At 45.7% G+C, this 71,907-nt stretch overlaps 5 protein-coding genes across 5 annotated transcripts in view; 3 read left to right on the forward strand and 2 right to left on the reverse strand.

Annotated features, from left to right (window-relative positions):
• Positions 1-10,653: 10,653 nt before the first annotated feature.
• lactbl1b (lactamase, beta-like 1b) lies at positions 10,654-18,451 on the forward strand. The gene is made up of 6 exons (XM_036530264.1): positions 10,654-10,763; positions 12,184-12,283; positions 13,153-13,310; positions 15,928-16,175; positions 17,215-17,320; positions 17,473-18,451. The coding sequence occupies exons 1-6, from the start codon at positions 10,654-10,656 to the stop codon at positions 18,449-18,451; spliced, it is 1,701 nt and encodes a 566-aa protein (XP_036386157.1).
• A 4,522-nt stretch (positions 18,452-22,973) lies between these two features.
• On the reverse strand, positions 22,974-26,588 carry nmur3 (neuromedin U receptor 3). Its single transcript, XM_036531824.1, has 2 exons — positions 25,733-26,588; positions 22,974-23,362 (listed from the first exon to the last, which is right to left on the reverse strand). The coding sequence occupies exons 1-2, from the start codon at positions 26,586-26,588 to the stop codon at positions 22,974-22,976; spliced, it is 1,245 nt and encodes a 414-aa protein (XP_036387717.1).
• A 19,596-nt stretch (positions 26,589-46,184) lies between these two features.
• Positions 46,185-47,243, forward strand: LOC118779647 (guanylin-like). Its single transcript, XM_036531825.1, has 3 exons — positions 46,185-46,256; positions 46,680-46,872; positions 47,167-47,243. The coding sequence occupies exons 1-3, from the start codon at positions 46,185-46,187 to the stop codon at positions 47,241-47,243; spliced, it is 342 nt and encodes a 113-aa protein (XP_036387718.1).
• A 3,545-nt stretch (positions 47,244-50,788) lies between these two features.
• On the forward strand, positions 50,789-55,651 carry LOC118778652 (guanylin-like). The gene is made up of 3 exons (XM_036530249.1): positions 50,789-50,907; positions 53,364-53,550; positions 55,462-55,651. The coding sequence occupies exons 1-3, from the start codon at positions 50,839-50,841 to the stop codon at positions 55,527-55,529; spliced, it is 324 nt and encodes a 107-aa protein (XP_036386142.1). The 5' UTR covers positions 50,789-50,838; the 3' UTR covers positions 55,530-55,651.
• A 13,834-nt stretch (positions 55,652-69,485) lies between these two features.
• The window catches only part of alpl (alkaline phosphatase, biomineralization associated), a 10,548-nt gene continuing 8,126 nt past the window's right edge, over positions 69,486-71,907 (reverse strand). The window contains exons 10-11 of the mRNA XM_036531826.1: positions 70,370-70,489; positions 69,486-69,754 (exon numbers count right to left, since the gene is read on the reverse strand). Coding sequence (XP_036387719.1) covers positions 69,486-69,754; positions 70,370-70,489 — 389 coding nt within the window. The remainder of the gene's footprint in view (positions 69,755-70,369; positions 70,490-71,907) is intronic.

Below are 71,907 nucleotides of genomic sequence, written 5' to 3' on the forward strand. Positions count from 1 at the left end.
TTGATTGGTTCCCGAGAATGATGCGTTCTGCACGGATACGCTTGGAGCTGACAGAATGGCATTGGCATTTTGAAATCCTTGAGAACCACAAACAAAATAGCATGAATGTGGAAAACCGTGTGGAAAGAGAGGCAAACGAGAGTCACGGTTACCGCCCAGCACAGGATCCTCGCGGTGAAAAACAGACATCATCATCAGAGGATGAGACATCCAGGATGAGCCGTGAGGATCACAGGTAAATAGTCACAGGTGAAAACATGGTTGATGTCTGATGGAGAGGGAGAAGCAGGTGAGGAAGAGGGATTTGGTCTATTGTTGGCACAGCGCAAGGGTAGGCACACGGTAACACTTTACCTGAATGGTATGCCACAACACCTGCATAACAGTGTCATAAGAATATACCTGCAGTATTGCACACACCCCTCATAAAATCTGGCTCATCCTGCAGGTGAAAAAGTACATTTCCATATCAAAGAAATCCGAGAACAGGAGGCAGAGTGAAGGAGATGAGGAACATGAAGGCACGCAAGCACACCTACCTTTCTGTCAGACAGGCCGTCTTCAGCCGCTATGACACGCGTCTCTCTGTCAGGTGTTCCAGATCTCAGCACGTCTGGAGACAGTGGCCACTCCCCAGCCCCGCCCAGATCTCAGCACGTCTGTGGAGACAGCGGCCACTCCCCAGCCCCGCCCAGATCTCAGCATGTCTGTGGAGACAGCGGCCACTCCCCAGCCCCGCCCAGATCTCAGCACGTCTGTGGAGACAGCGGCCACTCCCCAGCCCCGCCCAGATCTCAGCACGTCTGGAGACAGCGGCCACTCCCCAGCCCCGCCCAGATCTCAGCACGTCTGTGGAGACAGTGGCCACTCCCCAGCCCCGCCCAGATCTCAGCACGTCTGTGGAGACAGCGGCCACTCCCCAGCCCCGCCCAGATCTCAGCACGTCTGTGGAGACAGCGGCCACTCCCCAGCCCCGCCCAGATCTCAGCACGTCTGGAGACAGCGGCCACTCCCCAGCCCCGCCCAGATCTCAGCACGTCTGTGGAGACAGTGGCCACTCCCCAGCCCCGCCCAGATCTCAGCACGTCTGTGGAGACAGCGGCCACTCCCCAGCCCCGCCCAGATCTCAGCACGTCTGGAGACAGCGGCCACTCCCCAGCCCCGCAGCTCCTGACAGTGTGTGCTGCAGAGGAAGCTGGGTGCAGGGTCAAGGGTCAGGAGGATTTTACTGACTCCACCATGTCCTCATTCATCAATGCAGCGCAGTCAGACAGGGAGCGAGGGGAAGAGTGGGGTCAACTCACCTACATCAGCTAAATCCAGGGGAACAAAGAGATGGGAATGTGTGAGTGTATGAGCCCTACACACTGTATGCACATAAATATTTATAAGTCTGATATTGAGATGCAGATGTATGTAAAGTCAAGTTTATCCAGTTTGATGAGGTACAAGGCAGTGTGTTTGATTTAGGTGATCATGGAAAATCGAGAAAACCGTCTTCCACAGATGAAATGGATTTCTCCATTATCTTTATATGTCTGAGTCGTGCCATGTATCAACACAGAACATGTTAATATTCAAACCTGTAACTGAAGACCAGCTTTGCTCAGCACTTAAATTGGAAGATCAAGCGATGACACAATGAAAGAAACAATTAAAGGAGATGGTTTCTCTTGTGGCACAAACCACTGTGCTATACAAAGTAATATTCATGCATCACAGCTGAGCCCGTTAGAAGCACGGGTTGTGTAACAGCTGGGAAAGGTGTAATTAATGATTACTAAAACAATAAACACTAAAGCACATGCCACATATTTCTATAGGTAAGGTTAATGTATATGTATTATGTAATGCCCTCAGTATAACCTCAGAAACAAATGGTATGCTTCAAGACCGAGTAAAGTGTTCCTTTCGAAGTTCATGTGCTTGAACATGGGGCTTAAAGGAGAGTCATTCAAAGACATGCTAATATGTTTTGTTCCTTTTGCAAAGGTTTTTATGGAATTATCACTTGTAACGTCAGCTTGAATGTTTAGTTCATGTTAATGTGCAAAGAGATCTCAGATTTGAGCTCTAAATCTTAAGAGGCCGTGTTGATTTGCTGTGATGTCAACTCTTGAATGAACAGGTGTGTCCAGTGCAACTCCATCACAGGTCGCAATATAACCAGGCAACATAAAACACTGTGGTCCTCCTGGCCACATAAATATTACGAAAATGATGTTTCTCTCACTGAGCATCCGAAAGGATCATTTACTCCTGTGAGTAAGACAGGGGGAATGTAAATTAACCACACAGGAGAAATGCTAAATACTTGACCACATACTGAAGAGCTGCATTATTCTCAGGACTGAATGTAAGCAGCCAATGATTCCACTCTTCAGAAGGAAAGGGTCTTTAAAAGGATATAAACATTGCAACTCAATGTTAATGTTTGCTTCGCCAGATAGAACCTACAATTCAAATGTTCTCAGGAGCAAGACAAATGAGGAGAGGCTGCTATTCTCCAACCACAGATGAATAAAATACAAATCTAAATAACTCAAGAGCCCATTGCACCAACCCAATGGAGTTGGCTGGAGTTAAGCATGTCATTTTCATGCATTTTAAATTAATGTGTAGCAGAGGCTGTATGAAGCTGACAACTCCACCATTAACAGTGTAGCGCAGGGTACTCAGTTACATCTCAACTAACGTTAAGGTAGGTAGCTACTTATCGATACCGCCATGAAATGCTACATTTTATAATCAAACCTTGCTATAAATGTCTCGGTATTAACTAAATTTAAACATGCAACATTTGTGGCAGCCAGTATAAGTCAGCCGTCTTCCTACCAGTGTTTTGATATTTCACGTCATGGATGTAGCCCACCACACAATACTGCACTTTTTGGCGACAGTTAGATGAATTTAAAACACCTGCTTTCCAAAATCTATTTAATACCATTTCAATTCAATCCAATTTATATAGCGCCTTTAACAGGAGTTGTCACAAAGCAGCTTTACATTGGTGTTCCAGGCCTGATTACCCCTCAGAGCATGCCAAAGTCGACAGTGACAAAGAAAAAAAAAAAAAAAAAAAAAAAAAAAAAAAAGGCATTGTGTTGTCAGAGTGCACATTGCACAGGTTCTGATAGCTTGTCCTACTTAGCAACAGTAACTAAGGGTGTCGGACTTTCAGGTGGAAGGACCCAAGCGCAGACCAGAATGACAAACAGATATTTTGATGGCACAAGCCATAAACAGTAAAAACAGTCCGTGCCAAAATCAGACGATCCACAAACAGGCAGAATATCCAAACACGAGGCAAAGACAATTCCAAAATACAGGAAGAGGTCATACACAGGAGATCAAACAGGTAAACCAGAACAGGAGCACAGGCAAAATCAGGGTCCAAACAGGCAGAGTAGTCAAACTAACCAGGGAGAGAATTGATCCAAATCAGCAGGCAGGAAGAATGTCCAAGGGGCAAAGCAAGTGTCAAACACAGGCATGAACAGACAGCTTAAAACAGGCAGAGCTTAAAGCAGGCTGACAAGCTGGCATAGAATGATGAAAACAGAGGGGTATATATACACAGGGTAGTAAGGAGCTAACAGGGAACAGGTGAGCAGGACAGGCTTCAGGTGGTGGGTGTGGCAGAAGGGCGGATCGGCAGGACAGAAGGCTTCAGGTGGTGGGTGTGGCAGAAGGGCGGATCGGCGGGACAGGAGGCTTCAGGTGGTGGGTGTGGCAGAAGGGCGGATCGGCAGGACAGGAGGCGGGACGATGGAGCACACAGGCTGCAAACAAAAACAAAGCACATGCGCGCAAAAACAGGAACAAAAAAAGACACGCCCACACTGACAGAGAGGAAGACAGGGAAACACGTCCCGAGCAAGACGTCTCGAGCTGACTGACAAAGGGCCAGAGCTGCTACGAAAGCATCTACCACCCATCAAAACAGCTGGAAATGGGAAGTGGGAAAACGCAGAAAGAAGTTTTTCAGTCAGTGGGGTGAATAAAAATGTTTACAGTTTTGATATGAAATTTGACCCCTATGAGTTGTCAGTCAGGAAGCCCATGATGTGGATGTCAATTATTCAGACGACCCATAAAATGGCTTTTTTATCTTCTGGGGGAATGAAATGGTGTGTGTGTGTGTGTGTCTGTGTGATTTGCAATGGCTTTGTGATTAAATAAAAATATGGAAATAGAAAATTTACCATTGTTTGACGATCAGCGTATTTCACAGCTCTGACCTCACCTGCTCCAGCATACCCTCAATTCTGCAGCAGCTTGGATATTGTCATTATATTCCGTAATATCTTAGGCGGTGCAGTGACACCACGTCCCTCGCTACATGAGCTTCCTGTTCAGCCTGTTTTTGCGCTGCATATTTCATTTTAAGGTACGTCACACTGACTGTGCCAGACATAATTAACATACCAATAACATTTTTCAGTGTGTCTCAGTGAGAGTATTTCTCAGTTTCTTTTGAATAATTTTCATACTCTGTCCAGATCTTGCATTAATTGCACTGATTGCATTAAAGGCTTATTATCCAAAATGCAAAATGCAATTGAGGAGTGATTGGTAGTGACAATTTGTGATTAGTGACAATTAAGGTGGTGAAAAAAAAGTGTGTTTTTCCCACAGCTCTTAAGAACAAGAACATCAAGAGATGAATCATCTCCCAAATACATTAGGAAGGAACCTCATTTTCAGAGTTCTGATTTCAGTTGTGCATTGAGGAATATTTTAAATTTCCGTTGGCTTTTGCGCCATTAGCTGCACCTGCAGGTGATGGGTTTGCAATCATTTCCACCTGGCTGAATGTTACCGCGTCAGAGTAATTTCCTATCAGCCATCAGCAAACAATTTTAGTGTTTCCTCTTGTTTGTCTTCAGCAGCATAATAGCTGGCTAAAGCAGTACAGCCAGCTGTGCCAGTGGCATGCTTTAGCTCAGAGCTCAGGGCCGGTCCTAAGCGACATTGTCATGCAGGGCTGGAGGGGAGACGCTCTCGATTGCTGACTGAGGGAGGCACACAGAGGCTTTGTCCAGAAGCCGGAGAAGCCGGTCCCGCCAGCGGTGCAGGGAAACGGCTTGCACAAAGGCCACCTGGAAAGTAATGCCTCGCTTCTGTATGCGGCAGCAGCGTGTGCCAGCACTTTGCGGAACACGCTTCTCCTGATGGTTATGTTTGAGTTATTTTACTGATTGCTGAGTATTTTAGTAACTGTGAAGCTGCAGGGTTTTTTTTACCTTTATTTCCTGATCTCTGCAGGTTGCCTTGGGCTTGACAAATATCAGGAGTCAACATTTCACACCAGAATATATAATATAATGTAATATAATATAATATAATATAATATAATATGAAGAATACCATTGTAACATAAAGTTAATGTAACAGTAGCCAACAGATCAGTCGACATCATCTTTACTACAATGGATATTTGTGTTGTTGTGGTAAGTGTCACCACTAAAATTCCACTAATGTTCTACTAACAGTTTCTTGATATTTTACTGCATACTTCCCCACAAGAAAAATCAGGGCATAAATAAGGAAGGCGATGCTGGATGGAATCAGTCTAAAGTAGATGAGAGAGATGCTATCTGTGATGTGTAGGGAATGGAACAATAGATTTGTTTTCCTGTGGAATCCTCAATGGACTCTTTCTCTATGAAGCTGCTTCTCTAACTTTGTTGGGAGTATCCACTGTGTATGATGGGTTTTTTGTTCAACTGAGCTCTCAGTTAATTAGGTTTGGTTTGATATTCGCTTTGATATAATTTAATATTGAGTTCTGAATAAAAGTCTCGCCAACCCATAATACTACCATGGAGATGCTGTTAGTGCCTTCTGATTTGCATTCAGAGTCTGTTCAATGCAAAATGAAATACGAATTCATTTTATTCCTGCTTTCTCTTTGTATCCCTGGGCTTCAGAATCTAAAGCTAGCATTTTAAACACCAAAAACCTAAAGTCAAACCAAAATTTGTGTTTATAATGGCAAAGCGTTTTTTTTTTCTGTGACTTAGTATAAGAGCACAAGAAAGTTGACAAGACAGTGATCAGAGGTGGACATCCAGCCCAGCAGGGTCTGTAGAGTTAGTCTGTGGTCTAGAGGATCTGGGTCAAGACTGGTCCTGAATAACCAAAAGGTCTCTTATCCTGCTGTGCTGTGCATGAAAAATAGTTCCTAGTGTCAGTGTGACTGTCAGTGCTCCCGCCCCTAGCCGTTGTGCTTTTGTTTTTTTCCCTTGTGTTTCTGCCCTGCCCTGCTCTCCGCCCTGTCTCCGCCTGATTACCTGCACACCTGCATCTCATCCCCTCATCAGACTGTCCCTTTATATACCCTGTTTGTTGTGCAGTCGTTGCTAGTTCGTAGCAGTAGTTTCTTTCTGTTTCGTCCCGGCCGTTATCGTATTTTGCTGTTTTCCGATTTCTACCTGCCTGTTTTTGATCCGTTTTTTGCCTGCCGCTTTGTTTTGTTCGCCCGATCGTGCCTGCCCGTTTTCCGACCCTGCCCGTTCTGACTTTCCCGTTTCTGGATTTTCCCTTGGACTGCCTCTCTGGTTTTGACCCTGCCTGTGTACTGGTTTTTCGATTCTGCCGTGTGTTATCACTATTCTGCCCGGAAACCCTCGCTCTTTTGGGTCTGCGATTGAGTCCTAGCCTGTGCTCCCTGACAGTGACACTGACCTTTAGCTAATTGTCACCTATACCCTGTTGTTCTGCTCACAGAACTAGGCTTGAAATAGCTTCAGTAATTCACTCTATTCGTCCTGTTGTAGCAATGTAAAAACCCCACTTTGTTTCCCGATTAAGTGTCTCAAGTCTTTCCTCATCAGTCGTGTTTGATGCTCTGAACCAGTCTTGTTGACCTCTGCTTTATCAAAGAGCTCCTATGTCTTCCTCATGAAGTGGTGGCCAGAACTGTGCACAGCGTGCAAAATGTGGTCTGCGAAATGCTTTGCCTTAAAATAACCTGCGCTCATTAACATTCGGTGCTTTTTGGTGCATATTCCAGCATCTGATTTGCCTTAATTACTGCCTCAGTCTGAAGAATGGTTTGTGCCTATCTATATTCTGTATCCTGACATTGCTGAACTGTCATGTGGCATGTCAGAATACTGAATATTTATACAGTACTTTATATGAGCAAGTGTACTTACATATACAAATACTCATACAGTATTAATAGCTTATGAATATTTTCCACAAGCCCGTATTTTTCAAACCCTCTTGTGAAATATTTGACAGGCCAAGCTCAGGAATGTAACTTTTATTTATATGACTGTGTCAGTGAGTGAATCGGTTTGGAATCCGGTTGAAGAGGAGGCTTCCAGAAACAAACTGGAAAAGACGTATACAGCGGCAGTTGCCTGTTGGAATCCGTGCGGAGAGCTTCAGTTTCGCAGCTGGTGGACACACTTTGCTGCAAACAGTCCCGCCCATCCCCAGCGAACAAGTATTTCTTTAGTCTCTCTGAGGCAGTAGACTTCAGGCTTCTGCCATCTTGAAATAATACCACTGCTTCAAAAGCTGAAAGTGTAAAATTGTCATGATTTTTTGTGTGTGTGTGTTCAAATCATTGCAGCAGCATTCAAAGGACAGGCTTACCGCTCTCCCTGCTTCGATGGCACTCTGTTGATTTCCTTGCTGCTTTTAAACCAGGATCAGTGTGTTCATTTATGTATGAACCGGATGCAGCTGCACGACTTGTCCACAGTCCCCCTGAACATAGTCAATTTACTCCTCTCCTCGCTTCACTGGCTTCCTGTTATCGCTCACATCAAGTTCAAAACCTGGTGTCATACAGGAGAGTGACCACCAACACCAAGCACTTTCTGCCCACCTCAGTGATGTCACTGTTGTTTGTTTGCAAAGTTTTTTTATCTGTCCCCTCCAGCCACGTCAGACTGCTCTGAACTTTGCTGCTACACCCTACTTCAGTACCAGCTCTGTCAAGGGAACATCCATGAAAGAGAGAGAGAGGGTGTGTGTTGCAGTGTGTTGCAGTGTGTTGCAGTGTGTTGCGTAGTTGAGAGCTATGTAAATAGATACCCAGCAGTAGTGGATGAGAGATGAGTGCTGTGGAGAGTCTGACCACAGTCACTTGTCAGGAATGTTTTTAATTGGACGCTGTCGCTATACAAGCAAATGAAATGAAATCTTGGCTGAGTAGATAACCCGATGGGATTATGGGATGCCCCTGGGCTGGACTGGGTCCACAGTGTCTTTCAGTTCTGCCCTTGGAAAGGATGCTTTGTGTTTATCAGTTTAACTGCTTTTCATGTCCTTTTTAATATGCATGAAAAATCATCCTCAGATAAAATATCAGCCTGGTTTCCAAACACGGAAGGACAGCATGGGAGAAATTTCTTAAAAATGACTTCTGAAAATAACCATCCAGAGGAGGGTTTATAATTAATTGTCTTATTGTTCAGTGTGGATCCCCAATAGTTACACATCAATTATGCAGTGTTTTCAGTGTAATTACTTTGGTAAATTTCCCTCTAAGTCTAAATCACATGAATAAATAAATGAGAAAACCTTTGCATACTGATAAACAAACAACAAAGCCTCACTGCAGGTGAGACAGGCTAAAAATTCCCTGCTCAAATTAATATTTTCAGTTTATTTCTGCCCTGCATTGCTCACGCAGTCCTTTACCTCTTTGTTCTCGTAATGAAGACCTGACTCACGGAGCAGTGAGGGTCTTTGGAGCTGATCAGCAGGGGACTGGACCCACTCCTTTTCAGTACCAGACCTCACTCCACTCTGGTACCAGACCCACTCCACTCCTGTACCGGGACACATTCCAGTCTAGTACCAGGGTCCACTCCCACTCTAGTACCAGTGCAGACTCCGCTAGCTGGGTACCTCAGACCCATTCAGCTGTGCAGAGATGAGGATGTAGAGGAGAAAGACCGTGGGGCAGAGAGAGGGATGGGCAGCACCGGCCTTTTCACTTGGCTTACACACTCTCAGCAGTGTAGGGTCCCGCTGGAGCTGTGCTTGGTGCGGACGCGTAATCTCATTCGACATGGCCTGTCAGAGTGAATCGGCGCTGAGCGGCTCCCAGCGCTGGAGGTTTGACTGCTGGAGGGAGATGAAGGGCGGTGTTTTCAGCAGGGCCTCAGACTCGGTTGGTCCTAGACGTAGAAACCTGACCGAAGTGAAATGATTTGCAGCGATTAGAGATTACGGCTCCTTGTGTCCGTGGGGGTTTTAGCAGGCTGAATGTGGGAGATGAACTGTCCCGGGAGAGGTAATGCTCAGGTTTACACTACAGCCGAAAGGACAGGAGGCTACAGCGTGTTGCACTGAGTGGACCTGGGCCCACTAAACCAAACGATGAGTGTGGCTCTGTGATCTCAGCTCCCCGCTGATGGAGGTGTGGTGACCTGGGATTTCGCTTTTCGCATTTGGTTTTAGCTTTCGCATCTGGATTCATGGTAAGTGATCTTAACTTTGCAGTGGTAATGTTTGCTGGAGACGGTCACCCTGGCGAGAGGATGAGGAGACCTTTCGTTTGGGGTTGGCTGGGTCTGGTGATCATCCATTCCATGACGCTTCAGGTTTCAGATCTTGGAATATTGATCAGAGAGAGGAAGCAGCTGATCAGAGAGAGGGTGGCAGTGTAGCATAATGGTTAATGAGCAGGGCTCGTGACCGAAAGGTTGCCAGTTCAACCCACAGTTGCTTCAGTACACATCCGGCTGTATACATGGATAATGTTGTAAAAACCTGTAACTGATGTAAGTCACTCTGGATCAGAGCGTCTGCTAAGTGCCAGTAATGTAATGTAATGTTTTGCAGTGCAAAGTTGCTGTATGTTTTTGTTTTCCACAAAAAAGAGGGTATTCAATGTGTTTTGTTGCTGCAGTGGGGGGTCCTTCTTAAACAGTCTCCAGAGACTCTGCGCTTTAAATTACTCAGTTTTCACATCTTTAAATGTCAGTTGAGCTCCTCGTAAAGGGTCTGACACCGTTGCCCATTTAATTTGAATGGATACACTTCTGTGCTCTTGTGCTGGAAGTCACTCTGGATAAGAGCGTCTGCTAAAGGAATGTTATGTAATGTAAAGGTAAAAAAGGGGGAAAGCATTGCTGGAAGACAGATGATGAATGCATGGCTACCTGTTGAGGACAGGTAATGAGTTAGTATGCATGGCTGAACATGGCTCTCTGCATCTGAGTTGCGTGAATAATCTCACTGTGGGGTGACAGCATTCACCTTTTCATACACAATGTTCTGCACCCTGTAATTTCAGGGTCATCAGACAGGCCGTTTAAGTCTCCTTTTACGGTGATATCAGGCTGAAAAAACACAGCACTGCCACTGCCAAAGTGCCCTTGAAGACAGAATATGTGCAGATGCTAAAGTGGCAGGTCTGTAGTTTTGCAACCAGCTTCCCACTCTGAACGCTTCTGTGGTTTGTTTCCGGCTTTGCTATCTAATCACATATTGAGCTGTATACATTCATAACGAGTGAGGATGACCCTGGATAAGGAGCTGTACGCATCTCTCCTGTGGGTAAGGAAATGGCCTGTGAAAATGAATAATGTAGTGTGTAAATAAGCCGTTGGCTGTCTGAGTGCCTGTGTTTGACAGGCTGGCTCGGCGAGAGCTCTGGGGGGGTTCACCAGGAGCAGCAGGATGAAGGACAGGTGGACGCAGCTGGGACTGCTCTTCTTCCTCTTCCTCTCCCTCATCATGACGGGCAGCTTCCTCTGGCAGTACCAGCTGCCCAAACTCCAGCCTGGTGAGTGGATTATTACACTGGCTTGAGTCTTAATTATAGGCAACTTAACATTCAGCTAGAATGGGCTTGCATTGCTTGTGCCTTTCGTGTCAATTTCCAAAATATTTTTGAGATATGCACAATTTTACATCAAAATGGTTCCCATTGAGTAACATGGATAGAACATGATGTCACAACAGGCCTGCAACAGCAGCCACAGATACAGACCATCTCTCCAGCAAAGCTTCTAACTCCTGGCCACTACCATGCCACGCTTCTCCAAGCTTTCAGGTTTCAGCTTTACATTGAAAAACAATCCATGAAAAATCAAAGGAACACAGCAGAGAAGAGTAAGGTAAAAAAAAAAAAAACATTACTCCACACAGGGAAAGTAATTCATATCTTGAATTGCATGTTTTTGTAAGGTTTATTATTGTTATACTCCCTCATATAAGTGTACCTTAAATGAAGATAAGTTAAAACATGAAGAGTGAGATTTATACATGGCGAATTGTGGTATGATAGCTGTCCCCATTAACAAACACATTAGCAACATCGATTGGCATTTAACTTAATGTGATTAATAGCGCAATTAAAAAATGGTGTAGAACAATTGATTGTGAAGTTAATCATCTAGGGTTCAGTGAAAGTGTTGTGGCCAGATGCGAGACACAGCGTGGAAAATGAGGCATGAGGTAAACAGAGCATGTTGAGTAACTCGCCTTCAACAGCAGCTTAGATTGTCTGCTTTTGTTTATTATACATCACAACATTTCAATTCATATGTTCAGAGCAAAGCTGTGAGGCTGTGAACATTTCCATATGCAATATGCATCACGGTGTTCTCTGTCCTGGGGGGGGGGGGTGTATTAGAATGCTGAAGCCAGCAAGGTGTGTTTGTTTGTAAACACAGGAACAGCTCAGATCTAGTCATGCCACTATATGAGGTATCTATTGTATGTGCTTCATGATTTTTGTAATAAAAATCATGGTCATAATAGCACACAGGAGACTCCTCTGCCATAAGGTACATTTGTCCTTCATCTGCCTCCTTCTTACTTTCTCTCAGGTAAAATTGTGACATTTTAGAAAGAACTATACATCATTAACAACAGAAATAACATGCTGTACAATCATAAGCGGAATCCATGGTAAATGTAGGCACTTATTTCTGTGTTGAGCCTCTCTGTCACTTTCCCTTTCTTTGCCTCCCTCTCTGTCTTTCCTCCCTCTCTCCCTCCCTCCCTCCCTCCCCCTCTCTCTCTCTCTCTCTCTCTCTCTCTCCCCCTCTCTCTCTCTCTCTCTCCCTCTCTCTCTCCCCCTCCCTCCTTCTCCCTCTCTCTCTCTCCCACTGTCTCTCCCCCCTCTCTCTCTCTCTCTCCCTCTCTCTCCCTCTCTCTCTCTCTCTCTCTCTCTCTCTCTCTCACTCTCTCTGTAGATGAAAGTATGGGCAGCAGTGATCAAACAAAGAGGATGTGTCCCCGCTTCCCTGAACCCACCCCCCTGCAGCATCCCATCCCCATCCTCAAGGGGGCGCTAGAGAAGGTGGGTCACTGTCTTGCAGTAGTGCCGCTGTCCACTGAAAACACCTTGCTAAGGGTTCTGACAAGCTGCATTCCGACAGGACAAAATGTGAGTCGGAGACGAGCGTTAAGGCCTGTCTCTGCTGCGAACAGCAGACTGCTTGATTAGATGTTACTCATTTCCTTTCCTCGGTGCTCATGGCAGCTGAAAATCTGTTCTTGTGAGAGACTGATAAGAATTTAAATGATCGGTACGGGTGACCGTACCATGAGAAATGGGTCATGAGGGTCATCAGGTGAAATTTCGGGCGAGGCGCTGCTGTTGCACTGCTTACTAACAGAATTTACCTGAGTTGTACGTTTCAGACCCGTCAGACGCGTTGTAGAGCAGTGGCAGTGGCTCTGGGTGGAGGGACAGGCTGAATAAATGAATACATAACAACCCTGATCCTGAGTTAGAGGCCAGAAGCACCAGTCACGACAACCTCCGCATCCTGACCCTGGTGAAAACCTTTCCCCACTGCGAGTCCCTGAGTCTCTCAGCCAGAGAGTCTCTTTTTGGGAGTTTTACGTCTCTGCCCTGAGGCCAAATGAAGAATGCGTGCTCATCTAAGTATGAAATCAACATTCAGAAACATCCAAAATGCACCTTTTTAATATATGTCAAAATGCACTGCATATATTGCACAATGTGTTTCATCACTGCCTCCACACATGCATCTTATAGAATTAAATACATTTTAAAATCCATTCTACAGACAATAAGAAATGCTTGTTTGAATATGTGCAATATGTCTTGAATCAGTGAGTTGCAAAGTTCTTATATATTTTATCATATTTTGCTTTTTATAAGGAACACTGTATATATTAATGAACGAATCTCTCTCTCAGGTGGATACACTCCTTCGCAGGAGTCTGCACCCCAGAAGTCTCCCGTCACTGTCGGCCATCGTGTTTTACAACGACACGGTGCTGTGGACAGGAAACTTCGGGAGAAGGAACGGGACGGACCGCAAGTCTGCCCCGCCCAACAAGTACACCATCTACAGGTGAGGGGATGGCGTGGATCCTTCCGGCAGGTCTGTCAGGTTAAAGGCCGTGCAGAGGCAACCTTTCTGCTGTGGAAAGCATGTGCTTATCCACCAGCCTTGTCTCTGCCCCCCTGTCATACCTCTGAGATACGCATGCGTGGCCCATGGGGAATGAGAGTCGATTTTTAGCCTCTTTTCCCGTAGGTAATGACAAGCACCTGTGGCTCACTGATTGGTCAGCTAAGAAAAAACTTCTGATTGTGATTGCTTGTAACTTTGAACACATTATCTCAGCAGAGCGCATGGTTGAGATTAGGCATGCTGTCCTATCTGCCTGCAGGTAAGCAGGACTGGGGAGAGCACAGAAACCAGGCCCTAATGGAGAGGGCCAGCCAGTGGGCAGCCATTCACTGTTATTGCAGTGACCCGAAACCTTCCTAGCAACACACATTCACATTGTAGGCTTCACCAGTGTGCAGACTACAGAGCTCTCATTACTCTATTATATCTATGATTAGTCCATAAAAGAGGGCGCGCACTCAGGACTGACCAGGTCGTATTGAGTTGATGGTATTAGGAGCATTTTGAAGCTGATTCTTATTTATCATGTTATAGTGCTTATTGTGCCATTGTGAAATTCTGGGAGCTTTCTGGAAAAAAAACAGAAGATATTGTTTGATGGACTTATTCTGAACATGTTTTCCCAGTTTTGAGTTTTAGTGTATTTTGCAGCAGAGATGTGTCATTTTGGTAAACACGTTTAAGTGTGAACTCTTGATGATTGTTGGTGAATGATGTTTCCTGCAATGTGCTCAGGCAGAAAAAAAAGGCTGCTCTTCCTTATTTCACAGATGCTGGATGCCCACGGCTTGCAGCAGCAAGCTGGAATGTGCTCTGATGTTCATTGTGTCAGTCAGGAGGTGAAATCCATTGAGTGCATGTGGCTAATGCAATTACAGCTGCCTCATCTTTAATTATCGCCCGTCAGAGTCTGGCTGAAAGAGGAGGGATGTCTGCTGAGCGCTCGGCCTCAATGCAGCTGCGCATGTGTAAAAGAGTGACTCATTACTCCAGCAGCCACCTGGCACAATGACCAGCTCAGTGTGGGAGCCTCACAATGGCAAATTAATAGAAATGTTTATAAAGAGAACCATTTAGGGGATACGCGTCACGGAACATCATATTTGTTTCATGGAAATGAAGACCACGGAACATCTGAATTTTGTATTGAATGCAAGTCGTTCAAATTGCAGCTGTCATATATTAGTTTGATGGTACCAGGAGTAGTTATATTCACATCCGGCAATGGCCTCGTTATCTTCACAGATTTTTCGGTTTGGTTAAGACACAGTCCTCCTCCTGTTTTGTTAGTGTTATTTGTTTGTTTTCTCCATGCCTCGCGGAAATGATTGTTTTCGTTAGCATTCTGAAATATTGTGCGTCTGATGTGTACACAGGCCTTAATGGGCGCTTTGCCTCATTTCTTTTCTTTGCATCATTCAAATGAATTTCCTGAATGACCAGAGCGACCTTGTTACAAATAATGATCGTTGATTTGTGGAATGAGGAAGTACATTTTTTTCTAATTCACAGTGCAGAATAATTACCAAGAGTGTATTCTATTTGCTCAAGTGTTTTGAATATGATTTGACTGCACTTATCAGCTGTAACCTCCTACAAAAAAGAGTAGTAGTTCTGGAGGGATTTCCACACGTCAAGGAATTGATTAAATCCAAAAGCAAGGCTCTGAACTTTATTGTGTGTCAAATATTCTTCACAAGCAGGAGCAGAGGGCGACAGATTACCTGTCACTTCATTTTAGACAACGAGAACTCCTGGCAGCTTTTTGTCTGAGTCACGCATCCAAACACTTTTGTGGGTTTTGCCACTGTGAAGAAACTTGTGTTGTACTCCTCTCTCCTGAATACTGATGATTTAGAAGTCATTAGGCTGTCTGTTACTCTCCCCTTCCTGCCACTTTCTGTCTCGTTAATTAGTGAAGCTTTAAGCTAAATGTCAGTTAATGCCCCGTGGGTTCTCCGATCAGCCCAGCGTGAGCACAGAAAAGGGGGTGCAGGAGAGCTGCTCTTCTGATCCCGACACTGAAGCTTTTCACGATTAAACAAATATTAAGTGAGGACAAGCCGAGGTGTGGGAGTAAAGGCTCTCTGAACGGGATTCACTCTACTACACATAAGGGGAAACTGAGGTGATTATAAGATAAGAGATCTTCAGAGTTGCCTTCCCTTTCTCATTATCACAGCATATAGCACAGTATACACAACACGTATGTCCCAATGTACATTATCACTCTGTAACTTATAAAGCGCTATATGTACAACTAAAAACACGGCTCATCAGTCTGTGCCATTTGCACTATGATTGCACATTTCATATGTGACTGTATGTTTCCACTATAATTACACTGCAGTTGCGCATTAGTGCTATAATTACATATAATGGTTAAAATGATACCAGTGCCATGTTATTAAACATTAGCATGGTATTTTCTCTGTTGCCACGATGAGTTCATGTGCTGATTGAATCTCAGTATTGTTGCTCCATCCAGCTGCAGGCTGGAAAGACAACCAGTCTGCCCTGCAAACCCAGCCTGTCCCGGTTCTGTGCCCGTCAGGATCGCCAGTCTGTCCAAGATCTTCCCCACCCTGATTCTGTACAAGCTATGGGAGGAGGGGAAGGTGGGTTCCCTGGATGACCCGCTGGAGAAATACGCAGAGAATTTCACCATCAAGAACCCCCTGGGCCGGTCCGGGGACCCGGAGCTGAAGTACATTATGGACGGGCTGATCTTTCTGGACAGCCACGAGGTCCAGGCTCAGTCCTCCTGTGTCACTCTGCGTAGGATGGCCAGCCAGCTGTCCGGTGAGGAACCCTGACCCCGCCCACCTCCTGGGCCCAGGAACGGGGGGTGAGGGGGACAGCGCAGTCCCCTGGAAGTTTAGAAAAAATCATTTATGATTATTATTATTATTATTTATCATTTATGATGGCTAAAGGCTAATGGCATATATACATATATAAACATATGTCCAAAACCTACAAAACCTAAGTTTGCCTAGAAAAAAATCATTTATGATGGCCAAGACTGCTGTATTGTGTCTCCCTGTCAGAATCATGTAGTGCATGCAATTTTTGGGCAGCCTTTGTGAGGTCATTGATTCCTGTCCTGGTAGGGTGGAAATCGCCAAGGCACTTAACTCTTCGATTTAAGACAGAGAATGATTTATGTGGTGGCTAGGAAAGGTACGGAATGTACAAAGTGTCCACCTGAGAGCTCCTAACTTTCTGCTGTTTTCACATCTCAGGCTTGGAAGGACTTTGTGAATCGCACTCAGGCTGATTCCCGAGCTTAAGTGGAAACTGCAGCCAAAGTTATTTTGAAATGATCAAAGGACACAGAGATTTTACCTTATGTTTTTAGCCTTAGCTGTACCTGAAACTGGAGGGATTTATGAGTGTGTAATAATGCCCAGAAGATTGACTTTATCCACCGTATCCCTGGCCCTACCACTGGCTGTGTTACCTGCTGCTACCTGCTGTTTAACGATAGACAGGGCCGTAGCTGACTCACTAGACTCCCGGCACTACTGAGGTACCAGAGAGCTAGCAACTGCTCTCAATTTGGTAATGCTTTATAGTTAATCAATATATTTTGAGAGCTAATTCCTCACAAGCGAAACAATTATGATTGAACATGTGAATGCAGCCAGAAGATGGCGAGTGACTCTGTGAAGTCCTGATGGTTGCAGGTAGCCCCTCCCAACACTAGGGGGCACTGAGATAAAAAGTTCAGGATGTATGGGAAGAGCTGCCAAGAGTCCACAGAGGTCATACAGGTATCTGGGGTCTGATGATAGACTGATGACCATGTGTTGGATTCATGCATCTTGCTTGCCTCCAGGATTACCCAGAAGGCTTAGGGCCACCAACCTGCTGTGGAAGGGGAAGACTCAGGCAGCTATCAGCCTTCTCCAGGATGATGTGCTGGTGGCAGATCCTGGAACAAAGTAAGACCATTTGTACACGTGGTCCCCCCGTCATGCACACCATTGGTTAACAGATAGTTTTAGCTCATACTTTTAGCTATTAAATAACAAAAGAAACGTTGGAAATCTGTTAGCTTATCACTCATTGCTAAGAGTCTGGCTGGTCTCTGCAGATGCCACTACAGTAACCTGGCCTTCTCCCTGCTGGCCCATGTGCTGAGTGAGAGGGTGGAAGGCCAGGACTACCAGCGCTGGATCTCCCAGAATGTCCTGGACCCGCTGGGGATGGAGGACACGGGTTTCGACATCACCCCAGGGGTGCAGAGCCGCATGGCAGTGGGGGTGTATCCCAGTGGGCAGCTGGCACGGCTCTACGACCTGGGCTGGTACCGGCCCTCGGGCCAGATGTTCTCCACGGCGGCAGACCTGGCCAAGCTGGCCATGGCGCTACTGGGTGCGTACCACCGCGCCGTGCTCAAACCCGACACCCTCAAGGTCCTGCTGACGCCCCTGTCCCGCTGCGACGGGGGCTACTTCGCCCCACGGACGGGCACGCCGTGGGAGGTGGGTGAGCAGCTCGGGTACGAGGTGCTGCGGAAGGACGGCGATGTGGACGGCTACTCCGCCACCTTCTCCCTGCTGCCGCGGCTCAGGCTGGGCCTGGCGGTGTTAATGGCGGGAGCCAAGCCACCTGGCCGGGACCTGGCGGCCGAGGCCTACGCCCACATCATTCCTGCCCTGGAGCGGGCCCTCCGGGACACGCGGCTGGTCCTCTCCCCGCCGCCCAACCCCACCCCCTACGCCGGGCTCTACGCCCATGCCAACAGCGCCTTCTACGAGATCAGAAGCGGGCCGGACGGAGTGCTGGTCATGCAGCAGTTTGGCCTGCAGATCGAGGACCAGATCCCTGAACAGTACAGAAGCGTGAAGCTGAGCTTCCTGCAGGACCGGGTCTTCCGGGCGGTGCTGGGGAGGGAGTACCCCTGCTTCCTGAAGGCTGGCTCTGCCTCCATCTCTCTGGAGGCCCAGGATGGGCAGCTGTACAACTTCTACGTGTTTGACGAGAAGGGCGTGTCACCAGGCTTCGACATTCCGGGACTGAACAGGTACAACGTGGTGCGGATCGCCCAAAAGCCCGCTTTCACCACCTAACCCCCCTCCCAGGGATCAGGCCTGAGACGGCCCGACACGCATGCTGAGCACTTCAAGAGGCCTCGTGCACCGACCCAACCAGAGCTGAGGACCAAAAGCAGACTGAGGTGCAGAGAAACACAGAGTGCTGTGTAGCACAGGATGTAATTCTGTGTTTGCGTCAGACATGCCTCATGTTCACCTGCACCGCAAAGTGCTGTTTAGGAAGATCGGACATAATTATTGCCCATCTGCTATCGCTGAGTAATTGCCATATATATATATTCCCCCACAGCAATCTCAGCCACTGGTAGCTAGTTACTTGAAGTCCCATTGTGGCAGCTGTTCATATGTTCACACAAATCTCCGATATTAGCCCACTAATTTTGTTTAATATGTAATATATTTTTTAAAAAAGATTAAGGTTTTTAATATTGAGCTACAATGTTTCAGACAATAAGCAATCACTTAGGATTTTAAATCGAACATGAAAGTTTTAATTTACTGTGCACACATCTGTATTATCTCATCTGAAGTTCGTGATGGATGATCTTTTTACGGATATGAAATGTTAATTGCACTTCCACTAACAGATGGAAATATTCTCAAAGGCTGTGCAGTGATAGACATCATACCATTTACATTCCTTTACCATCTGGGAAGTGAGAGTAATTAAATGTATGAGCAGGAAAATTAAAGAATGTGGTGAATCATACAATATTGTAAAGTAATTTGATCTGTAATGTTGAATGAAGTCCATGCATGCTATATGAATAATAAGTTTAATCATAGCCACCCTCTGCCCTGCTGAAATGAGTCTCATCATAAATCCATCTCTGTCCCCCATACCCCCTTTTGTAAAATCCTAGATCAGATATTCATACTCACCCATTTTCCTCATGGAGCCCATAAACTACCAGCATCTGCATGCCTGGTCTGAGGTTTTGTCCAATGAGAGCGAAGGCAGCTGCACCAAACTCAGAGCGCAGCTTCAGCTCATCAGACACCCATTCCCCATCCTGCTTCAGCTCCTCTGTCCTGCTTCAGCTCATCAGATACCCATTCCCCGTCCTGCTTCAGCTCATCAGACACCCATTCCCCGTCCTGCTTCAGCTCATCAGACACCCATTCCCCGTCCTGCTTCAGCTCATCAGACACCCATTCCCCGTCCTGCTTCAGCTCCTCTGTCCTGCTTCAGCTCATCAGATACCCATTCCCCGTCCTGCTTCAGCTCATCAGATACCCATTCCCCGTCCTGCTTCAGCTCCTCTGTCCTGCTTCAGCTCATCAGATACCCATTCCCCGTCCTGCTTCAGCTCATCAAATACCCATTCCTCTGCCCTGCAAACCAGCATGTTACCATTCTTATGCAGTGGCAGCGAGAGCCTGGCAAAGGACAGTGTGATGTATGCTTTTGCCAAAGATGAATAAACTATGTCTGAAACAGGCCATTAACAGCAGAGCTGCTGTCAGTCTTGTGATTTCTGCCCAGGCTTGTACAGGGAAACTGTGACCTGTTTTATCACACACCTGAGAATCGGGTTCACATGGGGCTGGGCTGCGCGTCTGAGCTGCGCGTCTGGGCTGCGCGTCTGGGCTGTTCATCTGCTCTCTCTGCTGTTCTCGGCCCCTGTGACGGTGAAGGTGTGAGCTCCATCTTCACGGTGTCTCTGCTCTTGCTCGAAGTCGTGCGTCATTCTCGCGATGAATAAAATGACAGGCACACCAGGTGGTCACATCTGACAGCTTTACAAAAGGTCTGTTAACGCAGTCGGAGTCGTGTGAGACCTTATGCAGGGGAGAGAGTGACTCAGAGTGGGTGACATCTTTTGAGTTGATATTTTTAGGGATACTGCCTATTTAGAAAACATTGTAATAACATCAGCATCATCAAATCAAGTGGACGTCAGGAAGGGTGTTGCACAGGATTTATTTGGCTGGGTGTGTCCATAGCTGCGAGCCCCCTGCACTCCATCTCAGAGGGACTGCTTTCAGTGAAGCTTATGGGATGCTCAGGGCTCATTACACTGGACAACAAATTTTTTGTCAATGTCAAGATGAACACAAAAATAATTTTTACAGATTTGCTGTATCACGTAGGAATTTGGAGAAACATTAAAATAACTTTTATTGAATTTAACATGTTTAATCGCATAATGATGCTGACCCATTGTGTTAGTTCAACTGAGCTTAAAATGTTTTGCAGCTGATTTTCGTTTGTACTCAGCATCTGCTGCCTCTCGTGTCAGTGTCCAACAATAATCGACCAGCATTGATGGATTCCAGTTGCCCTGATACCGCTTTTCCATGGTCGCAATGTCCTGGTGAAACCTTTCACCATGTTCGTCACTGACTGCACCAAGATCAGCAGGGAAGAAGTCCAAGTGTGAAATGCAGAAAATGAATTTTCAATGACATGTTGCACTTCATGGGTTTGTATGCTTTAAGCATGTTGTCAAGCAGCTCAATGTAGTTTGGTGCTCTGTCGATGCCAAGAAAATTCTCAACAACATCCTTAAATGCCTTCCATGCTGTTTTCTCTGGCCCCACTAGCAAATCTTCTAACTCTGTCAATGATGACCTGTCTGATTTGTGGACCAACAAAAATGCCTTCCTCTTGGCATCAGTTATTCTTGGAATCATCTCAAATAGTGAAATCCATCACCTTCATTTGTTCATTGCTTTTACAAAATTTTTCATCAGTTCGAGTTTTATATGAAGAGGAGGCAGAAATATCTTTGTTGGGTCGACAAGTGGTTTATATGCCACACTTTTGACAAATCTAAGTCCCTGACCAGGTCATTTAATTCTGGCTGTGTTATCTGGCTGTGGATAACCAGGCATAAAGGGTTCAACATCTGGATCAGTGTCATTATCCACATCTGGTTCATGCGTTGTGGCATCTTCATCTGCCTCATCTAGGCCACCTGGTGGCTTGGGTACTGGCAAACTGTCATCATGTGGCACTGGTCTCATGGCTGAAGGCAGACTGGGGTATTCAATAGATTTCTTATTTTTAGTAGAGAAGCCAGATACATACAGACTTATAATATGACAGAAAATCACAAAAATAGGTTATATCTACAAAAACAGTATGTGATAAGAATATTTTATGATTTTCGTGATCAGCAGCCCAAAATCCATAAAATACACCCAAAAGTGTTCAGGAAGCAAAATCTTCATTGTCCAGTGTTACCAATAAACCAACACACAGCATATTTTAAATAAAGTCCATGAGAGTTAGTATTCAGTTCACATTTAAACCTGTTAAAAATACATGCACATCATACCATAGTATCAGCGCCAATGGCCAAAGCCGCCTTTATACTCCTCTGTGTTTTCAATCAGCAGGAGAGAACCAAAAATGCACTAGATGTATATCGAGTAATATTTCATTTTCTCACATATAACGGTACGCTGGGAAAGCCATGTGCTTTGGCAATTTTGTTCTTTTCTTTATATTTACATTAACCTGAAATAAATAAATAATATAAAATATATACAATCATGGTAACAAATAGTCATATATACATACACACAAACTTATCAGAGCTTAATAAGATTCAGCTATATTTAGCCCCACCCACCCCACACAAAAATGGTAAAAGACCCTCATAAAATAAATCTGGGTAAGACAATGAAATATCTACACATCTGTCATTATGTTTCACTTTAAGAAAATAAACCTTTCCCACAGGGCCCAGTGCCTGCCCAAACACAATGAGCTCTTTATGTGATCAGAAATTAACAGCTACACTGACGTATTTCTCAAAGCTAAATGCAACATTCTAAATTTAAACACAAATATATTTTAAGAAGTACATTGGGGAACTACAGTCACTGTGAAGGCAGACATTTGCTTAAAACAAGTTTAAAGGTGAAAATGCAGGATTGTTTTCAAGCTTAATAATTACCATTTTTCCATAGCTCTTGTCAGTTTGACACTTGGATGTTTATGCTGAAACAGTGCCCCATAGACATTGCCAGCACTTACAGAAAACAGGAGACACCTGATGATTGGAACCCCCTTATATTTGTTACATTCCCATATATTTCTTATATCTGCCTTATAATCACCCCAATACTTTATGTAAATTCCAGATGAAGGTGGTTGTTTGTACTGACACCATCTTCTAGCAAATGTGAAGTTTGGAGTTTGGTTATTTCTGCATGATTGAATTAGAGTCGTCACACACACATCAACCACAGGACCACAGTGCAGAACAGCAGAAACTGATGTGGTGAAACTATGTGTCATTATAACATCCATCCCATAAATGCCCCCCTTTATACATGTTTTAGAATGACCCCAGGCCTGTAGAGATTCTTCAGGACCGCAAGTCAATGAAAGTTTTTCATACTGAAAAGAATCTATACAGCATCACATGTTCACATTCATGGTGAGGAAGAGGAGAGGTGGAGTGGGTGGAGTGGGGGCGAGGAGGTGGTGGGAGAGTTGGGGGGGGGGGTGATGAGGTGAAGGGAGTGGGCGGGGGGTGAAGAGGGGACTGGTGGGAGGTGGAGTAGGATGGGGCTGGGATGTTTACGCGTACGTGGTTTCATCCTCGCCCTCCCAGCTGCCTGCAGAAATGGTGAAGGCCGGCACCTTCCCTGGGTCCCTGTCCCCAGCCGAGGCCCCTAGGGCGGAGGGGCCCTTGGCGAGTTTGGGCGGGGGCGGGGAGCTTCCTCGGGAGGCCAGGGCCTCCGAGCGCAGGCACACCAGCTCGTGGAAGCACTCCCGGAACCGTGTGGACAGCAGGTTGTAGATGATGGGGTTGACGGCAGAGCTGAGGTAGAAGAGGACGCCAGAGAGGATGTGCACGTACTGAAACACCCTGTGCATGAGGTCCGTCCACTGTGTTACAAAGCTCCACAGCAGCCTGTCCACGTGGAAGGGAGCCCAACAGATCGCAAACACCACCACCACCACCGCTGCAGGGCAGACAGGAGAGGCAGGGTTAGCCCTAACCCTAACCCTAACCCTAACCCTAACCACCACCGCTGCAGGGCAGACAGGACCCTAACCCTAACCCTAACCCTAACCACCACCGCTGCAGGGCAGACAGGACCCTAACCCTAACCCTAACCCTAACCACCACCACTGCAGGGCAGACAGGACCCTAACCCTAACCCTAACCCTAACCACCACCACTGCAGGGCAGACAGGACCCTAACCCTAACCCTAACCCTAACCACCACCACTGCAGGGCAGACAGGACCCTAACCCTAACCCTAACCCTAACCACCACCACTGCAGGGCAGACAGGACCCTAACCCTAACCCTAACCCTACCCACCACCGCTGCAGGGAGAGAGACAGGAAAGGTGGTCACATCCTTTTTCATGGCAATTTGATGTCTTCTTATCAAGTTTAGCTTACAGTTGATCCATAAGAGAAGAAAAAATTGTGTTGTGTGTGCACTTAGTTTCGTGAGTAATTAATATTGTGATATCAATCAAGGCTATCATCCTGATATCACCTCATGGAATATTCAAGTCTTGCACTCCCCAGCCTTTCAAATATAGACCATGATTTGTTCTTTTAAAAATAACACTCAAAAGGACATAATAGTTCTCGTGAAACATGCTGCTTCTGAATGGCTTAGTTGGCAAGGTTTTTGTCTTGAGCACTTGCAGAGCCCTACAGCCTGGCTTTGAATTCAGCTGGGTAAACTGCTGACAATCACCAAGAGCCCACAGTGCCAAACAAATAAGTTTTGTCCCCCTGGGGAGGGTCGGTAGGCCAGAGTACTCTCCTCACACTGCCCTTGGCACCCTGTGACGTGTCGCGAGGATCATGAGTTGCTCTGGTGACTCTGACGCTCTGGAGAATATCATCTATTCTCCAATTAGCTTCCACTTCACTGTGGAGCACTGTGGGACTTGTAGTGTGAAAAGTACCTGTGCTAGTGTACAGGTGTATCAGGGGATTGCACTCCTAGCATCTGCACTAAGGCAAATACTGATAACAAAAGCTGGCCGTACCAGGAGGAAAAAGGCAGGTGTACAGTCATACACTGTGAAGAGGCATTACAGTACGGGTCTCACTGCACAGTGACTGTGTATCTGTATCACAATACACTGCAAATGGGTGATATAACCATGTGTGCTGCTCAAGCAAACTGTGGGGGAACAGACAGACAGAGGAACAGATAGACAGACAGGAACAGACAGACAGACAGACAGAGGGACAGACAGACAGACAGATAGACAGACAGACAGACAGAGGAACAGACAGACAGACAGACAGATAGACAGACAGAGGAACAGACAGACAGACAGGAACAGACAGACAGACAGACAGACAGAGGAACAGACAGACAGACAGGAACAGACAGACAGAGGAACAGACAGATAGACAGACAGACAGAGGAACAGACAGATAGACAGACAGACAGGAACAGACAGACAGAGGAACAGACAGACAGACAGAGGAACAGACAGATAGACAGACAGACAGACAGAGGAACAGACAGGCAGACAGACAGACAGACAGACAGACAGAGGAACAGACAGACAGATAGACAGACAGACAGACAGAGGAACAGATAGACAGAGGAACAGACAGACAGACCGAGGAACAGACAGATAGACAGACAGACAGACAGAGGAACAGACAGACCGAGGAACAGACAGATAGACAGACAGAGGAACAGACAGACAGACCGAGGAACAGACAGATAGACAGACAGACAGACAGAGGAACAGACAGACCGAGGAACAGACAGATAGACAGACAGACAGACAGAGGAACAGACAGACAGGCAGCCCTGTATTCCACTGAAGGCAGCAAACAGAATCATGTATTATTATGAGAAGAAACAAAGACAATTGTGCAGCTTTCGAGGTTTTCAACAGCAAATTATCCAATTGAAAAACATTCTGTAGGCACTTGAAGAGATAAAGAAGACGCTATTCCAAAGCACGTCAACCAGGCCTGACAAAGACCATTGTGATCAACTGCCATATAAAAAAAGCCCATTGTACAGGGTGAATTATCAATCAGCTCTGGTGCACTTTAGCTGTCCCGCTGTGCTAAGGTAATAATTTGCAGAAATAGGGCACATACTAATGATAAGATATCAGCAGGAACACCCAATACTTCGAGCCACATGAGAGCTCTCAGATTGATGATTTTCTATTCGCAGCATACTGGCTCTGTGGAGCTGTAATAATGTTTTGATCAAACAGGACAACATGACCCTGCCTTATATCTTCTATCTTTGGTTAGAACCCACTCATCACCAAGAGAGAGCTGTAATGTAAAGAGAGAGCTGTGGGGATGCGGACGCTGGCAACTCACAGAGCATCTTGGTGACCTGCCTCCTCCGGCCGCTCTCGACATGGATCTTCCAGCTGCTGCCGGAGCTCCAGTTCCTTCCCAGAGTGCCGTGGGGCAGCCTGCGCTCGCGGTCCAGCCGGCAGCAGATGACCAGGTACAGCGCGCTGATGACCGTCATGGGAACCAGGTAGAAGAGGACGGTGGTGACCTGGATGACCAGGTTGTAGATCCAGCGCGGCTTGAGCAGGCTGCAGGTGGCCGACTCGGCGACCCTCTCCGGCAGGTACAGGTAGTAGATCCCGTGGAGGGAGGTGTTGGGCACAGCACAGGCCAGGGACACCGCCCACACGATGCCGATCACCCGGCGGGCGTGCTTGTTGGTGACGGCGTAGCGTGTCTTCAGGGGGTGCACCACAGCGAAGTACCGCTCCACGCTCAGTGCCATCACATTCAGCACCGAGGCAAAGCAGACCGTCTCGAACAGGAAGGTCTTGAAGTAGCAGCCCCCCTCTCCGAAGGGGAAGGGGTAGTTCTGCCACAGGTCATAAATCTCCAGCGGCATGCCAAACAGCAGCACCAGCAGGTCTGACACGGCCAGGCTGAACAGGTACAGGTTGGTGGGCGTCCGCATCTTGCGGTGCTTGGCAATCACCGTGCAGGTGAGCAGGTTGCCGGTGACGCCCGTGATAAAGATGAGCAGGTAGATGATGGAGACCGGGAGGAAGAAGGAGGACCTCTTGGGTCCCAGAACATTCAGGAGGATGTCGTCAATGGTCAGATGCTGACCGGCTCCGCTGACGTTCCCCGTGAGGTTGCAGAGAGCGTCTCCGACCCCCGAGCAGTTCTGCAAAAAGGCCCTCAGGTTGTAGTATTCCATCTCGGAGCAGTGCGTCGCTGCAGGGACCGCATGGAGTTCATTCAGACTGCAGGTCAGCTGCTCTTCAGGACACGCCCTCTCTTTAAGGTGTCTGTGGAAAGACACACATTTTCAGGGACGTTACAACGCAAAGTCACACCCCCAGTCTCGGCTCCCCAGCTGATGTTTGTCTGTAAAAATGATTTGATGATACCATACCTGGACCATGAGGCTACCAATGGAACCCTGCCGAAGCAGAGTGATTTACAGTGTAAAATGACACATAGGAACTCAGACCAGGCTGAATAGTCCCATAGGGATGGGAGGCAGGGAGTCATCCCAAAGCTGCATGCCAACAATGAGCGAGGTGTGAAGAACACCTCCAGTTGCTATGGATTGCCTGTTTAAACCCAGGGAAAACTGCAGTAAAAGCGTGAGGCATGCAGGACCTCAGTCTACTGGCGGCAAGGAGGCCTCTCTGTAAAAATAGTAACGTTTGGAAAGTGCTGTAAGATACACTAAGGAAATTACCATCAGTCCTGGTCAGTTATATTGATCATTTAAAAATAAGCATGCACAAGTATGCAGGGAGCAGAGAGTGTTCTCAGGCGAGTTTCTCCTGTAATCACATCCACATTCTCATCTATGTCATGCCAAGCACAAAGTTCAGTGCGTATATAACACCTTTCCGCCTGCAGCACCGGCCGGCATAGGCACAGAGGAAAGCACAGTGATTGCACACACACCTTGTGCCTCCATAATGCTATCATAAAGTTCCTCTCAGCCCCGGAGCTCTGTGGTTTGCGCAGTTGACCTGAACTCCTCTCTCAGCGTCCGTGTGGAGAGGAACTTATCGACCGTAATTTGGGAAAAGGAGGGGTGCCGGAAGTCTGTCTCGCACTATCAGCTCAGAGTGGCAAACAAAGGCCACAGAATGACAGAGCCAGATGGGTGCTGGATTTGGTATTAATTCTCTCTCATTTTTTTAATCTTGTATTTTTGCAGTTTGAAGGCTTTTTCTGCTAATGACTACAAGCATTATGCAGGAGCAAACAGAATCGATTACTGCACTACTAAATACATTATTTTTATTTGATTATATTTGCTGCTGCAAACGTGAGATAAATTATATAACGAGGATATCTTCGAGAAGCATGAATAATGTAATTATGCTCTAAAACACTAAGCTGACAGGATTTGTTTTAATTTGTTTCATGTTTTATGCATTGAGGATGCTGTGTGTGTGGTGTTGCTGAGATCAGAGTATGGCGCTTTCTGGGTTTATTGAAGTGGGGAAGACCGCGGGGTGAGATCAGAGTATGGCGTTTTCTGGGTTTATTGAAGTGGGGAAGACCGCGGGGTGAGATCAGAGTATGGCGTTTTCTGGGTTTATTGAAGTGTGGAAGACCACGGGGTGGCCAGTTTGTCCTGGCTCTGCCCCGTCCTCTCTGGCTGTCCGCTCAGAGTCTGGCTGCAATCAGCTCATACTAATCACCAACGCCTGTACACTGCCTTTGAGAAGATGGTCATCTATAGAGGGGAATCTCTCTGCTTCTCAGTGCTTCAAAGCCCCCAGCTGCAGTCTGCATTTCCTTTGTAGTCCCTCCCCCCATTGTAGGTTTTTTTTTCATGGCATCAGGTGGGCAGCACCCCCTTTTCACGATTTCTTGTTTCAGTTTGTCATGATTTAGTTTCCTCTGTTTATTTCGGGGTGACCCTGGTGTCTGATGTTTATTTCAGGGTGACCCTGGGGTCTGATATTTCAGGGTGACCCTGGGGTCTGATATTTATTTCGGGGTGACCCTGGGGTCTGATATTTATTTCGGGTTGACCCTGGTGTCTGATATTTATTTCGGGGTGACCCTGGGGTCTGATGCTTATTTCGGGGTGACCCTGGGGTCCGATGATTCACTGCAGGGCAGCTCAGACTTTTCTGTGTTTGCTGATGGTCAGACTTTTCTGTGTTTGTTGATGATTTGCCATCCCACCTGCACCTGTTGACCATCTTTTGAATTTTGTTTCATCTCCCCAAAATTGCAACGTGTGGGATTGTTGTGCCATATGTTTTTGTACCTGTTTTTTCAGAGGTGTGAACAAATATGGAGGCCACTATATATTTATAGCAAATTCAGTTCACCATTGATATAATCTGAATAATCAGAGTGAAATGGGCATAGATCATTTTTCTGTCATGTCTTTCATACGAATTACATCAAAATGATAAACTTGCATCACATCCTTCATCTTAATTACATCACAATGATAAACGTGATCACTGAGAGGCAAAAATTCACATTTTAAAGGTCAGACTCTGCGCTGTTTAGCATCCAGCTGCCTGGCTGTAATTCAAAGTGAAGGAAACCTTTAGCATGTCCCAGGTGACCGAGACCTAAAGTAGCTTCCTGCTTTGTTTGTTATAAGCCACCATACAGGTCTGTGAGGCGACTTTCACGCCATTCTTGGGTTGGTTGCACAGGTTATAACAACAAACAAGATCATGTAAGGCATCAGCCAATCACGTCCCAGGTTGCTGCAGCTCTGTCTCTGGGATTCGCCGATCCTGAGAGAATTCTTGGCAAAGCAAAACAGAATTCTACTGTACATTACATGAGGAATAACAGGTTGATCAAATTAGACAAAATGCTCTTGAAAAAAATGGAAGGGGTGACATTTGCTTGAACGTTCAGTCATTGTCGTTATCATATGGTTTTCACACCTCCAATTCTAGATCCTTGATCCATCTCCTGAAAGGTTCGCCACATTCATTTATCGTGTTATATCCAGCCGTCACATTCACACTCCATTAACTAAACACTCAGTCAAAAGTGCTAAACTCTCACCTGTTCACTAATACTGTCCCTGAGGAAACTAACTTACATAATTTCGTGCGTGCTGTTCCAACCAAGACATTGGGTCTTTCCTGCATCCCCTCACAGCACTGGCTCCAAAACACCCTCCAAAACTTCACCCCCAGCTGTCGTTCAGGGTAACCCATGCTGAGATCAGGGCCACACTGTAGCACAACCGTAAGGAGGGAGGGCTGCCAGCCGAAAGGTCGGTGGCTCAATCCCCTGCTGGGCCACTGCTGTTGTACCCTTGGGCAAGGTACTTAACCTGCAATTGGCTCAGTAAATATCCAGCTGATACAATAGTAAATTGCTCTGGATAAGAGCATCTGCTAAATAACAATAATGTAATGAGCTTTGTATGCACCATTGCCATCGTCTTAAGTGCCAATGCAATCCATTAATGAGGCAAGTGAAGTACATCTTCTCCACCCCCCCCCCCCCCCCCAAGTCCAGATTCGCCTCTAGGGAACAAGCATGCACCACAGCCAGCCTGAGAGCTCAGCTAAACTCAGATAAAACTTCACAAGGACTCAGATAAAACATGTCCTTGCAAACTTCCTCTGTAGACTGATTTATTCCGTAAATAATCATCATCATGAGATGACTGCATGAAAGACAGTGTGTAACCTAACGAATTACGTTTTTTTTTCATCATAAATAAATCCGTAAAGGCCAAATGCACGCAGAGCTGATTGAGCTAGAATTTAGAATTTAGTTAGCTAGTAAGCTAGCTAAAACATTTGCTAATGATTTGTACAGCTCCCTGGTCTTGCCCTGCTAGTTATGAATATGAGAATATCAGAACCCTAACTATGGTACAGTCCCTGACTGAGGCCTACACCTACACAAAGGATGCTTTGCCCAGCTAAGCTCACTATCTGAATGAAATATTAGAGTAGATGCAGGCAAGGACTGCTCATTCAAACACGTCAGACCAGCCTCCCTGCTCATCTGCTCAGCATGCAAACACTGCACTGACTCCTCATACAGGAACACATCAGCACTGACTCCTCATACAGGAGCACAGCAGCACTGACTCCTCATACAGGAACACATCAGCACTGACTCCTCATACAGGAGCACAGCAGCACTGACTCCTCATACAGGAACACATCAGCACTGACTCCTCATACAGGAGCACAGCAGCACTGACTCCTCATACAGGAACACATCAGCACTGACTCCTCATACAGGAACACATCAGCACTGACTCCTCATACAGGAGCACAGCAGCACTGACTCCTCATACAGGAGCACAGCAGCACTGACTCCTCATAGACGGCATGAGAACAGGGACACATTGAAGCAAGCCTCAGCCTTGGAGCTGGGGACCACATGGAGCAGGGTATTTTAATTTAGTAAGAACTTCACTCATAAATCGACTGTCCCTGGCTTTAATGGCAGCTGTGCTTTTTGTGTTGAACTGAACTAGATATTATTCTGTGAACAGCTGTGGAAGGGGAAATGCAAGTCAAATGCAGCCAAAATGTGAGGACCATCAAACAGGACTTCGCAGATACCAACTAATATAAATATCAGGAACAATTGGTCAACATGCTGTCGTATACACTATAGAGAGAAATGGTGGGTTCTCTTTATAACATTACAGTTCTGTAATGATTCTGGCACCAGGCAATTTCAGAGTGAAATATATCTCCTGAATAATACAATATTACTCCCTCCCTTCCTGTAACCTTAATGCCTTGATGAAAGCTTCAAACAAAGTTTTAATCTCAATCTTCTCTCAATATTTTCAACAAATTCCACAAAACAATCATCATTGAGTGTGCTCACTCCTGGTGCTTTAAATAACGTACATGTATCATGTTGATCACCTCTACAGCTGCTTATTTAAAGTGCAGAACATTATTCCAATATACATCAGCCGCCTGGGATTCGAAGTCGTAACCCTCTGGTTGCGGGTGCAGCTCCCTTCGTCCACTTGTTTGCATACAGACGCTCCCTTCTTTGTTCACCGCGCACAGGGATCTGACGCGTCTCTGCTGGCCTGAGGAAGGACATTTTTCAAGCGCCGAATTCACGGTTTCTATTTTAGGCTGAGGGCGTTGGGCTTCGCATTAGGAGCGTTAACAAGACGTGATGTTGATTCAAATTACACACTGCATCTGTGAGAACCATCGTATGATTTTCACTGACACTTAAAAGAATTTAATAAAATAAACATATCCAGCACATCCCTCGTTTACTTTTTTCTTTTTTGATAGTTTCACAAATTATACTTTAAACGCAAAACGGAGCAACTGACCTTAGTGCCGTCTTCGCCTGCACCTCCAGAAAGATCACGGATTTTGCCCGTGCAGTGCCACGACGCTCCAGGATCAGTAATAACCTGTATCTTCTTAAAGCCTCAATCACTGCTTCCAATTCGTCAGATGAACCAACTCTTCTCGCTTTCATCAAAGAAAAAGGCGCATTGATAGTCTGTCATCAATTGCCCAGAGCAGATAAGAGGATTCAGCCGCAGTTCATTCTCAGAGGCAAATCCAATCAGTCCACCTGCATGAGAGTGATTGGGACGTCAGGGCGCCGCGCGCTGTCGCACCCTCGCTCATTCGCACAGGACCACAGCGCGTGCCATTCCATTTCGCCACGAGATCTGAGCGCAAAGACAGGGCGCGCGACGATCGCACACGCTGCTGCCGCGCGCAGTGCGCCCGCGCATCAGGACTCCCTTCAAATAAAAGTTACCGTGAGGGAATTAAAAATGTTCATTTTTTGCCTTGTAAAAATGATGAACAAAACACGGTATATTAGTCATTGGTTCATTAGTTCATTAGAAATCTGAATAATTTCCTATATAAATCAAAGTCCAAACAGTTATATTTAATGATTAATTAGGATACATTTACATCCAAACAAATAAGTCTGCAGCCAGGTGTCTGTACTGTACTTATCTGCGATCAGAAGATGCAAAGCTTTGGTGTGCGTGTTATTAATTAAAGTCGTGCGCGGAAGGAAGATCCAAAACAGCAACCTCATTGAAAGATCCCCTCCTCAGGTGCAGCGTCCCCCTGGCTTGCTCCTACAAGGTCAGCTGCGGTTGAAGTCACCGTTTGAACTTACGGATATCACATCCGTGACCAAAGTTGCATCTGACAACTGCTTTTATGTTTGCAGCCTTCTTTCTACATGCAAACCTATTTTGCATTTTAGACCTGTATCACCATGAATAAAAAAAAAAAGCTTAAGTACAATTTATTAGGAAGTTTAGCTTCAACAGCAGTATCTGCTAAAGTTCTTGATGTGTCCTTTAACTAAACTGAACGACCAACATTAAGTAAAACTATCCTTGAGCTGTGATCATCTCATTATCAGTGGCTTCTTAGAAATAGTTTAATCTCACCTTTTCGGTTCCTTGTTTGGCTGAAAGAGGTATTTGACTCTCAGGGAGAGGTTGGAGAGTTTTTGTCATCCAGGTTTGTGACTTCCATGGAGCTGGGCATATCATTATGAATGAGTATATGAGTGTATGTTTGCATTCAGAGAAGTGGAGGAATATAAATGCAGCCTGCCACATGACTCAGGAGCACAAACACATTCATGACAATTCACACGCCAGAAATAACTGTGGGAATGCTCTGCTGATTGACAAAATCACAGGGCGCTATTAACAGCATTCAATTAACAAGTCAGAGTGTGGATCTCTCCTTTTAAAAAGTGATATAAAGCATTTTAGAGTGAAGGTTTTTACAGCTGCTGTTACATTTTTGAAAGCATTGGTTGGACAGTTGGGTTCCAGTGAGTTGAGTACTCATTCATTTACTCATCTGCTCTGAGTGAATCTCCTGGAACTTTGCAGATTTGTTTGATTGGTTTCAATCTCTGAGTCATCAGCTGAACGTGACAGCCTGAAGTGCCACCCATGATAAAAACAGCTGCCCTGCTAATAATCTAAAGGTCTCTGTGTCTGACAGCCTGGGAGATTTTGCTCCAAAGAGAGCGCGTGTGTCAGGGTGAGGTAGTCACGCATGAGGAATTCAAACAGCAGATGTGTTTTTTTATCTTTGTGTGCGGTGGTAAGCTGCATCATTTTTACATTAACCGCAGGTCTCCGCATCAAGCATGCCGGGCACAAACAGATACAGGAGCAGAGGCTGTCATCCAATCAGCACGCTGACATGTGACAGACATCATGCCACAGGAAGTAAGCATCAGGTGGAATCAGAGAATGGAAATGATTCATAGCTGTTTCTTTGTGCAGAACACTGTATGGACCCGAATATGAGGCCCTGGCTGAGGGAGCACCTGGCTTCAGTGAGTCTCTGTGCAGGTGTGGGAAGGTGTGCAAAAGCTCACTTGGTGATTACAAACGTGTTCTGAAAAAGAGAGGAGGTGAGAGAGTCCCGTCTGCTGAGAACTCTGTCTGTCCACTGGCATAACCTCTGCTGCTGGCCCCACACTCTGCCACTCTGCATCAGCACTGACTCCACTGTGACCATGTTGCAATATAGAGAATGTTGCATGTTTAAAACATGTATTCAGGCTAGTGCTGTACTTTACCTGGGTAAAGAGTGAACAAGTGAAAAATACAATCAAGACTGCACTTATTAACATGGGAGGCAGACATATTAATCATCTAAACCAATATTGCTTGATCTTTATTTTCATTATGCAGAAGCCCATTAGATTAGATTGTCATTATATTGATGGCAAAGCTATGTCAACAGTGTGAGTAAATTTCTCCACCATGCCTTTCAGCTTTTCAGCTCAGAGTAATTACTAGTGAAATTGAATAATTAAAACTGTGTAACGCTAGACTCATCTCTCATACAGCGGTTGCACTCTGAGAAATGGCAGGCTGAACCCACATCACCCATCTCACAACACACTCTATTCAACAATAAATGTCAACAAATAAAAAAGTCAATAATACTCTCCCAAGGGTTAATTTACAAATCTTTATGGACTTAAGGACTCCAGAAAACACGATTCAACAACATGCATGTTAAATGGCAAATTATCAGCAAATAAACCGGATATTATCTAGGGTCACAATGCTTTCAATGAAGTCAAAAGACACCACCCCTTTCAAAAAAAGTTTAACTAATAAATATATGCATGATCAAAAAGTGGGAGCTTCGGGGAGCTTTGACCTAATTTTGAATACAATATGGATGAGGTGTGTAAAAGTGCTTTAAAAATGAATTAAATATTAATTTGATTTCCCTCTTTGCATTTTACACAGTCAGGATTATTTTCAAGGTTTCCTTTTCATGGTGGAAATATACAGTGCTGTCATAATCTATTGTAGTGTTGCACGTTCCTTTGAGTGACAGTGTAGTGGTGTGGTATTGCACTCAAGGTATTGCCAGGTACTTAACCTGAAATGCTTTAGCAAATCGCCAGCTGTATAAATGGTTAATAAGTTAACATGCAACCTGGTTTACCCAAGAATGTTTCTGAGCAAATACATATGCAAGCAAAAATATGAATAACAGATGTCCTAACTACTATTCCAGTACTTAATATTCACTTATCATTCTGACTGGTAACAGACAGACAGGGTTCAGAAAATGCCTCTGGCTATCAAGACAAACTCATTCAACAAGACATCTAACCTGACACCAAGAAAGAAAGGGTCTTAGTATCTGGGTAGCTGGGCTTGTGAGAGAAATGCACAAGTTGGCCACAGGGGGGCGCACAGAGTCCAAACAATCGTGTGACTGTGAGGACGCGTTTGCATTTATCTGACAGACGTTTATGGAGACGTCTGCTGTGCATCTGTGGAGGAGGGGGGTCGATTTACGAACTTGTCTGCGCGAGAAAGCGGGTTGTTGTTATCTTTATGATTGGGACCGGTACATCGCCTCAGTCCTGCTGAGAGGATGGAAAAAAGAAGTGACACTTTTACGGTCACCTGTTGCCAACCCCTTACACAGTTTGTGATTTCGTGAAACCCTTACACTCTCTCATATAAAACTGGGAAAGGTGTAAACAGTGTTTTAAAAGGAGCTGTTGAAAGCAGGGTGTGAGTGGCAGGGCCACACTGGCTGTGGGTTAGCAGGTCTGACGCAACCTCTGCAAAATCACTGTGCTGAAGCCAGCCTGTGTGTGCACAAGAGCTGGAATCAGCCTGCAGAAATCAGATGTGAGGCTGATAACATTCAGAAAGCAATAATGCCACTGCGGTCAGGTGATCCAGGCTCACTAACAACAAGTTTTGACCTTGTTTTCAAGGTTAAAACAAAAAAACAAACATTTTATTATTTAATATGTGATTGGGCTTCAGCAAATGTAGGTCTGTTGTCTGGGTTACCGGGGCAACTTTAAAGACATGAAGATTTCTCTCTGTGACGCAGGTTGGTGCTGATTACAGTGCACTGGCATGGATCTCCATCATCAGTTTTGCTTTATGGAATTGCAATATCATTTTATAGGTAGATAAGGGGATTTATTTAGTTAAACTGTAACCCCCAGCAGCAAAGTTGAATTTTAAATCCTTCGAAGGATTCGTTATGTGATTGCATTACTGTATAACCTGTTGTGGATACTTTTCCCTCACTGTAGGCAGCAATGGGGTCAGACGGCAGTGCTAGTGTGAGACCACCAGCTCAGCATCATAGAGAGAGAGGTGGGCTTTTCCCAGGGACTGTTACTGCTGTGCCTGTTAGACAATGATTTACCTACAACTGCTTCAGTAAAAAATTAACAATATCAGCAAGTTACAAAATGAGGAAAACTGTAAGAATTTTCCCCCTAAATGAGGTCAGCTTGTGATGTGAACACACTGTTCCTTCTTTTTGAGCATGCACAGCGTGTGCGTGCTTCTCAAATGCTGAATGACTTTGGCCAAATGATTCATTATTTCTTGTTTATTTTATTTTATTTTTATTTGAGTTTATTTTTGAGGAAACGAGCAATTCTTATTTCTGGTTTCTACTGAAATGAACAAACATCTTATGAGAAAGAGGTTATAATATAATTATAATCCCTAATTCCAATTCAAAGACAAGCTACATTACAGTTAAATTGACTGGGTGGTAATCTGTTCAGCCATTCCACAGAACAGAATTTTGCTGAGACGGTGATGCAGTGTCAGTCAGTTTGACAGTCACTGACCGTGAAGCTTGGTGAGATTTTGCTGATAACTGAGGACAGCTATCAGACACTGGAAGACAGAAAGGAAGATGCTTGCAGGTGCTGCCACCTCTCATTTCTGTTTTTAGAGATTCCTCACAATGAAAACCTTCCCTCAACAAAGCGTTGTTTTCCAAAGGAGGCATCAAAAGGCAACAACATCATTATAGGTCATGGGTAGTGTTATTTGATTAGTGGCCAAATTACTATGGCAGCTATTAAAAATGATTAAAAAATCAATTAAGTGCTAAGTCCACCTGGGTCTGGCAACACAATACTGCAGTAACACACTGAGAGGCGAATAAGCTGCCTGATGTAAGGAGTGTGAGGAAGACAGGCGGCAAGAGCGGATTATCACTGTGCTCACTGATACAACGGCATGAGCCTGCAGGATATTGGCCGAGAGGGAAAAAGCTGGAGATGTGCACTGTTCTCTATAAAAAGCTCTCTGGGGACGTCAGGGAAATAAACCCTGTGGATAGCACTCAAGATCTGAGCTTAAGTGCTGAGGAACTGAGAAATTCTGAATGTGACCAGCCCCTTAAAATTCACATAGAAAAACAACAAAAAACAGTGTATAAACACCCAAAGATCTTTATGTTACTCTGATGCTCTCAAAAGTGTTTGCTGAGGTAAAACAGCATTTCGACCAAATAGGTCGACACCCAATTATCAGCACCAAACAATGAAAATAATTTCCTGGTGTATTGCATGGTCACACAACAGACCCGTGCTCCCCAGACGTACATTTTCATGGCTATTGATTATTATTGTGATATTTGATAAAATGCATGCGTGTACGCAGCTTCCTCGGGATCCTCGGGCTGTAATGTATGTGTGTGCACGTGGCCAGGAAGCCACTGCAGAAGCACAGATAAGGCCGGCCATAACGCCTGCGGTGCAAGGCGGCTCCAGGTGCTATATCTCCATACCCCCCCCCCACCCCGGGCCAGAGATTAGATAACCCACCATCACCTGGGACTGTCACCATAAGCACTGTGCAGTTACGTCATCAGCCCATCAATGCTGCCCAAAAAGAAGAAGATACCTTAAAATATAAAGCGAGGCTTATGCAGAGCACATTTCAATAGAAGGAAAAAATACACCAAACCAGACCAGTAATGGCCACTGTCATATTTATGACTTTATTAAAACATTATAAAATGTGCTGCAAAATGACTTATAGTTTAAGTCATTCAATACTGTATGCAAAAAAATGCCAATAGGAAGGAATCATTTCTATTTTATAAAATACAAAGTATATTTGCTGCACATTTCAAGTATTAAAATGTATTATTTTGGACGCACTGAGGCTGGGAAGTACCACAGCTATAATCGATATGGAAACACATGGAAACCGTGGAAACCTGGAGTGTCATGAGCCAGGGATAAGTCCAAGACCATCTCCAGTCATGAAACAATATGGTTCATCTGTTTTGTGAGGGTATGTGAAGCTATTTGTTGATTTTTTTGTCTTTTGTAAAGATCATTGCACTTATGGACAGTTGTGGTCAATCCCCAGACAGTGTTCTATTCTGGAATTATATACAGGTTAAGGTGAATTGTTAGAACAGCTGTCTTATAACAAGGTACATTTGTTGAGGAAATATGAAGGATGTCCGTATCATTTTTTGAACATGATCAAGACTGTACATATTTTGTGTAATAAAAATACATAGCCACAACACAAATGTCTGAGACCCCAAAATTCACTGTAACAGTATGAAAAACTAGTTCTGCTTTTCCACACCTCTGTTTTCTTGTCCACTATCACACCACCCTACTGTACATTCTTGGGTCACAACAGGAAATTCACAACTCAATTTTTGTTAATAAAAGCTAGATAACCCCTTTATTACTCATCTTGCCAGTGACATTATGGTGCTCTGCTAGCTTCTAACTAATTTCACAGCCTTAGTACTAGCTAAGTTCACATTCTAATATCATCAGAGCTCCAATCTGTTTTTCAAAAAAGCTAGTGTGATCTAAGTACATTATCTACAAATATGGAAGATGAACTACTTAAATGGAAGTCATTTTTCATACCATTATAGCAAATTGTAGGGTCCTGGACATTTGTATCATAGCATGGGGTATGACTAGAGATGGAATTGAATAATTTAAGGGTTGGCTACAGGGCTGACAGGAGATAATGACCACTGGATTCACACTGAGCCGGAATGGCCACTGATCCGTTACTAACAGCAGAAGGATCACTTTTGAAAGAAATCATGACATGCTTGTCTTTTTCTCCAAAGTCCATGGGTTTAGTCGTGGATGAGATGGATCAGTGTCATCAGAGATGACCACACATTATGGCCCGATAATCACTGAAAAGGACAGCAGCAGAATTACTACACAAAATTAATTTGACACTAAGATGACCTTGCCCAATACGGTCTGAAAAAGCACACAATCTGATTACGTCAATGTGGAAACGGCATGGCACTGAATAAGCAAGGATTACACTGTCCAATAAGTGGTATGCCTTTGTGACTGTCATAACACAGATTCGTTATCAGAGGTCTATTGTCTTCCCCTGTTGTAATGAGTTTATGTCTTGCTGGTTTTTTCTCAGGTGTTGTCAGATAAGACTGTGAGACTGTTGGCTCCTTGCCATCCTGATCATAAATGTCCTTAATCTTTACTGCACTGTCAAAGTGACTCTTCATCTGTACGTTTACAAATCACAGAAAAAAGCCTGGGTGTAACAAGCTCCTTTACGAGCAGCGTTTTAAATATCTTTCTACTCTTTTTGACAGACATAATATGACATAATCTATGGTGTGCTTTCCACCATCAACCGCTGCTGACAATAAAGCAGTCACATGTGGTGTATATAGCTTTTTTCTTTTTTTGGATGCAGGTGATAGACCATTTAACAACCCTGTGAAATGTGTGACATTTTTTAGGTTTGCAGGGTTGGGGTGGGATGTGGGGGGTGGGGGTGGTGTGTAGTTAGGCTGGTAGCTGTTTATTTCAGGGTGTCAATACCACACTCGTCTCCTGTTTTATTGTATACCAGGAGCATTTTGGATAGTGTTGCGTGATTAGAGAAGTGTCAAAACTACGAGAAAATGTCCTGTAAAAGCTTTTTAGGCATCGCTAATGCTAACGTGTTTTGGTGAAGTTTAGCATCACAGCAGAGCTTCCCTTGTGACATGCTTCTCTAATATCATACGAAAAAAGCTTAAAAAAGCTTTAAAAAACGTATAAAATATGTCATTTAAATACATATTGCATAAACCTGTTATGTAAAAAAGCCTAAATGCTGTTTTTAAGTACTCTGATCCTAAAACAGCAGACAATGTGAACCCTTTATGCCCTCTGGTGTATCCATCCATTCATCTGAGCCTGCTCCACTCTCACACCACTCTCACACCACGCACACACCACGCACACACCACGCAAACACCACTCTCACACCACGCACACACCACGCACACACCACTCTCACACCACTCTCACACCACGCACACACCACTCTCACACCACTCACACACCACTCTCACACCACGCACACACCACTCTCACACCACTCTCACACCACGCACACACCACTCTCACACCACGCACACACCACACACACACCACTCTCACACCACTCACACACCACTCTCACACCACTCACACACCAATCACACACCACTCTGACACCGCTCTCACACCACTCTCACACCACGCACACACCACTCTCACACCACGCACACACCACGCACACACCACGCACACACCACTCTCACACCACGCACACACCACTCTCACACCACGCACACACCACTCTCACACCACGCACACACCACGCACACACCACTCTCACACCACGCACACACCACTCTCACACCACTCACACACCACACACACCACGCACACACCACTCTCACACCACGTACACACCACGCACACACCACGCACACACCACTCTCACACCACGCACACACCACTCTCACACCACGCTCACCCCACGCACACACCACTCTCACACCACGCACACACCACTCTCACACCACTCTCACACCACTCACACACCACTCTCACACCACGCACACACCACTCACACACCACTCTCACACCACTCACACACCACTCACACACCACGCACACACCACTCTCACACCACTCTCACACCACTCTCACACCACGCACACACCACTCTCACACCACGCACACACCACTCTCACACCACTCTCACACCACTCACACACCACTCTCACACCACGCACACCACGCACACACCACACACACACCACTCACACACCACTCTCACACCACTCACACACCACGCACACACCACTCACACACCACGCACACACCACTCTCACACCACGCACACACCACTCACACACCACTCTCACACCACTCACACACCACGCACACACCACTCTCACACCACTCACACACCACGCACACACCACTCTCACACCACGCACACACCACTCTCACACCACTCACACACCACGCACACACCACTCTCACACCACGCACACACCACGCACACACCACTCTCACACCACGCACACACCACTCTCACACCACGCACACACCACGCACACACCACGCACACACCACCACCCCATCACGTGTGACTGCTTCACTGCTTCACAGCTGCTAGTTAGTGCCATGTTGAGTTAAACACACAAACTGAATGTTGCTTCAATAACAGACCGTTCTGTCTGATAAACTCATCCATAAACATGATCAAATTGGCAACAATATATTTAAAAGTCCATTGATTTTACGTTTAGAGTGGGAGGCACACTGTCACTTAGCCTTTGCATGGTTGTCTTTGCCTCTGCTGTGACAGAGCTTTAATCATATGGAGCAAAACCCAAACAGCTATTTAAAATTTATACTTCAGTATGGATGCATCTGCTGAAAGTTCAGGCAGGGTTATAATGAGAGCTGTAACTGATTTGTAACATGCAGACAATGCGGCCTTTGCCACACCATCTACACTGGGTATGGCTTTGCTACTTAATTGTTGAGAGTACCCTTATGGGAATTAGTAGAATTTGTGTTTATGACAAATAACAATAAAACACCATAATATTTCTTTATATTGTAATGTATTATAAAATTCCAAACAAAGATCTAACAATATTTATTTGTAGGACTGTCGAATGTGGTAAATTACATTAAGTTGAAAATGACTACATTAATGTGCATCTTGCTGTGACATTATCCATCTTTGATGATCAGCACAGCTGTCTCTGTTGGCAGCAGAGACTGCGGAGGGCAAGTTCCTCATTTCTGTGTTTTCCTGACTTAATCCACCTGGCAGAAAGAACCGGGAGTGTTTATATTCAAAGGCCAGCCGTGACGTTGCAGTGACGTTCACCGTTTGTCTTCACCATTATCAATGCAATCCATTACACACTGTTGACAGGCAAATGCAGTGGGAAACATCAGTTAGAAGATAATTTAGAGGAACACGCTCAGGTACGATACCCTCCCCTTCACACACAAATGCACACACCTGATGACTGGGCTCTGGAACTGGAACTGGGACTGGAAGAAATAATAAGCAAAAAGTGACAATGATGCTTACTTTGAAATGTAGCTGCCTGGCTAGGTTTTTGGTTGCCCAAATGGATAATAAGTTTTTATCTCTTCCTCATTAAAACAGTCTGTGAGAATGGTTAAAGTCAGTCATCTGACCGGATGGCATTTTTTAAATTATGACTATCATCACAGACAGATGAGACTGAAGCAGTTTAGTGTGATCAGATCCGTAAATATCATTCCTAAAGAAAGCCAAGCAGGTGGTGTGAAAAAATGTAGTCTTCACAAGCAGATTGTACACAAATAACAGATTGGCTTAATATACTGTACAGACACAGTAGTATATCACACGATACGGCTGACTAAAGCCTTCCCCTGGTTTTCATTTTCAAGCACTCACTGACTTTTGTGGAAAACATAAGGGGCTGTAATAAGGTCACTTGAATCAGTTATGAAGAATGGGCGTAAGTGCCCTTGAATTCTCAATCACCTTGCTGTAATACTCATTAGCAGTGAATGAGTCACGGGGGGGGGTCTGTTGAGTGGGATTTCTGCTGAGCCTCAGGGCACTGCGCGTGACTCACTCGGCCTGCGCGTGACTCACTCGGCCTGTTTCGCATATGTTCACCCCACAGCACCCTCAAGACAGGCCAGAGAAAGGGGGAAAGTTTCTGAAATCAACTTGAATGTGTATTAAGTTATTGGCATGATGCCATGTTGTTAAGTAAAATGCGAAAATGACATACGCACAATCACAATATTGCTTTCACACAATAGAGTTTCTGCTTTTTGGGGTTCCTGTCATCTCTGCCGCTACGCTGTTGGCAGAGAAACATTCTCCCTCTGTACTTGCCGTGTGAGCAGTCAGTCTTGCTCTGCCAGGCTGATATCCACCCGGCTCTCGCCTGACTTATCCCAGCCCATGTGCCTCTCTCACGGCTCACTCTCGGTTCTCGCCTCCTCATCCAGAGGAGCGACATCTGCTCATCTCACTCAGAGCAACAGCAGCCACTGCCTCGCCATGCACGGAGAGATGCACCTGCATTGCAGGAAATGACCAGATTCCTGCATGAACGGGCTCACAAAATGAACATACTCTGCTTTGGCGGAAGAGTGAAAAGCCGAAACGGACCTGCATTTTGCAGAATATAAGCACCATTTATTTGAGTTCCCCTCTTCAGGGAGTGGTGTATGACATGAGCAAGGTCATGCTCCCAGCTTCCAGCTAGCAGACCACAGCAGCGTGTCCTGTTTTGCTGTGGTCATGATGATGGCCTTGTTTTAAAGACAGACCTTCTTTCTCACCATGACCGTGGTCAGAATCCAGCTGTACAAAATGAGATCGTGAATCATCAATCAAAGCAGAAATCATCATCATCAATGAAAAATAATATCAATGTTTTGCAAGTACTGAAATCAGGTGGATATGATATTTAAAATGTGTCTCTCAAAACACTATGGATGTAATATTATGTAGATTGGGTCACTCAAAACCAAGTGAACATACTGTGGATGTAATAATATTTAGATTGTATCACTCCAAACTAAGAAAAAACACTACAGATGTGATATTATCTAGAGTTTGTCACTCCAAACTAGATGAAAATTTTATGGACATGATTGTATCTAGAATGTGTCACTCAAAATTAAGCAACAATACTGTGCGTGTGATATTATCTTGAATGTGTCATTCGAAACTAGACGCATTGTCCTTAAATTGAATCTGAGGCCTTGCCACTTTGATGTCAAGGTTAAGTTTATACAATGCTGTTATATTTATACCATATACTTTTATGGTTATGCATAATGTCATATAAAGAAAATAAAATCTGAGTTATTTCTCTATACTTATTGTGAGATTAAATTAAAAAATAACTCGTAATGTGTATCTATTCTTACATGTAGCAAAACAATATCGACCTCAGGGCATCCAACTCAACAATCTCTATAAAGTCATGATAACATGGATGGTGTAAGAGTGCTGATAGACAAGCCTCAGAGAGCCGGACTGCAGCAGCCCTGGCACAGAGAGAGGCCTCACTGTCAGCACCCAGCCCTCCTTACTGTGCCACTCACTGCCAGCCAGCAGGTGAGCCCTGTAGAAGGTTTTTATGGAGATGCAGCTGTCAGGTTACCATCGAGTGTAAACACACACTCTGACTGCCTGCCCAGTCCAGCCCAGCGGGGCTCTGATAGTGAGGCTGGCCACCAGGCCTCCTGCGTAATAACTGATGTAAAGAAGGACAGACTGACAGCGTGGGGTGGTCACCTGTCCGCGGAGTGACAACGTGTCACCAGAGGTTCACACACCTGCTCCCACTCGCTATCGCAAACAGCGGCAGCAGCAGAGTGACGTTAATTACATCTACACATACACCGTGCCTTGCACACGCTTACCCCACGCTAACAGCACACACCCCACGCTAACAGACACGCTTACCCCATGCTAACAGCACACACGTACCCCACGCTAACAGCACACACTTACCCCACGCTAACAGCACATGCTTACCCCACGCTAACAGCATACACCCCACGCTAACAGCACACGCTTACCCCACTCTAACAGCACACACCTACCCCACGCTAACAGCACACACGCTTACCCAACGCTAACAGCACACACTTACCCCAAACTAACAGCACACGCTTAACCCATGCTAACAGCACACACTTACCCAATACTAACAGCACACGCTTACCCCACGCTAACAGACACGCTTACCCCATGCTAACAGCACACGCTTACCCCACGCTAACAGACACGCTTACCCCACACTAACAGCATACACTTACCCCACTCTAACAGCACACACTTACCCCTCACTAACAGCACACACTTACCCCACACTAACAGACACGCTTACCCCATGCTAACAGCACACACTTACCCCACGCTAACAGCACATGCTTACCCCACGCTAACAGCACACACCCCACGCTAACAGCACACGCTTACCCCACTCTAACAGCACACACCTACCCCACGCTAACAGCACACACACTTACCCCTCACTAACAGCACACACTTACCCCACACTAACAGGCACGCTTACCCCACACTAACAGACACGCTTACCCCTCACTAACAGACACGCTTACCCCACAGTAACAGACACGCTTACCCCACGCTAACAGACATGCTTACCCCACGATAACAGCACACATTTACCCCACTTTGACAGCACACATTTACCCCACACTAACATACATGTTTAGCCCACGCTAACAGACAGCATAATTACCCCACACATGGAGAGCACACTTACCACACACACACACACACACACACAGCATACTTATCCCATGCAAATCCCTTCGATATTGTTGTTTCATTTTGTCCTCAAACTAAATTTACCAAAGTTAAAATGTTTTGAGAAATGTACGGTGGTACAGTACTTAAAGAAGTATACTGTATCTCAATGATGAATGTGGTGAAGGATGTGCCATTGTGGTCAAGCACACTGTGAGATAACTGGAGACACCCAGCATTTCTTCCCATGTAATACAGATAATCATTGCAAGAACTTTCAACAACAAAAAGTCTTTTCTCACTGAATATACAGGTGTATCAATGTAGTTTTGGTCTTGGAATCAGTTTTGAGTGTTAAGTAGCATTTTGATTGAAAGTTGGGTTCTCAGGTTTTGTCTGAATGTGAAGTTTTTGAGTGTGGGTTAAGCTGTAGGCTTTTATTTCAATGCTAGTGTCTGTGTGTTGGGTTGTTAGCCTATATCAGAGAGTTAAGTTTTAGTTTCTGGTTTGAGTATCAGGCTGTCAGTTTCTCACAGTTACACTTTCTCCAGGGGGTATATCTGAATCATTCATTTATGATATACCAGGTGGGTCTACACTACAGAGTATACGCATCCAGGCTATAATCACTCATTAACCCACACAGACTGTTTTATGACCCTCATAGGGGGGTCCCTGACAAATGCCAGCCTACTGATGAGGTCAGAATAGATTTATGAATTTCACTTTATGACATCATAAAACCCAGCCTATTGTATTCATTAACTTTGGGAACCTTTGGTCTGTCCCGGCCCAGCCAATCACCTGGCCTTGGGATAGGTTTAAAAAGGAAAGGGAGAGCAAGGACCGAGCAAAGAGGTAAACAGAAAGGCAAGACGCAAAGCTCAGAGGAAAACAAAGGCAGCACGAGAGAAGATGAAGACCGTACTGTCCGCCGCTGCCCTGCTCATCACGCTCTGTGTGGTCACTGATGCCGTCCAGGTCAAAGTAAGGAGCTCTCTTTTTCAGCTCAAGAGATACAATCATGCAGTGTACCGTATGCCTGCTTAGCTGAGGCTGATATGGAGAAAGCTAACTGTGGTTGAGATATGCAATTCAAAGCAAACATTGCTGTATGCTGAATGGTGGATCAAAAACAAGCTTTGACGTGAGGTTTCTGAGAGGCAAATGCAGTAGCATTCATGTGTTTATAACAGTTTTGACAGGCAATCTCTTCCCACATGCTGCTCAATTGATGGTTTGATTAGGTGTAATTATCTCCGGCAGCATCGCACTGTGGGGTTACAGTGCACTCACTGCAGCTCAGCAGCGGATTGGGCTGAAGCTGCCGCTGCTCTGTGCTGGCATGCAACGCACACAGGTCTTCCAGCGCTCTAACTGTGTCTGTCCCGCTCTCTCGCTCTCCTGCAGGAGGGAGACTTCACCTTCTCTTTGGAGTCAGTAAAGAAACTCAAAGACCTGATGGGTGTTGACACAGCAGTAAAACAGAGCCCCCGTCTGGCGAAGACCAGCGCTGCATCTGTCTGCACCAGCCCCGACCTGCCAGCGGAGTTCCGGCCCGTGTGTGAGACCAAAGGAGCGGCCATGTCTTTCTTCAGACTGGGTAAGCGGGGGAGAGGGTGAAGAAGGACCAATGTCTGTGTGTTTAGGACCAGAGTTTGTGTGTTTAGGCTGGCAGATACTGAATAATTATCGAGATGATATTCAGACATTTGTCATACACAAATAATGAAATTGTCAAAGCTTCATGTGCATTATGACCTGTGTCCGATTACTCTGGTCTGAATGATGACAAACAGCACCATGTCTGTGCAGGTGCTCAGTAGTGATCACATGATCACACAGGTGTAGCTGATTCGATTCCGGATTTAACCCTTTGATTGCCTCCTCCCTGAAGGTTTTGTGGCGGCCCGCATGGACCTGTGTGAGATCTGTGCCTTTGCTGCCTGCACCGGCTGCCTCTTCATGTCCTGATCTGCCAGCAGTCACACTGCCACAGGCATCCTTGTTTCAGGCAATACCATCAGCACACAGTCACCCCAGATTCCTTAACGACTTTCAGAGGAAAGGACATCTGTCTTATTATTTTTAGGGTGAACTCTCTTGTTCACTCTTGTTTTTATTACATTTAATACCACCATAGAAAATGCAGCCGTTTATGCTGGAATAACATTCTCATCCTGCAAGCAGAAACTTGTGAGACTACTGTTACTGTAACTGAATGGGATCAGCATATGCTAATGTAGAGATTTACTTTGCTATTGTTCTTTGCCTCAAGAATCATTTTTGTTTGTTTTGTTTTTCTTCTGGTTTGAGTAGGAAAGCTGATACTATGTATTTAAAACAGAGTCGTCTTTATACTTTTGTACAATTTAGCATTTGGGGCAGCTTTTTTGTCATGGCATAATATTGTTTATTCAATATTCATACTATTAATAAAATACTCCCAAAAGGGTTGAATACCTTCACTGCACATGTGTATTTGTTATTGTCTCAAATATTTTACAGTGCCTGGTGTTTTCGGATGAAATTACATTACATTACATTACATTACAAATATCTTGGATTAGATCAGCTCCAAGCCTTAGAATTTCCTTTTTCTCAAAAGGAGACTCTAATCGTCACATGCACTTGTGTGACTGTGACGTCACAATGCCCAGGCCGTGTCCTGGTGTGTGTGGAGAATACTGCAGTGAGGCCCACAGCCACCACACAAGAGTCACTGTCACTGGGGCCCAAACAGCAGGAGGCAGCTCTGAGAGCATCCACGCTGATTAACGCATGAGTGAGGTATTACAAACGGATGACCAACATGCCTCTGAATACCCAATAACTATTCAACTAACTATCCTCCTTCCACTATTCCTAAATCAAATGCTGATGAAATTTTTACGTATTCTGAAAACCCTTGTACATAGCATAGCTATGAAGATTTGAAAACATACTGTACAAGTGGGAAATAAAAGTGATGTTGACTGATAACTGAAATAATGCAGACCATTGTAGAGTATTTACACAGCAAAAGCAAGACAGAGCGCTGCTTTGTTGTGACACGAGATATGCCCTGTATCTTAAATAGGCAGAACTGAGCAAACATCAGTGTTTATTGTGTTTTTTATTGACTGTAATTGATGTGTGTTCAGGGAGAGTTTTATATATACTTCCTAGCTGCTACGTAAATATGAGGCTCCCATTGTCAGACAGGAACAAACACACAGGTGTCGGGTTACAAAGCTGTAACTGTAGTTGAGTCGTTGTAATCGTTTGTTTCAAAATATCAATTTTCATTTTTCAGACTTTTTTTCTGCTTGAAACAGACAGCCATAGAAATTAAGAATAGTTACTTTCATTATTAATATTTTTTGATTATCTTAAAATTGTCTTTGAAATATATGCATTAACCCTGTCCCTTTTACATGGGAATACAATAACGCAGTGCATTGTGGGAGTCTGAACACCAGCTTTCCAACATGTACAGTATGGTGGTTTCCATGGAAAAACTGGAAAAACTCCAATCATCAGGTGAAATGAAATCAACCTGTGTCTCCCACGTTTCCAAGCCGCTAAATCCCAGCGATCAGAACGTGAGGTTTCCGGAATCCCATAGTGTAAAAAAACCACTGCTGATTGGTTGAAATCCCAGAGTGATTTAAAGATGATACACCACCCAGCCGGTGAGGCCTCTCTCCGCAATTACTGTTAAAACCCTTTTGCCTTGAATCACATTCAAAAGCAGCTTAATATCCAAGTCAGCAGATTCAATGCTGGCCACATTGCATGGGAACAGGAAATGGTTAAACCTGAATTTTAAATAACAGACACAGGATGCATGTAGCTGGCCTCCCACAGAAGCTGTTTGCATAAATGTAGCTTGTTTGTACATGTGTAGCTTGTGCATCTAGTATATTTAGTGTATTAGTATATCTAGTATGCTTATCTTTCCATCTATCTACATGTATGTGTGTGTGCGTGTATGTGTGTGTGTGTGTGTGTGTGTGTGTATCTATCTATCTATCTATCTATCTATCTATCTATCATATAACAATCACTAGGACTTTTTATCAGGATATTATTGCATGCTGGCTATATGATTTGTGATTGCTGTGTTGCTCTGGCATTAAACTAAACGTATGATGAAACAAATATATAATATTTAACAACAGTTTGTGTGCAGTTTATCCAGCAAATTTTATCTACTATCTCTGATTAAATGGGGGCAATAGCGTGCTATCCAAATGAACAAAAACTACATGTGTGAAACCTGCTTATCAGGAAAGCAGTCAAACTGTGAACAATTCCATTCAAGCACAGCTCCAGTATGAAAAAAAACAGAACACCTAATCTTTGGATATCGACCTTTCGGTGAAACATCAGATCAATTGCTCAACCTTTGAGACCTTTTTAGAATGCGATACACTTCTTAAATGTAACAGATAGAATGTGTCATAACCTGCACATCCTCATTCTTATTTAGGGCTCTATTAATACAATTTAATTGTGGGGTCTGCGCTGTGAGTCCTGGCCTTAAGGCAACAAGACCCACAAAATATACGTGCTGCTGGCGGATGATATTTTTCCCACACCACTGGTGTCAAATTTTGACCTGTTTATACTGTAATTCCTTTATTACTACAAGTAATTTCTACAACTCATTAATAATTCAAATTTGCACGTATTAACATACAATAAATGTCTTGCTGATAGTACAAATGAAAAATATTGACAAACTGAATTTTCCATCATTTCGTTCGAACTGAAGTTTGTAGGAAACACTTGACATTTTAACATTAGAATTTAGGTGCAAAAATGAAGGTGCAGAGTCTGCTCACCTCTTAAGCGACACAAGAAGTAAGCAATAATACTAAAAACGTAATTTCTAAAAGTTTTTCTGCAGGTTGCCTGCCTCTCTGACCAAGACAAAGAAAGCAGTTAAGCAGTTAAGTGCTCAGTATGAGAAGATGTGAGATGATGTTCATGCAAGCCAGAAAAAACAGAAGGATTCTGCTCAGCTTATTTCAGAGTGGGCTTGAGTCCAAAGCAGATCTACCCTGTAGTAGCTGTGGGTCCCACACACAATGCAAGAACTAATGAAGTAAATACAGCATTAAATTCTGCAATAAACACATCCATACCGATGAATTAGACACATATTACACGCATCAAGGTGGAAATACAAACAGTGTATAGACTCTTCAGTGCAGCAGTGCCTAATAGCTGTGCCTTTGGTTCTGCAGTGGCTGGCTGCAGGGGTGAGGGGGTGTCAGCAGGGACTCTCCCCTGCGAGAAACAGACAGTGTGTACAATCAGACTCACAGCAGGATCCAGGAGATAATAAACACCGAAAGGAGGATCTGATTACGCAACACCCAGACCCTCCCTAGCTATCTGAAAGCGTCGGGGTGCCCCACTCCCAGGGCCTCGTCCAGCGCCGGGTGTTAATAGGTTACTTAGTAAGCCGTCCGCTGTGCTTTATATGCGGCTCAGAGAGGCAGGGCCTCACTCGCTCCCTCACTCGCTCCCTCACTCGCTCCGCTCCCTGAAGCAACAGAAACCCCGCCGTCCCTGCAGAATGAGAGTGCCGATGGCATTGGTGGTGCTGGCATGGTGCCTGTGGGAGTCGCAGGCCGTGTGGGTGCAGGTGAGCTCCGCTCCCCGGAGAACGGCCACCGCCGCAACCGCGGGTTCTTTATAACAGCTATCTCTCTTCTTCCACAGCTGTGTACAGCTGATGGCAGAATGCAACCTGTCATGGCGATAAGATAAAGGAGCTATTTGTCTGTTTGTGCAGCAAAAAATATTGCCGTGCAGTAGTGTATATGTCTAATATCGAATTTTTTACTTTTACAGGTTTTTGACTTACATATTGCATTATTTGATTTGTGTGTAAAATGAGTTTGTACATGTTGTGCTGGACTGCAGTCAGTAACAGAAACAGATGGTGATATGACTGTCTTTCCAGTTCTGTTACCCGCCAGCGCTCCCAAATGGCATAACTTCAGTGAGTGTTAGATCCACTTTAGATCTACATCAGTAATGTGGCGCCACATATATTTTGAGCTGTATAACTTTATGGCTATCCAAGAAACTGCATGTGCCAGGTAACTCAGACTGAATGTGGAAAGTATTGCAAAGTGAAAGGGTTCGGCAGAGAGTGACCTTGAGAGGATTTCAGATCAATGCAGTGCATTAGCTCTGACCCCGATATAGGCACGGATCATATCTGCAGCAAGAGCCAATTTATTTATTGCTCAATCAATCGGGTGCCAGTGGGGCTGTCTGATATATTAGTGCTGATATACTGGTGCTGAAAGCAGAAGATAAGGCACAGCCTTGGTGTTTGTAAAGTGATCACACAGGGAGGCGACACATGGATGAAGACTGATTGGACTGGAGACGGAGGTCTTTTCAGAGTTCTGTACTGTAGCCAGGCCAGTCACTCTCTCAGAGGGCCCCACTGTTCCAGAGACTACAGCTCATTATGAGCAGATTCACTTGAAGCTGCGGGGGGAAAAAAGAGGCCAACATGGCAACCCAGCACGCATGCTTTGGCCTGCTGTTTTCGATGGGAAGCCCTTTTTAGTAACTCTTAGTCTGTCAGTCAGTCAAAATGTGTTTTTCACAGGGTACATTTACAATGGTATTGTCAAAAGCCACTGAAAGAAAGTACACATTCATGAGGTAATTAAAAAGCCCGCAAGCCCAGAGGCACTCCAGCAAAAGCGGGAAATGGCTCCCCGACTCGGAGAAAGGCCAGCTGGGAGAAACCCGTTCTGCATCTGCATTTCTTCCTGCGGCAGGTGCTCTTGCCTAAAGCAGCTTTAAGGCAAGGCACTCCCTGTGAAACAGTGGCACAGGGAGAAATAAAAGCAGCAGAAACACATCAGAAGAGCAGAAATGTTTAGCGACTGGCGCGCACCTTGATCCAGATGGATTCAGCCTTTGGCGCCCGGGCTGTAGGGGGCGCTGTTGTGTTGAAACAGGAGGAGTGCAGGGGTACTGCCCTTTCCCTCACACTGACAGCAGAGAGGCAGGCCCTCTGCCTTTAGCACCTGTGTGCAGGTGTGAGGGTGGAGCGTTTGTGTGCTTTTTGGGTAACATTGTTTCTCATTGGTTTGTTTCCATGGCGTTTGCCGCAGGGTGTGAGCCTGGGATGCGTGCTGGGGGACCGTGTGAACCCGCTGTGGTGTGGAATAGCATGCCGTGTTGAGACTCATTTGTTAGATTGGCCGATTCTGCCGGTCGCTGGGTTGATAGAGGGCTGTGGGTCTCAGGCCCAGGTGTAGTATGCACACCAGAGGCATAAAAATTTCAATAAACTGGCTGAGATGCATCGTAGCTATTAAGACATAAACAAATTACAATAAACATGCCATAAAGGTAAACAGACAAGTAGATCAGTGTAGTGATAACACAATCAGATTTCATTGTGTTATCACTACACTTCATAAAAGATTTTACCGCCTTTATATTTTATTAATTCAGATTCGGGATGGTGCCAGGGAGAAGGTAATGATTATTCAGGATTAACAGGAACATGTCCTTATAGGGAAACAGGAAAAGAATTGGATCATTGGATCAGTCCTGCTCAACAGCCAGGAGAGGGTAGTTCAAAGGTCAAACAATAACACTGTATAGTTGTGTGGGATGGCAGTCGTGTGGATGGTAGTTGTGTGGCCATGGTGTCGAAATATTCGGCTGACCTGCCACACTTCTGATGAAATGACCATTGGTCTTTTCGCATTGTGTGTCTGTCAGTTTCACTTGAAAATGTGTCCACTTTTCACCAGAAAAATTGTTCTATTAAAAACAATGGCCTCTCAACATGAAATCCCCACGTGTAATAGCTATTATTTTATTTCTCAATACTGCACTTCAACACTTGTACTCCAGTCTAAAGCCTGTTATCAAAGGAAATTATTCTCAGCTCCACACTTAAATTACCTCTATAAATGTATTAACTGTAAGTGTGGAATTTTTAATCGAGCCTCTTATCAGCTGATTAGCCTGAAAGTGGAAAATTCTGCCTGTGGAGACTGCTGTGAGGAGCTTGACCTGAGGAGCTGTCTAATCTCTGCCCTCTCTCTCCCTGCCAAGGACGGCAATCTCCGCTTCTCTCTGGAGTCTGTGAAGGTCCTGAAGAGCCTCCTGGGGGTCGACTCATCCCCCAAACCGCACCCCACAAAGGATGGCCCCTCTGCGGTCTGCACCAACCCCAAACTGCCAGCAGAGTTCCAGCCCGTGTGCCAGAGAGAGGGAGCGGAGTCAGTGTTCTACAGGCTGGGTGAGTGTGCGTGTGTGCGTGCGTGTGTGTGTGCGTGCGTGCGTGTGTGCGTGCGTCTGTGCGTGCGTGCGTGCGTGCGTGTGAGAGAGTTGGTGGAGAGCTGTCTCTTCAGAGTCTGCAGATGAACTCTGCAGCATATGCCAGCAGGAGGTCGAGTATGTGGCCATGCTGGATTTCAAAACCTCAGCTGAACCCATGGAAGAAGAAGAGGCAGAGGTGTCTGGGCCAGTTAGAGACAGCCACGATTTACAGCCAGTTTGAAAGAGACAGATAATGGATAGGAACTGAAATGAACTGATTGGTGTGAATGTTGTTTAAGGAGTCCAGTGGGGCTGGACACAGAATGAGACCCCGCTAGCCATATGAAGAGAAGGCAGCATGAAACACGATTAGCATCAGCCACAATTACATTAGCATAAAACATGATTAGCATCAGTCCATAAAAAACAGGCATCTTTATAATGATTATTGATTGGGTTCAGCCACAGGGTCATGCCAAGGAAGCCATGACACATTATTCTAGGGCAGCAAGTGAACATCTTTTAACTAATGGGAATGGATTTCACACCTAGGTGATACATCACAGGGCAAAAGGCTGCCAATTATATGCCTGACATGACAGTGTCTTTAATGGTAATGTATGTGACCCAGTGAAACCACATCGATGGCAGTGTAAGACAGAGCACAAAAAGACATGGCAATGATCAAACATGGAATAATCATTAAATGAATGGATTTATACATAATATTATGTGTAATCTAACAATATTACATATAAAACCATTATAGCAGAAGTAAATCCAATATATTTGTTCAGTGTCTGTTGGGGGACAATGGCGTCCCGTTAAAGACATACATTATACCCAGCTGTATATGAACCAAATATTTCAGGAATACATCTACAGTTTAATCTGTTTGACAGTTTGTTTATCTTTAGCATTGAGCCATCTCTCCACCACTTAGCTGAGGCTGCCTTTGACAGCGGTGTTTCTGCCGTCTGAAATCCACTGCCCTGCCACTCTGGCCCTCAATACATCAGCACTTAAAGATCAAAATGCCTCTTCTTTAATTGACTTTACCGTCAAAGCAAAGTGTCAGTGATTTCCATTAGCAGGACTGGATGCTGCAATCTGAACACCTGCAGGAAACACGAGTCATCACCAACCTTTATGATGTCACAAACACTGTGTCTCATTTAGGGAGCTAAAGATAACATCGCCCACAAAAGAGTCAGAGGACATTTCCAGAGATTACGGGCAAGGCAAAGGAGAGCTTAACACTGCTGGGTTCAGCCTTCCTCCTACAGGGGTAATTAAATCCCACACCCTACTGTGGGTGTGAAAAACCCCTTCCTGCCGCAACCCTAAGGAGCTGAAATGATGTCACTGAGCATGCTCCTCCCATTTTGAGTGATTATTTTGTAATGTCGCAGTATCAGAAGGGCGAATTGCTCCTTCTCTCTCACGCTACAGTCTCTGGTGGCTGGACACAAACAAAGTGACTAATCATTAACCAGACAGACAACTCATGAAATTCCTCCATGCACCAGGTGTTGTGGCAGTAGCTCAGAGCCAGCCAGGTGTGGCACTGATGGCTGGATGGCTCAGTGCCTTTAACGCCAGGCACATCCTGCACAGGTACCTCACTGCTCTTCCTGTATCTGGGAGCTGCTGCTATGGATGGGCTGAGAAAGCTTTACGACTGTGCAAGCCATGAATCAGAGCAGCAAAGTGTCTGAAAAGTTTATTACACACCATTAACAGAGGAAACTAGCGTAACAGGTTTTAACGTCACCGGCTGGCCATCGGCGTCCTATCCTGTCAGTGGTCCTGAGCTGGTCCTGCGATGAAGCAGCACTGTTTAAACGCTTAACAAACTGATGTTGCTCATTTGTGTTTGTGGTTTCTGCAGTGGAGATAATCACCCCGCCAGACCCGTGTGAGATCTGTGCCAATGCTGCGTGCACCGGCTGTCTGTAGCAGACTAACCCCGTCCACGTGTTCACCCGAGTCCGTTTCACCAAGCTGGGCACAAGCCCCCGACCACAGCCCTCTGCTCACCAAGGATGGAGCTGAACAGGAGCCAACAGGAGCCAAACTATTAGCGCACAAGTCCCTGGTCCTTCCACAGTGCCAGTGCAGGCAGCCAGGCAAATACACCGGAAAAAGTGTAACTAAATGACTTCAAATTCAATCAAGACGCTGGTTCGCAGAATATTTCTTTTTCATTTGATATGCAGTCTCGATTTGTAAAGATGGAGTTTAGAACATTTTGAATTATGTGAAAAATTTGGAGGACCTTTTCTGCTACAAGTGCCCAGCAAAGTTACAGTTGGTCCAATAATAAGCTTTTGTGTGGGGACACTGCCCTCTAGTGGTTATTGTGAAGTACACCATGTAGGATGAGGGAAAAACCACGTGTATGATGGTAAATGGTATATTCGACTGATTTTGCTGAAACGATGATATAACCTTCAATTAAAATGCCTGACATTATATACATGACACATATTTTATTTAAATATGTAGTTTTCAGCTACTAAAGTCTTGACGTTGCATTTTGCTAATTTCCTTTAAACTGCTTTTGAGTTTTTACTAACAGATGCTTGTGGGTTTTTATTAGTAAAGCATGCTATTGTTCTGTGAGAATTACCTTTACGTCATGTACAACATTAGCTATAAAATGTTATTTTTCTGAACTTTGCTGAACCTGAAAGTTTGTTTTTCAGAGCACAATATTTCTTTGATACTTTCACTCTAACCCAAAATAAAGATAATTTTGCCCATGATATTCTTCTTTTCATTTTTGTATAAAACTTCAAAACTAGAGAGGGAGAAAGGTGGAACATGAGAGTGTGAGTGAGTGTGTGTGTGTGTGTGTGTGTGTGTGTGTGTGTGTTCGTTCACATGTGTATATGGGTGCTTGTGTGAGTGTGTGTGTAGGTGACAAAGATAGAAAGATGGAAACAATAATTAATTAATAATGGGTGAAATGATAATGCCATAACTATATAATGGGTGCAGTAAAACTATTGAAGAATAAATGATTATGAACTTCACAACTTTCATAAATAATACTACACGTGAAAAAATAGAAAGACTCTGGCGACTCTGGAATGACCCAAGAGATGCAGCCTAAATCCTTTCAAGGAAATACAGTAATGCAAAATGCAACCGCGAGTCGGGTTAAATGTTAGTCTTACCTTGGAAATTTTGGCTGGACAGAATCTTGCGTGATGCAAACGCTGATGTCAAGCCATCCCATGGGCCATATACTTTTCAACCAGCAGAGGGAGCCATTTACCTTGGGGGAAAAAAGTCTCAGAAATGTTTTCTAGGAGTGTAGTTTTAGGACATTAGCATTTTTGTTTGGGGATGTAGAGCTGCAATAATTGAATATTCCATGGACTAGTAACTTGAATAACTTAATCAAAATAAAACACACATTTACATTAAATTACAATGATAACCGCATTCAATAAATGTACAGTTCTTTGAATATGTGATCCTTTATCTTGGTGGATGAAGCCTAATTAATGTAATTATGAGAAATACAGACTGTATAGAGGTTTTCATGACTGCCTTTGGAACTCAGGCAATAACACATGCATATTCTTTTCTTGACAGATACCATGACTCCAGGGGTACTGGGAGATATTAGCGTGCTCCTGGTCACTGAAAGGTAAATGGTAAGTAATTACAGACAGCACCGCGCGAGGGTGTAATTTAATAAATTAGCTATAAAAGCTGAACACTTCTAATGCTTGTAACTAACTTCATATAAAATGGACGAACATACATCAAACGTAAAGATCTGATTAAATATGAAACATCTTGCTTCAGTTAGCTTGCAGTGAAAGTGACGTTTGTAGATGCGATAGCTGCCAACAGCTGCCTATTTGTCATAATTTCATCTGAAGTTCCCCCCGAGGTTTCCAACGAACTGCGTCCCCTTCAGCAGAGACCGTTTTCAACAACTGCCGCTTAGTTGGTTGATACACAGCGGCACAGGTAGGCCTACACCAGATTCCTGCATTCTAAAGTAAGGGCGGCTCAGGTATTGCCCAGAGGAAAGAGGACAGTACCACAGTACGGAGGCGTCTGGTCTCAGTAACGTTCCCCCTGCACCGTCCACACGAGAGCGGATAATCCGTAATTCAGTTAGCTGCTCCAGTTATCCGTGTAGCCAGATGTACCAAGCGCACACACACAGCGGTCACTGTTAAATTTAACAGGCTTTTTGAAAAATCTTTCACATTTTCAAAAACAATGTTGTTTTTGTTTCTATAACAACAAAAGTGCGTTACTGTGTATAGCCAGTTCCGCCGACCCCCAACAAATATCAGATAGATAAACCCAAACAGTGAAGCAATCACAGATATGCAAATCAGTCTCACCTGCGCTAAAATGCGAATGATTGTGCACTGCCTGCATGGCCCGGCTCCGTCTCACACGGCTCCGAGGTTACGCGTGCACCAGCACCCCATTCATCAGCTCTGGCCAGCGGCTCTGCATTTTAATTTCATTCATTTTTTTTTTTATATATTTACAGTCTGGGTGCATTCCTGTCACAAATGAATTTATCCAGAGCACCGTACAAGGCCATTACAGTGAGCAACAGCACGCAACAAAGCGGAAGGTTCACAATCAAAGCGGATGCTCATTTCACAAAGACATGAACCTGCTGAAGTGCTGTCGTTATGCTGTAGTTAGCCAGGCAGAGGTCTGGCTGGGCTGTAGGGACGGGTGAGGGATTGCAGCCAGGCACAGGGGAAGGAGGTTGGAACCAGTTTGGTTGTCGGGTCCTAAACCGGGATCTTCAGTCACGGCTCATCAGACAGGGATTCTAACTTGAGAGACATTCTACATCAGTTTTATATTTCTGCCACGTCCATTTTGGACTAACAACACCTTAGCCAAACCCTGTCTGCGGCGCAGGGGTTACCTTTATAATACCCCCTCTACTGAATCATCACACTCCTACAAGCTACAGGCCCTCAATCAGAAATGCACAGAGCCTCCGTGAGCCTGCCCGCAGTGCACTGTGGGACTTGCAGTGTGGAGACTGCCCAAAGGCATGACAGGTGAGTGTGTGTGAGGAGCTATCCCTGCGAGGGTTCAGGAGGTGCTGTAGTGAGCGTGGCATGGCTAACATGCCAATCCAAAGTTTGGCTGAAAAAGTTGGGAACACTCTGAGGATATGCAATGTAGCCTATTTAATGTCACCTCTGTCATGCCGAGCAAATCGTAATATGAAATGTGATTTTAACAGAGTTACAGTATTATCCAATAACACCGGCATGTGGGAGAACAGAGAGAGAAGCGTTACCCCACATAATGCAGCGTCAAGCCCAACCCCAATGAACTCAGCCTCATCTCTCTGACAGAGAGGATTAATGTCTCTGCAAAACAATATCTTCTTTGTTTGGAAAGGATTGTTTTTATTTGTGTGTGATTATACATTTTGGCTTGTGATCCAATACGATGCGTCTGTGGGAGGTCCATACACACACAAACATGTATTATGTACATACACACACTTTCTCACAAACACACACACACACACACACACACACACACACACTCATACTCATACACACTTCTTCCTCCTTCCAAAAAACTATTTCTTCTGAGCTTTTTCTTCCAGAGCAGAAGCTGCATTCCTCCTTCCATGCTCTCTCTAATCTCCTGGCCAAAAGTGTCCCTGGAGCCTGACCTGTGCTAGCAGCCCTCTGAGGGGTCCTGTGGGGCTCTTTGTGTGTTTGTTTTGGTCAGAGTGCGTGAGGCCCATTTCAACTCAGGTGCTTTTCTGAGGCCTCTTCTAGTGAGTGTTCCCGTCGGGAGAGGAGCAGCTGAATGCATAAATGCCTCAGTGTGGCAGAGTGATGCTCACTCCTGTCACGGTTTCTGGGGCGGATCGTGTCGGACAGGACAGAGCGTCTGTGGCAGAGCGCTCAAGACTGGGTGAATTATTTATCAAACAAAGCGAGCAATCACACCCCTGACTCCCATACACCCCCCCCCCCCCCCCACACACACAGATCCGGTGAGGACAGCGGAAAGCCCTGAGGTGACTCGGACATTGTTTACCCCCCCCCAACCCCTGCCGTCTCCTTGAACAGTGTGAAGGAAATTATGAGACTGCCCTCAGATGCACTCGTTCTCAGACGGTCCTATTGATTCCCTGCCTGGCCAGGCGGTGGAGGCTGCGCTCGGTTTTCCGGTCCCCTCGCTTTGAAGTCTCCCGAAAGGCCGTGCTTAAGAGGAGTCTCTGCGTAATCCCATTTCACGCGCAGAGGGGCGAGTGTGAGAGGGGAGTGGGGATTACCTCCTGTTAATTACACAGAGTCTCGGGTGCAAACAGGACAAGCTGCGCCAGAGTGCGCCTTCCCCACAGAGTCCCAACACACCTCCTCCCAGAGCGCGTCTTCCCCACAGAGTCCCAACGCACCTCCTCCCAGAGCGCGCCTTCCCCACAGAGTCCCAACACACCTCCTCCCAGAGCGCGCCTTCCTCACAGAGTCCCAACACACCTCCTCCCAGAGCGCGCCTTCCCCACAGAGTCCCAACACACCTCCACAAAGAGTGCGCCTCCTCCAGAGTCCCAACGCATCACACAACAGCACCGTCTGGTACGTGAGGTCAAAGGTAAACTCGGACTGTTCTTTTTAGACCCTCTTCAGATTCGGGGGGGAACAGGGTCAGGGTCAGGCTGGCACAGGGGCAGCGCTGCTGGGGGAACAGGGTCAGGCTGGCACAGGGGCAGCGCTGCTGGGGGAACAGGGTCAGGCTGGCACAGGGGCAGCGCTGCTGGGGGAACAGGGTCAGGGTCAGGCTGGCACAGGGGGCAGCGCTGCTGGGGGAACAGGGTCAGGGTCAGGCTGGCACAGGGGCAGCGCTGCTGGGGGAACAGTCTGACTGCAGGCCGGCACACAGGGGCAGCGCTGCTGGGGGAACAGTCTGACTGCAGGCCGGCACACAGGGGCAGCGCTGCTGGGGGAACAGTCTGACTGCAGGCCGGCACACAGGGGCAGCGCTGCTGGGGGAACAGTCTGACTGCAGGCCGGCACACAGGGGCAGCGCTGCTGGGGGAACAGTCTGACTGCAGGCCGGCACAGGGGCAGCGCTGCTGGGGGAACAGTACAAGTGCTGCTGTCAGTCTGCTCTTCTGTTCTTTCTGCATGAATTTGTGTCGTCAGCAACACCGTATCAAACCGCATTAAATTGTGTGCCGTGTCGTCAGCAACACCGTATCAAACCGCATTAGACTGTGTGCCGTGTCGTCAGCAACACCGTATCAAACCGCATTAAACTGTGTGCCGTGTCATCAGCAACACCGTATCAAACCGCATTAAACTGTGTGCCGTGTCGTCAGCAACACCGTATGAAACCGCATTAAACTGTGTGCCGTGTCGTCAGCAACACCGTAGCAAACTGCATTAAACTGTGTGTTTTGACGCAATAGCACATTTTGTCAGGATGGTCCAAGACTGAGAGCTTCTAGTGCACTGCAAAACATCTAAATTTAATGACATAAATGTCAAATCTATTTTAAAATTAAGAGGAATTCTCCTGCAAATTGAGTGGAACAAGGTAAATCAAGATTAATAGCTATTAATTTTAATTAGTTGTTATTGAGATTGACATGCTGTTTGGGAGTATGACCCAGCTGCTATTTTTTTTAAGTAATGCCAATTTTAACAAATCAAGCAAATCAAGCATTAGCATTAGCAAATCCAGCACGGCCTTGTTCATGGAATGCAGGTTTTGAATCCAAGTGGGATTACAGGATGCATGTGTCTTCTGTAAATTCCTCTGCATGGGTTTTCTGTCCTTAGCGGACTCCAGGGATTCACATACGCATGAACCATTATCTTGAGGACTGATATTGATGCTTTCAAAGCACAGTTAGTACACGTACACACACTAACACACATGCGCAGATTTTGTGCACACGCACACACACGTGCACACGCATGCACACACACACACACACACACACACACACACAAAGAGCTGTGGCTTAGGTGAGTAAAACCAGAGAAGCTCTGAACCGTTTAAATCATCTGGAAGGAGTTCTGAAGAAATTAGTGTATTGGAACAGAAACATTATTCACCATTCATAAAGCACACATTTATACGTGCTGACAAAGTATGATTACAGTGTATTTAGTTGGTCTTTATTATGAATTTGACCCCCAGTTCTCACCGCAGAGATGATAGTGTGTGGTCTGCATCATGCCCTGAGAACAGAATGTTCTTCCTCATTTACCCAGATTCTGACCGAGCTGCGCTGCACTGAGGGAAACGAAAGGCTCAGCAGACCAGCGACAAACGCGAGTTTCATCAAAACCAGAAAACATTACAAGCAAAACAGGGAAATAAATGCTCTGTGCCATCCGTCAGAAACGCAACGCCTCCAATGTTGTACCTTACATTACATCCCATTGAACAGAGCAGCTTATGGTGCCGTGCATTCCACACTGATTCCTGCTGGGTTTAAAAACCAAACAGTTCCCTTTAAGCCAGTGTCTCTGTCTTTGCCATGCAGCAGACGCATGGACCCACCCCAAACTGGCCCCAGCCACACCAGTCTGGCAAGGCTACACAAACTAACAATGCCCGCAACCATTTACCAAACCATTGCGATTGGAGCACAGTTTCGGAGCCCTGGTGGAACCGTGCCTGTGCTAATCTCTCTCCAGCCTCTGCTGGCAGTCTCTGCACTAGCCTGAGCGCTGAAACGGTTCGGCTTTTCTGACAAAAGGAAGCATCTCAGCTGAGAACGCCTCAGATGCTCAGGTACCTTTCTGTATTGCATCATGGGAAATGCATGAAGTGTTAATGGATTAAGTAAGTTTGGAAAATTAGCCTGTATAAAAGCTGATATCCACAGCAGTCGTGCAGGGACTCAGTTTGATACCCCTGGTGCCCACAGCCACTGTAAGACAGAGGACAGAGGCCCAGCAGGTGTCCAGCATATTGAGATGAATCATAACTGTCACCTGAATTGATCACATTGGATGTGAAACACAGAAGAGCATTTGTTTGGCTTGGGTAGGAATTTACAATGGGGAGGGGGGTGATTGGATTGACAGAGGACACCGTATCCATATTTGGGGGGTGGGGGTGTGTAGCACACTGTTTCGGAAAACACTCTCTCAGGTTTGAGAGGGTGGTCATTTACAGCAGGACTTCTATTCCTATGACCTACAGGGTCAGCAGTGTAATAGTGGTGAGGAGCCGGGCTGGGCAAGGTACTTTACCCACAATCACCTCAGTAAATATCCAGCTGTATAAATGGATAAAACTGTAACCAGCGCAAGTCGCTCTGGGTAAGAGCGTCTGCTAAATGCCAACAATGCAACGCTGTAAGCTGCAGCAGCCCGAGGACAGTGTCCAGCACTGTACCCCTGACGGTCAAATGCAGGCGCTGCCACTTCATATACACACCTTACCACTTTCGAACAGAGGACAGTGTGAATGCGTGTGTGTGTGTGAGTGTGTGTGTGTGTGTGTGTGTGAGTGTGTGTGTGTGTGTGTGTGTTGGGGGAGCCATATGGGGAACAATCATTATAAAAACTTTGGCATTTTACAGATGAACCTATATGAAACATTACAACACAAATTAGCAATGTAACAACATGTTCACAATCTCTTTCCAAAACCAAAACCTTGGTCATATGAAGGTTGAAGAGTATTGCTTCACTGGAATTGTATTTCATGTTAAAGTACAACAAAGGACTATACAGAGCCAGAAAGGGGCTTACAAATGTTGTGCCAGAATCAGTGTTTTGATATAATGCTTTACCGGGCCCTGATGTTCCAAATATGAAATCATCCCCCACTTTGGACCCCTGCACCCCTTTCCTGACTGAGACAACGCAGAGTTTTTCCACCCTTAACCAGAGAAAGAGGAACCCCGGATAACATTCAGCACGAGGAATTCTGCTGACGGTCTCATCCTGCAGCCCAGAACTTCCTCATGGGCCCAGGAGTTCAGAGGGGATATCAGTCTTTATTGATGGGGAGTGGTTTCCATGGTGACCCATCTGGTTTGGATCAGCCTGTGGTTTTCTTATATGTCGCCCTCATATATGTCCTGACCCAGGAGGGGAGCTGGGGCTGATTCACAGATCCTCTCTCTTCCCCCTCCCTCTTTCCCTCTCACTCTCTTTCTCAGTGAGCTTTGCTGGGACACGCAAAAAAAGCAATATTAACACTAGTATATGATACGTTACATTATTGTCATTTAGCAGAGGCTCTCATCCAGAGTGACTTACACAAGTTAGTTTTATGCATTTATTCTGAAGCAATGGTGGGTTAGGTAGCTTTCCCAAGAGCAAATGAGGTCTGGCCCTCTCCTGTTAGCTTCCCCTGAACCCTCCACCCTGACATCGGGTCAGACGAGACAGCGGGACGCTCTCAGCATTGTGGAGTCAGCCCCTTCGGGCGGCCGGTCGCCCACAGTACGAGGACAGGAAGGCCTCCCTCCTCAAACTCAGACTTGCGTCTCGCCTTTCACGCAGCTCCAGAGAGGGTCTGGTGGAATAAATATTTGGATTTCTGGATGTTCAATCACAAATAACTCATTCCGCATGTTTACAGCACTGATAACGGAACACACAGGATGAGACCCAAAGCAGTTCGCGCAAGTCTGGCTTGTTATACTCAAGTCTCCTTCAGCGTAAGACTTGGATAAATAAATACACAACTGAGAATCACAACAGTTATGCCGTTTTTGTGTGATTAGACATTTGCTTGATCTTCCTCTTTTTCTACAATTACCCAATATTGTTAATGCAATACACGTTTGATGCACTGGAGAAAAGGAACTCGGCCTGCAAAAAAAAAAAAAAACAACAACGGCGAGAAGCATCCCATTTTCTCTTTTCCACCCAATTATTCGTGAACGCCAACTGAATTTTAAGCGCGCTCCGCCGCAACGACATCCCGCACATGATCTGAACGCAAAAAACGGCACAAGCAATCCTCCAGCACAAACGCAACTCAATGCCGCTGCTCGTCCCGTTACAAGTCTGACGGTGGCAACTGAGGGAGTAACGACACGCCCGCGATGCCACGATCGTACACTAGGTGACTCACCCGCCCCTATCCTTCCGCCGCTGTGCGCTCCCGGTTACCGGTAGCGGATGATGGCTGGCGCGTCAGGAGCGGTGCTTCTACCGTCGGAGTCACTTGTGTTGTATTCGAGTTAGATGAGGGATATTTTCGGTCATGTACGTATGGCATTCATTCGTAGCATAATCGTCCACATTAAACGGCATTAAAATGTGACTTTATGCAAGAAAACAAAATAAAACACACGTGAGCCACACTTTTCGAACAACCCATGACCTAAGGTAGCCCTCGGTTTGCTGTTTTACGGTTACAGAGATGGGTCCAGTGGGGCTGAAAGAGTTCGGTCATAAACCTCTGTGAGGATTTTTTTTAAAAATACGGATTCAATAAAACACAGAAGGCCAGGTTTATTATCTCTAATTTAAATCCGCTGAGAGCTTTTCCGTTTTAATCTTCTCCAACCTACCATATCATGAATTAACGCAAGAGAAATTGCATTGCATTTAAGTTTCTGTCAGTAAACATATTTATTCTGTTATTACTTTATCGTGTTAAGTCAACACAAAGCTAAACCTGCTTGTTTGCAGATGGTCTTGTCTTAGATTGCGTCAGCATGTCCCAGTGAATTAAAGCTCAATTAGCGATTCCCGTTCAAGTCAGAGTGAAAACGGGAAAATAATTTAAATTTGAAGCATCTGAATATGCTCTCTAACCCATGACCTCGTTTTAGCCCACACCCACCTGACACCACTTCGCGTTATCGACGTTTATTGTCTCCTGATTGGTTCGTCAGAGGCAGTGACGAGGAGTACCTGGAAGTTTAGGCCATTGTGGTGTTACTGAGGTCTTCTCCCGTCCTTTAGTATGAGAAAAACTATAAGGTATAAACTTACCAATTAATATACACTCAAACTATTTTGATGACATTATCTTTATATTTCATATTTTACCATTTATTACACTAATTACCTTTAATCAGGTATAGGGGAGGGACTCTGCCGCTGTGAGTCTCATTGGCCTGCGATGGGTCTGTTGGTGGGGGAAGGGACCTTTGAAATGGGCTGGAGGGGTGGGGGGGATTGGGAGGGGTGTAAGAGGATCTTTGCTTTGATAAGGGAGAATTAGCATCTTCTGCCATCTCAGCATTTCTTTTATATAGGAGCTCTATAGCTGCTCACACACTCGCCTCTGTTTTCCTCTACTTTTTCTCTTTGACTCCCCTCCTCTCTTCCATGTCTCTTTCCTTTCTTCTCTCTTTTCCTCTCTTCTCCTCTCTGACCTTCTTCATCCTTCTTTCTTTTCCTCCTCTTCCTCTCCTCTCTCCTCATCCCTCCCCCCTCCCCTCTGTGTGAGTGTTTTATCCAGTGAGATGCTGCAGTTTCTCTCTCTTGGTGTGGTGTGATCTGTGGTCTGCCTGTGCCCTGTCAGGAGCAGGGCTCAGGGTTTGGGCCTGCAGAGGGCCTTTTGGCCTCCTGGGGCAGTGCTGTCAGACACACGGAGCTTGTTTTTGGATGGCTGCAGATGGCTGGGTGTTTGATGCCTTGCTGTGATTTTCTCAAGGCTGGTGTTGCTCGCTTGATCTCTCCTCAGTCTGTGCTGCATCATCACAGCCCCTGTGCTGTCCAAACTTTCCCATGAATCACCAGAATGACTGTATCTACATTCTCTTTATGGCTGCAGTGTTGTTGGTTTTTAACTGACTGAAATATGCGTGTACACTTGCTGTTCCAATCACGGGAAAGTAAATACACATTTCTCACAGAAATTTACATTTATTTATTTGGAAGGCATGTTTATCCAAAGTGACTTACAAGTGAGGCAGAGCACAACACAAGCGAAAAACCATAAGGAGTCAACAATATTAGAAGCGCTACATGACCAGGTTTCAATAGTTGACCAGACAAGGTACAAGCTACCTGCTAGAGAGTGCATTAAACAGACCACAGGAACCTACCTTTAATTTTTCAGTATTAAAACACTTCCACACCATTCTTGTTTGATGGGTTGCTTTGGGCGGGAGTATGGTACAGTTTGTTTTTTAAATTTCTTTATATGTTGATTTATTTTAATCCAGCCAAGACCAGGGGAGACCAGGGTGAGGGGAGTGGTCTTAGTGATCTTGTTTGTATCTGAACTCTGTTTGTGATTTCATCCACCAAAAAAGTATGCAGTTTGAAATGGATGTTTCATTCAGTCTGAATGTGAAATGACCTTCCCTAGGAACAAAAGGACATGCTGTAAGTTCTCAGAAAGTGACATGTTTGCCTTTTTCTTTAGATGTTGCTGGTGAATGATTTCCAAAAGCAAAATGTCCTCCACAAATAGACCCAACACTCAGGTCTGTTCAGTATGCCCCTGTTTCTGCTGAAATGAATTGGTGAAAACAGAACCAAATAACCCAAGGCAGAGGCTAGCACAGTCAGTAGGGTGTTTGTACCCTCCTCTGTACCTGTACGCTCCCCAGAGAGCTCCTGCTGGCGGGAAGCGGAAGCGTGAGACACGGAGAGAGAGAGGCGTGTCTGCACCTGTGATGCCGTCACCCTCCACCAGCAGACTGTTATCACAGTGCAATGTGCAATGGATAGAGACAAACATCCAATCTCATTACATCACATTATTGTCATTTAGCAGATGCTCTTACCTAGAGCAACTTGCATAAGTCACAGTTTTACATGTCACTCATTTATACAGCTGGGTATTGTGGCAATTGTAGGTTAAGTAGATTTCCCAAAGGTACAGCAGCAGTGCCCCAGGAAGGACTTAAACCTGAAATGTACTGGTTATGAGCAGTCCTTATGATTTGCCAGACTGCCACCCAGTTTTGTTGATTCCTTTTCAAATAAATAGTTTATGCCTTAAATTTTATTTAACCAAAATTCAACTCAAATGCTTAATGTAAAAAATGCATATTCACTGAACTGTTAAAGAAAATCACAAGAATGATACAACTTTTTATTAATATAACATTTATTATTTTATCAGTGTACTGAACATTATTTTGAATTTAAAGAAAATGACAGTTACAGGAGTTTGAGTATAAAATCACCATTAGGTAAGAGTATGAAATATATCTAAAACAACTAATCCAGGTACATTTAAGTCTGCTTCTGGTGGGGCCAGTGGCAGTTTCAGGAAGGCGACATTGTCTAAACCTCAACAACGCTAACCCTAAAGGTCACACATACTGTTCCCCACAAACGGAAGAGTCTGGAACACAGAGGAAACACCCTGATAACAGTGAAAGACAAACACACAAAACATGGTGTCATGTTTTCTGAGCGAATTCCTTTAAATGTGAACTTTAGGGTCCCCCCTATATAAAGTATTACTAATATTCCATGAGTTTGAACGTGATTTGCCAGCTGGTCTTTGAACATGCTGATGACAGACCAAAGACGAGTGGATGAGGATGGCTTATGAGGTAGATTGGACTTGCTTACCCATTCAGACATGTCTGAAACAAAGCCTTCAGATTTAAGAATGTGGGATGAAACCAGCTGTTTACCAACATGAACAAAGCCAACATTGTGCACGAGCTGCAACAACTTGGTGATTTCTCCCTCTAGTGGTGAGGAGTCATTACTGCTAGTCACAGCAGTGGAGCAAGTGAGGAAGGGCTGAGTATTCCTGCAGTCATTGACCAAACTCTCCTTCTTTTCCTACCCAAGAGATGCATAAAGTCAAGACAGCCATTTTCTGAAGTCATTATTCTTTCATCTAAATGACTGGATTGAAAATTGCACAGATGAAATCAATCCAAACCTGTCGATAGCTCAGTACCTTCAATTACAGTGTGTTACATATGTTCTGTTTAACATAAAAATTTTCAGAATGATCATACCAGCTCTTTTGTATATACAAATGCAAAAAAGGAAATCCAACAAAGATTATACTGAAACATGTTCTTTGTATTCCACTAGTTCTGGGAAAATAATACTTTTCCATTCAGGACATGGCTTCACATTTTCCTTTTGTGAAACTTGTTATTTTGTCTACTTTTGCTAATTTAATTTTCTTCAAGATCTGTGCAACTACAGCCTGTTTACGCTGCAGCTCTGTCTCCTTACCTAACACTGGCTCTGAACATTAAAATCACCTTTACATCACAGCAGGTTACCTGTCATCTTAAAAATGTACAGTACGACACTGTGCTTTTCATGTGAGCAGGGAAGCTCCATCCCCGTGCCCATATACCAGTCCATATGACTGCGGAGAGATACACTATATGGACAAAAGTATTTAGCCACACCTGTTTTTCAGGGTTTGGGCTAGGCCCCTAATTTCCAGTGAAGGGCAATCTTAATGCTTCAGCATACCAAGATATTTTGGACAATGCTATGCTTCCAACTTTGTTGCAACAGTTTGGTGAAGGCCCTTTTCTATTCCAACATGACTGTGCCCCAGTGCACAAAGCAAGGACTATTAAGACATGGTTTGATGAGTTCGGTGTGGAAGAACTTGACTGGCCCGCACAGAGCCCTGACCTCAACCCCATCGAGCACCTTTGGGATGAACTGGAACGGAGATTGCGAGCCAGGCCTTCTCGTCCAACATCAGTGCCTGACCTCATAAATGCTCTACAGAATGGATGGGCACAAATTCCCACAGAAACACTCCAAAATCTTGTGGAAAGCCTTCCAAGAAGAGTGGAAGCTGTTATAGTTGCAAAAGGGGGACCAACTCCATATTATGTATACATATATGTATTTGAATACAATGTCATTACAGTCCCTGTTGGTGTAATGGTCAGGTGTCCGAATACTTTTGTCCATATAGTGTATGTCTCTACTGAGCGTGAGGTCGGTGGGGGCAGGGTTGGGTGTGGGTGGGGGTTGGGGTGGGGTGTGGGCGGGGTCAGCAGAGCAGGCCAGTCAGGATGAGGAGTGCTGTGAGGGTGGGAGGAGTCACAGCGAGTGTGGGGGCGTGGTCATTGGCAGACTGGCAGTGGTGTGTGTTTTGGCCGATGCAGGCAGCGTAGGCCATGACGTGGGGGATGTAGTTCTGCTCCTGAACGCCGTGCAGAAGGTGTGCCATGGGGCCCCTGGAGAACACGGCCACGTCCTCCCCGCCATGGGTCTCCATCCGCAGGGGCACGGCCGACTGCGCCTGGTAGTTATTATGCTCTGTGGAGAGAGAGCCGGAGAGTGAGAGGGAGGGGAGGGGTTAGAGCTGTTATTACTAGAGTTATTATTGGTCTTATATCTTTATGTCCCGAAATGCTTTGGCAGCACTGGATAAGTACTGACAAGGCTAAAGCAGTAGTGTGAATGATGTGAATCTTTGAATCTTTGAAGCCTTAAAAGAAGGGAGGGAGAGAGAGAAAGAGAGAGAGAGGGAGAGGGGGGGGAGAGAGAGAGAGAGAAAGAGGGAGAGAGAGAGAGAGAGAGGGAGGGAGAGAAAGAGGGAGGGAGGGGGAGAAAGAGAGAAGGAGGGAGAGAGGGAGAAGATTGGCAAGGAGAGGAACAGGAGCATAAAGAATGAAAAAGGAAACGTAGAAGGAAGATAATGAATCTGAGGAGGGAGGAAGCGAGAGGCAGAGTAAGAGGCGGAGGATATGGACAATCACATCCAATCCCTGGCCCTCAGCCTGCTTCCCTGATGTGCTGGGTTCATGAGCACAGATCCAGCCCTCGGCAGCTGGAGCCTGGCCCTGAGTGCGAAAGCTCAGCCTGGCTCATCACCTCCCCGGGGGGAAGCTTCTCACTCCTGAGCTCCGGGGACAGAGAGAGCCTGCGTACCGTAATCCACGGTGGAGATGTTCTCACGCACGCCATTCACCAGTTTGAACCCGGGGCCATTGCCGTACAGGATGGAGGTGAAGGGCTTCTGGTCCACATCGCTCACTGTGGGAGCCAGCCCTGGAGAGACACACAGAGAAACGTCAGCATGCCAAAGGCACCAAACACCGCCCCCCCCCCCCTCCCAAACCTAACACCCACAGCACCAGGAAGCATAGTACAAATGCACACCTCCATCCCTGTGACACCACGGAGCGCACCACAAACGCACCAAACACACACCCCCACTCCCCCCCCCCCCAACCTCAACACCCGCGTCACCACGGAGCGCGGCACAAACGCACCAAACACACCCCCCCCCCCCAACCTCAACACCCGCGTCACCACGGAGCGCGGCACAAACGCACCCCCCCCCCCCCCAACCTCAACACCCACGTCACCACGGAGCGCAGCACAAACGCACCAAACACACACCCCCAACTTCAACACCCGCGTCACCACGGAGCGCAGCACAAACGCACCAAACACACACCCCCAACCTCAACACCCGCGTCACCACGGAGCGCACCACAAACGCACCAAACACCCCCCCCCCAACCTCAACACCCGCGTCACCACGGAGCGCGGCACAAACGCACCCCCCCCCCCCCAACCTCAACACCCGCGTCACCACGGAGCGCGGCACAAACGCACCCCCCCCCCCCAACCTCAACACCCACGTCACCACGGAGCGCAGCACAAACGCACCAAACACACACCCCCAACCTCAACACCCGCGTCACCACGGAGCGCGGCACAAACGCACCAAACGCACCCCCCCCCCCCAACCTCAACACCCGCGTCACCACGGAGCGCAGCACAAACGCACCAAACACCCCCCCCCCCCCCCCCCAACCTCAACACCCGCGTCACCACGGAGCGCAGCACAAACGCACCAAACACCCCCCCCCCCCCCAACCTCAACACCCGCGTCACCACGGAGCGCAGCACAAACGCACCAAACACACCCCCCCCCAACCTCAACACCCGCGTCACCACGGAGCGCAGCACAAACGCACCAAACACACCCCCCCCCCAACCTCAACACCCGCGTCACCACGGAGCGCGGCACAAACGCACCAAACACCCCCCCCCCCAACCTCAACACCCGCGTCACCACGGAGCGCGGCACAAACGCACCAAACACACCCCCCCCCAACCTCAACACCCGCGTCACCACGGAGCGCACCACAAACGCACCAAACGCACCCCCCCCCCAACCTCAACACCCGCGTCACCACGGAGCGCGGCACAAACGCACCAAACGCACCCCTGGAGCTGAGTGTGCAGGTCTTCACTCCAGCTGAGGCTGCATGGAGCTGCTGAATGAATACTGATGTGGATGTGACACTAAAAAACACATTTGTCCTGCTATTGTGTCATTAACACGTGTCGGAATGGAATCTGAAATGAAGAGGAGGTTTTTCTGAAAAAAAAAACATCAATGAATATGCAGCCCAGGGACGGAGCTTAGCTGGATGTAGGAAGCACGCCCACAT

Source organism: Megalops cyprinoides, chromosome 6 (genome assembly GCF_013368585.1).
Source record: "Megalops cyprinoides isolate fMegCyp1 chromosome 6, fMegCyp1.pri, whole genome shotgun sequence".
In the NCBI taxonomy this organism is placed as follows: Eukaryota; Metazoa; Chordata; class Actinopteri; order Elopiformes; family Megalopidae; genus Megalops; species Megalops cyprinoides.

Excerpts from the sequence above, each read along its gene's own strand:
- LOC118778652 (XM_036530249.1), top strand. The coding sequence starts at position 50,839 with ATGAGAGTGCCGATGGCATTGGTGGTGCTGGCATGGTGCCTGTGGGAG. Across the intron at positions 50,908-53,363 it reads CGCAGGCCGTGTGGGTGCAG|GACGGCAATCTCCGCTTCTC; the intron begins GTGAGCTCCGCT and ends CTCCCTGCCAAG. Across the intron at positions 53,551-55,461 it reads GTCAGTGTTCTACAGGCTGG|TGGAGATAATCACCCCGCCA; the intron begins GTGAGTGTGCGT and ends TGGTTTCTGCAG.
- lactbl1b (XM_036530264.1), top strand. The coding sequence starts at position 10,654 with ATGAAGGACAGGTGGACGCAGCTGGGACTGCTCTTCTTCCTCTTCCTC. Across the intron at positions 10,764-12,183 it reads CCCAAACTCCAGCCTGGTGA|TATGGGCAGCAGTGATCAAA; the intron begins GTGGATTATTAC and ends TGTAGATGAAAG. Across the intron at positions 13,311-15,927 it reads AACAAGTACACCATCTACAG|GATCGCCAGTCTGTCCAAGA; the intron begins GTGAGGGGATGG and ends TGTGCCCGTCAG.
- nmur3 (XM_036531824.1), bottom strand. The coding sequence starts at position 26,588 with ATGGAATACTACAACCTGAGGGCCTTTTTGCAGAACTGCTCGGGGGTC. Across the intron at positions 23,363-25,732 it reads GCAGGTCACCAAGATGCTCT|CGGTGGTGGTGGTGGTGTTT; the intron begins GTGAGTTGCCAG and ends TCTGCCCTGCAG.
- LOC118779647 (XM_036531825.1), top strand. The coding sequence starts at position 46,185 with ATGAAGACCGTACTGTCCGCCGCTGCCCTGCTCATCACGCTCTGTGTG. Across the intron at positions 46,257-46,679 it reads CTGATGCCGTCCAGGTCAAA|GAGGGAGACTTCACCTTCTC; the intron begins GTAAGGAGCTCT and ends GCTCTCCTGCAG. Across the intron at positions 46,873-47,166 it reads CATGTCTTTCTTCAGACTGG|GTTTTGTGGCGGCCCGCATG; the intron begins GTAAGCGGGGGA and ends TCCTCCCTGAAG.